This window comes from Podarcis melisellensis (genome assembly GCF_964234715.1).
Source record: "Podarcis melisellensis genome assembly, chromosome: 9".
Taxonomy (NCBI): domain Eukaryota; kingdom Metazoa; phylum Chordata; class Lepidosauria; order Squamata; family Lacertidae; genus Podarcis; species Podarcis melisellensis.
The window spans coordinates 29,580,386-29,652,474 of NC_138541.1; the positions used below are offsets into that span (position 1 = coordinate 29,580,386).

Below are 72,089 nucleotides of genomic sequence, written 5' to 3' on the forward strand. Positions count from 1 at the left end.
TTGATAATTATTCTAGCTGGCACAGGAACCTTCTGTGTCAAGTATGTCTTGTTTATACAGCAAAATAAGATTTGGAAAGATGTTCTGAATCCTTAAACCAAAAGCCTTGCCAAATGCTGAGCCTAGTCTGTTTATCACAGACTTTCAAAACATTTGCAGCAAGAAAAGAAAGTAATTGCTGTCGGGAAGCAGTGCTTATTTAAAAGACACCATTAAAAACTGTTCAGTGAAAGGTGAAAGGAAATTAATTATAGCAGTGGCTTATCTCACAGTGACTGCAAGCCTGGAGAATTTTCTCTAGGAGTGACATTTTAAATCCAGGACATTTGATAAAACAAGAGAATCCTATGCCCTTCCTCTGTTCCCTCTCCTACAGATAGTTCTTCTTTCCCCTAAGGATTATGGGATGACTTGTGTGAACTGTTAAAGGAGTTAATTAAAGACAGTTGGATGAACTGCAGTTTTTTTAAAAAACCTTTTGTAAAAACAACACACACACAACCCCCAGCCCCAACCCATTAAAAGTAATTTAGCACAGGAAACCAATTCCTGCCGCTGGGATTCCATCTTAATCATTAACATGGCACCCTTATAAAAGCTACAGGATAACAAGAGTCTTCAGAGACATATACCATAGTTAAAATCCTGCAGATGGTTGAAGGGCAGAAAATCCAAAGCAATCCCAACCCCTGAGCAAGAATTAACCTTACCCTCACCTGTGTGAGATTTAATTTTTTTTTTGCACATTCCTGATAGCTAGTACATTGCAGAAAAGCCTTAAAGGATAATTATACAATTATACATTCATAAGTAGCATCATCAAACGGGTTTCTACTTCACTCTTTCACTGGCTCCCCTGGCTCTCCCATTTGTAAAAAAAAGTACAATTTCTAAAAGCTGAATGTTTTGCTTATTAACTTCCCATAATCACTTCCTTGGCAGCAAAAAAAAAACAAACCTAATTTCTACAGGACGTTCATTTCCTGAATCCATCTCTACCGCTCTCTAGAAAACCACTTGTCACAAATTGTGCAAATCATGTATATATGCCAATCTCCAATGATTGTAATGACTAATGATGAGATTCAGTACAGTTTTCATTTTGCAAACAAAAAATCAACATTGAATTCAAATTTAGGAAACCCCCCCAATCCAAACCCCAACACTGATCCCACGAGTCTTTCAGATCGTTTTATACATGAAGCAGCACCTCTGAAGTTTATTGCTTGGAGAGTCATTAGAGGCACTTGTTTTATTTGCTCTGTCTCTGTATTAACAGCTGATGTCTGCATCTGAAATCACAGCCAGGATGCTAAAATAGAAAGAGCAGAGTAAGATGCAAAGTATCTGGAGCACCGGGGCTGCTACAAAGGCAAGATGGCATGAGCAGAGGCATCGCTTCCCCTCCCCACCTCCAAAAGCATTCAGTGGCCATGGGGGTTGAAGATATTTTCAAGTTTTTGTGTGCCAAAAATCCACAGACCTTCAGCATAGTAACTGAGCATGGGAATACTGTATCAAATTGATATATAAAAAAACACAGAACCCTCTTTATGTGCGCAACCACAGTGGCAAGGATTTTAATAGCAAAAAAATTGGAAAGGTGATGTAATCCCCACAAAAACTGATTGGCAAGCAAAGATGATAGAATATTCAGAACTTGCAAGGGTGACTGGGAGAATAAGAGGAAATACTAACCAGACATTTAGTAAAGATTGGACAATGTTCAAAAAATATCTTAAAAAGTACTGTAATAACACAAATCTCCTGACAGATTTGGATTGAATATTGAAGTTTAAGGAAATTATAAAGAATCCCCCTCCCCCCCCCCCCGGTAATTAACTGAAAAGAATAATAAAAATGCATACAGACGAGTACAGTACAAAAAGCACAATGAGGTGAATCAGAAGTTAAAGCGTATGTAATATCAAATGAGGTGTTGTTAGTCAGTGTCTATGGTCTGTTTATGTTGTTTTTTGTTTTGTTTACATTCTATGTAAATTGTTTTGTATTAAAGAATATATATTTTTTTAAAAACTAAGCATGGGAAATCTCCTTGAGCATGCAATGGCACATGTAAGAAGGGGAAACAGGGAGACTTGCTCTTAATTCCAGAGCCATTGGTTGAGAAATATATTTGAGAATGCTATAAAGGTTTCCATCTAAGCAGTACTGGGGGGCAGGGGAGACGCTGTTTATCTTGTGCCCTCTTATCTCTGCAGACACTCATATAATTCTATTGCTATCACCAAGACTCTTTATCAAGAAAAAGATGAAGGCAACAGACGACAGAAACTGGTTAGTGTGGTCTGTTTTCAGAAAAGCTTCTGGTTGGTTGCAGGCTACATTAAGCTGTTGAGTTTTTCTCCCCTTATGGCACCCTTCAGCCCATGTGGAGACGGTAGAGAGAAATGTGGGAGCATCTCATTTTTACATTTAGATGCAAAAGTCATCCCCTCCACGGAACATGGCCCAAAGAACACACAGCTGCAGTGTGGGAAACACAGATCTGGGGTAGGAAATGTAGAAAAACCAAACTTTAATCTCTATACTAGATCATAACTGTAATTCAGGGTCACAAGGCTGAAATATAGTTGAAATAATCTGCTAAAACTTCAGGGGCAATGCAGAGCGTTCCACTAAGTGTTTTTCAAACTGCCTGCCTATGTATCCAAACCTGTGCATAGGCAGGGGAGATGAGGAAATAGAAGGAAACCACACATGGGTGCTGTGCTTGAGGTTGAGGTAGAACTGAACTGGTCCCTTAGAATTTAAGGGTCTATTCCACGTGGTTGCAATCCAATGTCTCCTGCTTTGATGACTCAACAGTATTTCACCCAGCTGATTTGATGAATCACAGCAAGGAAATGGGACTGAAACAAATATTCAAATTTCACCAGCAATCTCACCACTCAAATTGCGAACGTGACACTTTGAATTTCAAACTTAAATTTACATTCTGAATGTGAAATGCCTCCAAATAACAGAGTTCTGTGCATGTTAGTTATCAAATACAGTGGTACCTCGGGTTAAGAACTTCATTCATTCTGGAGGTCCGTTCTTAACCTGAAACTGTTCTTAACCTGAAGCACCACTTTAGCTAATGGGGCCTCCCACTGCCACCGCGCCGCCGGAGCACGATTTCTGTTCTCATCCTGAAGCAAAGTTCTTAACCCAAGGTACTATGTCTGGGATAGCAGAGTCCGTAACCTGAAGCGTATGTAACCTAAAGCATCTGTAACCCAAGGTACCACTGTACAGTGAAACACTGGATACTATTGCATTCCAACAACCATGTTAATGCCATTGCATGTCAACTAGCTTGTGATGGGGATGGAAGAGTAGGAACAGTGGCATCCTCCTGGAAGTGAGCAGAATTATCAGGATGAGGTCAGGCAATGAGTAGCTTTGGGATGGCAGTGTTGACCAACCTAGAACTCCTCAGACAGACCTCACCAACCTTGTACTGCTTCACACTGCCCCATCTCTTTCCTGATGAACACACCTAAATAAAACTACAACCAGCAAAGATGATTGAAGGTTTACCTAACAAGTAAACTAAACTACAACTCTCGTTTAGTGCTGAACAAAAGTAGCTGTACAAAGTGCATGAAAAGCTTTCCTTTTCTGAGAACTCCCCCCCCCCCTTCCACACACAGACTGTAACAGCTGCTTACTATTCTAAGCAGCAATCAATAGTATTACCCGGGGTTTGTTTTCCAGAAAAATAATCTCTGCCTTTACTGCAAACATGACTTTGAGCAGATCTCTCAGGATTAAACTGGCATTTTGAAAGGTGTGCATGCATTGGTTTGGCTCCTCCAAAACAACATACAGTAATCACAGGGGGAATGTTGCCAAAAGTTGATAACTAGCTATCCTCCAAAGAACACAGAGAGAACCATAGTACACACCTGTCTTCAGAGATACAGTAAAGAAGAGCTAGTTCAAAGTCACTCTTTCTCAGTGCTTGCTGTGTTATTTGATCATGTGACTAGGTATTTTTGCCCAAGGCCAAGTTCATGATTGAACCCTGCTGGATCAGAGCAAAAGCCCAGCTAGTCTGGCATCCTGTTTTCACCCTGGTCGATGACATGCCAATGAAAATCTCCTAAGCACAAGAACACTCATCTCACACCTGGACCCAGTAATTAGTTCATTTTTCATTTGTCACTAACTTCATCTCTTGCAACCACTGTTTCCTCCAATTCTTCAGACTCTCTTCCTGAGAAACTTAATTCAGGTGCAGGGATCTGTCTTACACAGCAGAAAAATAGATGCAAAGAATGAACACAAATGTATGAAGTTACTTTACCCTGAGTCAGAACATGGGAACATTAACTCTTACTGGCAACAACTCCCCAAACCTACAAGCAGGGCTCTTTCCCATCACCTGCTACTTGTGATTTTTAACTGGAAATGCTAAGGGTTCAATCCAAGACATACTACATGAAAAACACGTGCAGCTGTGCTAATGAGCTGTTGCTTTTCTGGGATTCTTCATGGGGTTGTTGTGAGGATGAAATAGGGAGGGGGGGACAGCATGTATGCCACCTTGAGCTCCTTGAAGGAAAGGTGAGCTATGAATGCAATAAATAAAGGTAAAGGTAGAAGTATGTTGTTTTGTCAGCTTGGTGCTCTTCAGATGTACCCAACCAGGTATTGGGGAACCTGTGGCCCTCTTTTTGTTGTTGGACTTCAACTCTTATCAGCCTAAGCTAGCATGGCCAAGGGCCAGAAACTATGAGAGTTGTAGGACATCAGTATCTGGAAAGGCCACAGGTTCCCTGCCCTTGTTCTAGACCAGGGGACCCAACCTGTTGCCCATGGGCCAGAAGCGGCCCACAGAGGTCACTTAACCAGCCCACAAGCCGCCCCCAAACCAAGCCGCCCATTCAGCGAGTCCCCACACGCTGCACTAAACCGGCACAGCATGGCGCAGGGACTCTGTTCTGTGGCTCTGGAAATTGCTTTTGCACAGGCGCTATTTTCAGCATCTGGCATGCACAGAAGCGATTTCCGGCGCTGCAGACATACACAGATGCAATTTCCAGTATAGGACTGCACCGGTCTGGCCCACGGAGGATCTCCGTGGGAGTGATCCAGCCCGTGCCGAGTAAGCCTTGCTGACCCCTGTTCTAGACTATTCCAATTACAGCACAGGTGCAACATGATAGACTAGGCAGGGTGATGGTAATCAGAGCTTTCTTTTTCTGCTATTTCATGGATCAAATTCCCCCATCCCATTAGATTTTTTTTTTGTTGGGGGGGGCAGGAATATGAAAGAAAAAAGAAAGACCTGTTGCACTGGTTTGTTTCCCTCATGGAGCTAACGGCAACTTTGTCAGGGAAACTCCATGACTTTTATCAGGAAAATGGCGTGGGGGGAAAGTTCAGTGCTTCCGTTGTAACATGTAGTTTGGCCCTATCATCCTGTAGTTCAAAATCATGGCCTCTTCTCCAGTCTTGCCCTTATGATACCTTTCGTAAACCTTCAATGCACCCTACTTTACAGGGTTACCCTATTCAGGAAATAAGGCCCACTGAGTTCCTCATAGGAAAGTGAGTATATGATTGCAGCCTAAATCTTTTCCATTTCTGACTTGGTGGATGATTTCTTATATGAAAGAACTAAATTGTGTCACAAGAACATCAAGGGGCTCACATCATCTGGCAAGTTCTGTGCCCCATAATCATTTCCAAAGCTCAGGCAGCTTGGAATAAAATGGAAACATTAAAAGTGATCAAAGGAGATTATGTGGACTAGAGAGAGCTTTCGTGGCAAAATGGGAGCTCAGAAAATGAAGAATATCATAAATCTTGCAGACAATCCCCCCCCCCATCCTGTGTGTATGGTGGAAAGAACTCCCTTGTTCCATTTGCATCTGCACACCGGTTTCCATTTAGAATTGTACCTAGAAGTCAATTTCCCACACTGTGAAGGCTGGTGTTGCATATCAGGTAATTGAAAATAAACATGAAGCGAATGAAGCAGAACTTACATTTACCCCAATTTGTCCCTCCATGCTATCATTGCTTGGCTCCGTTGAAAGGGAATGATAGCTATGGAACATGCAAGCAGCAAATAACAGCTAAGGAATGATTAGAAACAGTATATGAAACAAAGCAGGAAACACCCTGATGCAGCCACAGCTAGGGGGCCACTTGTGCAGCACCAAAAAGGAAGAGAAGCATCACCCCGAAAGGGACAAAAAGGGCACATATCTGTAGAAGATTCTATATGATGAATATACAGATCCTATATGATGAGTATGGGACGCAGGTGGTGCTGTGGGTTAAACCACAGAGCCTAGGACTTGCCAATCAGAAGGTTGGCGGTTTGAATCCCCGCTACGGGGTAAACTCCCGTTGCTCGGTCCCTGCTCCTGCCAACCTAGCAGTTCAAAAGCATGTCAAAGTGCAAGTAGATAAATAGGTACTGCTCTGGCGGGAAGGTAAACGGCGTTTCCATGCGCTGCTCTGGTTCGCCAGAAGCAGCTTAGTCATGCTGGCCACATGACCCAGAAGTTGTATGCCGGCTCCCTTGGCCAATAAAGCGAGATGAGCACCACAACCCCAGAGTCGGCCACGACTGAACCTAATGGTCAGGGGTCCCTTTATCTTTACCTATATGGGGAGTATAGCTGCAGATTTAAGGGGAAGGAATGGGCACCATTGAAATATAAATTATACAGTATTGTTTTATTGGTTGTTGTTAAGTTTTAATATTGTGGGCACCACTTTGGTATTCGTTTTTGTACATGAAAAGCAGTACATAAATATTTTAATGAAATAGTGGTAATTAATCAATTAATTTGTATTGCCATCATAAGGAAGGCTAATCAGTCTCCTCTCCAGATGTGAGCTTTGGATGAGTAGCATCAAGAGTCCTGCTCTCTCTTTTAAGGATTATTTAAGCCAGACTTGGAGCAGACAGCTCTTCAAATTGAGGATGAAAAATAGGGCAGTGCATGCTGCCTCTGATCCGATTTGGTGGCCTTATATCATGATGCAATTGTGGGGTGGGGGGAGACATGCATCTTTTTTTTCGCCCTCCTGGCTGCATGTTTAAAGCAGGAAAGGGGGAATGAGGGGGCACACACATCTTCTCCCCTCTCTCCCTGACACCAAACTGCCCTTGGGGTAGGTAGCTCTGTTTTGACTCAGGAATGGCGCAACCCAATCTGGCCGAATCCTGGGTCAATGCGAATTCACCAGATTCAGATTTGGCTGGATCTGCTGCACAGCCCTTGTAGAACCCATTGACCATCCTACTCACAGATGGAATATTATGCATACTTCAGGTTATTTATGGGGAAAGGCCCAATATATGCTTCAACCTTCAACAGCCATTAGCTGCCTGAACCCTTCCCATTATCTTCCCATAATTAAGCTTCCTTGTTGCAATGATACAAGCATTGATTGCAAGTGGTACTCAGATTGTATGGTTAGTTTTCATGCCAGCACTGCACTGGCACTGAAGTCACTGTGATGAAATGTAAAACACATCATCTGGGTGGCCCACACCACGGAGGTGATTGGTTAGGGTGAATGGAACACTGCCCCACTAACTTCAGTCAGCTGATCTGCCTGCCTTCTTACATGCTACCAGTTCAGTGGATGGCACTTACTGACAGCTGCTTCCTCTTTAGTCTCAGTGTTGCCTTTGTCAAACTCAGCAGGGAGCAGCAGACCAAGTGGGTTCTGCCTGTCATTGTTTCTGGCTCCACTTCCTGTTGGCCATCCTTACTTCTACCCTGTCATTTTCTGCTGGGCCCTTGCCGTTGGTATTTCTAAGCGCATGATGAATGTCACTGTCTGGTTCATGGGCGATCGAAGTCCCAGCAAGGACCAGGGACAAGATGGCAGAGTGGGAGCAGGAATGGGAGTCCAGAAGCCGGGAGTCGGGAAGCCAAGAGTCCGAGGGTCAGAGAGCTGGGAGTCAGAAGCCAAGGGTCCAAGGGTCAGGAAGCAAGGAGTCACAAAGTCAAGGGTCCAAGGAGCAAGGCAGGGAACGTGTTGCTGTGGCAAAGAGCTGAAGGGAAATGCTGACCTTATATCCCTTCCCAGCTCTTGCCACCAGGTGCTGTGAGTTACCAATTCGCCTCACCTGTGAGGCCCTGCCTTGCCTCTTCAGAACAAACTTAGGAAGGCCCCATTCCTGGTCACAGGGCCTGGCTCCTGCATGCACACATGACAATGAAAATGAGGATCCTAAACACAGTAAAGTGCGGTATCCCCCACTAGCCCCATGCAGCAAAGGTAGTAAATTATGCCAAGAAGGAAATAGTATTTGGGTGTGGGGATGAACCTCAATAATGTGCATTGTAACTCTTTGCAGCAATGCCTTCCATCTCTACTTGATGAGTAGTGTATAGAATTATTTTTCCTTTAGTTGGGGAATATCTTTGCTGTGAGTTAATAAGGTAGAAAGCCAGTGCGGTATAGTTGTTAGAGCTTTAGACTAGGGCCTAGAGATAGCCTCAGCCATCTATAAAACTCACTAGGTGACCTTGGGACAGTCACTGTCTGATCTACCTCATAGGGTTGGTGTGGGAATTAAACAAGAAGGGGGAGAACCATGTATGCCACCTCTCCTTGGAGGAAAAGTTGGGCTATCAATGCAGTTTCATGGAAATATTATTTGGTGCTACCATTACAACTAAAATAATCCTGTTCTCTTAGGAACCTAATAAACTGCACTTCTAAAGAAGTTCAGGTGGACAAGTGAGGAGGAGAAGAAGAAAGCAATGTAAGTGCAGTGCAAAGGTTAAAAAAAATCCAATTACTGCAGGAATAAAGAGGCAGTAGAGAAGAAGCAATGTGATCCAGTCATTAAAGATCTAAAAGGCTGCATAGTAAAAAAGAAAGAAAGAAAGAAAAGTAAATTGGATTTGGATGCACTTTTTATTGATTTTGTTTTGCTGAAGTCATCCTGCAGAGCTTGGCTTCAGTTGGGGAAGAAAAGCAGAAAACAAAACATTTTTACTGGTTTTACTTGGGCAAGTACTTACCTGGAAGAATGTTATGCTCTGAAAGCAGCCTGACCAGCCATTTCTTGAACATGTGAGGGAATTATTTACCTTTAGATGCTGTTGCAGCTGAAGTACACAAAGAAAAACAAAGGTCAAGCATAAGTGGTAATAAAGTGTGAAATACTAGCAAATTGCAGAACATATTGCAAGATATTAAAATCCATTGACAAACTTGGATCTCGCATACATCTGAGACATATGCATCCGTTACCTGCCTTTTACCTATACTTACAAAATAATTTTACATATGGAATTCAAGAGTTTGTCACTCCTTTGTACGGCACTACAATGATATGTTCCACATGTTTATTTATCAATACAATTCGTATCCTCCTCATCTTTCAAATATTGGTGAACACTGACCTGCATTATCCCATTTGAGCTTCATTAAGACAGTTAAGGCTGAGAGTGTGTGACTGACAGAATATCACCCAATAGGCTTCATGGCTGAGTTGAGATTTGAGCTCTGATTTCCCCAGCCAGGTCCATCACATGAGTCATTCCATCACACTGACTCTTGGTGTCCAAGTTTTAGTCTCAATCTGTGGTTTCTACTTTTCATTTGTATATCAGAACTATGATTTAACCACACACAGCCTCATTAGCCCCACTGAAATCAAGTACTATTACTACTGCTATTAAGAATGATGTATTTCAAGCATAGATCACCCTTTATTTAAAATCACAGAACAGTTTACAGGCATATGTCAATATTTGGGTCATTTCCCACTTGGACTTATGGGATATGGTTCTTGAATGGATAAATTTATATCCATTTTAAAACACAAGACTCCAAAAATACCTTTTCTCATGCAGGTCATAACGGCTGTGAACTATCTCCAGTATCAGAAGTTGTATGGCTCTGAATACCAGTTACTGAGAAGCATGAGTGGAATGACTGCTCATATATATTCTCTTAAATTGTCAGCAAAATCGGAAGATGTGAGTGAGGAGACATCTGTTGGTAGAAACATTAAGAGGTCCTATTTCCCTCAATGGTAGCTCCAAAGAGTTCTTGAGATTAGTTATATTGGTATAAATCATAAAGTCCCACTACACATTGTGAAAAAGTTCTGGATCTTCTAAACCTCTGGAAACTTTTGTGGGCAGTCCTTCTTGAAATTTGAAACAAAAAAAAAGAACAAGTTAAAGAATGACTAAATGGGCAAAAAAAACACCCCCACCCCAATTGGTTATAATATGCGGATGGAACAGTGGGAACATTTATAAGAAAAGGGTTAAAATACACATTGTACTACGATTTAAAATAAAAATGATTTATCTTTGATACCTAACTCCTGAGAAGATATTTAGAATGTACAAAAATGTTCCGAATGCTTTGTTGGAAGTGTCACGAGCACGAAGGAACCTTTTATCATGCCTGGTGGATGTGTAAAAAAGCTAAAAGATTGGATACAAATACATCCTCAGATACAGATGATTTTGAAAGTTAATGTTCAACTGAAACCAGAACTGTTCCTGCTGAGACTTATGGATATACAGTTTAAAAGATTATGGTACTTTTTCAATATATGATTACAGCACAAAGATGAAAAGATTCATCATTACCTACCATGGATGGTTGTTAAAATTATTCAACTTAGCTGAGATGGTGAAGTTGATGTGTTTAATCAGAGAAAAATCATTGTCAACTGTTACTAAAGATTGGAGGCTGCTTAGAGACCTTTTGTGTGAAAAAGAAAATGAACATAATATTTGGGTTTGAGGACTGAAGATAATATTGGTTTATAGAAAATGGATTTGTGGGTGTTATCCTGGAGTGGATGTGTTGAATAAATTTTTACATATGGCTGACAGATGAAGAATGGGAAGTTCTCCTCCTTCTTTTGTCTTCATCTGCTCCCCTCTTTCTGCTCTGTGCTATTAGTTTTTTGGCCTTGATAAAAAAGATATCTAATAATAATAATAATTTATTATTTTTTAACCAGCCCATCTGGCTAGCTTCCAACAAGGATTAAAAATACATCAAAATATCACACATTAAAAACTTCCCTGAACAGGGCTGCATTCATTTGTCTTCTAAATGTCAGGTAGTTGTTATTCTCTTTGAGATCTGGTGGGAGGGCGTTCCACAGAGCGGGCGCCACTACTGAGAAGGCCCTCTGCCTGGTTCCCTGTAACTTTGCTTCTCGCAGTGAGGGAACCGCCAGAAGGCCCTCGACGCTGGACCTCAGCATCCCGGCAGAACGATGGGGAGTCTTTGCATCCCCCCCAAACTTTAGTAACATTGACTTTGAACATTTTCCAACTACAGTTCTGCTGTAATATGTCTTCCAGAGGAATTCATAACTATGCAAGGCAGGTTAATGCAACCATTTCTCCACCACTTTTCACCTTTTGCTATCACATTATGTATTTGTCATCTACAGCAATTTCCATTTTTAATGAGTACCACTTCTGGAAAGGGCAGATAGTGAACTGAATTTTAAAATATTGTGACTATGACAAGGAGTGAACCTTCCAGGCTACCTGGATTAGCCTGGATTTCTTGGTGGTGGTAGTTTTCAATAACCCTCACAACAGATCACTGGATTAGCTATTTAATTTTCTTCTCTCCATATATAAGCAAAACATTTTAAGGGCACACACCATTTCCCAGCAAATTGTTCTGTTCTGCCAAGTCTCTGCAAGATTGAGTATGCATTTAGATGAATAATTTACAAGTCACCCCAATCAATATAAAAAAATTAAGTGCAGAGTACTCAAGTCCCCACAAGCAAAACTACCTCATCAAGGAAAATTATTAGCACACCTCTAGAGTCTACCATATATATATTGATTATTTAATTATGTAAATAAGGCACAGCACCCAAGTGAAGTTTAAAAATTAATCAGAGCTGGAAGGAAATCCAAGCCAATCTAATTTGGCTCCTTGTCCCAGAACATCACACATCACACATCAACCAATGTGCATTTCATAGAATGACATAACCCTTCACAGGTAAGTGCAAATATGGTAGCTCACGAGCTGCACATTTAAATGTGTCATGGTACAACAAAAATCATGTAGCTAGGGCTAGCTAGTTACTCAAAAGGATTTGCGTAGCACCTTGGACAACAGGCTAGTTACGTTACCCTCTGCCATTTAGGATATACATTCATACCTTGGTTTTTGAACAGCTTAGTTTTGAAACGTTTTGGCTCCCGAATGCTGCAAACCCATTAGTGACTGTTTTGATTGGTTAACTATTTTTGGAAGCTGAACATCCGATGGGGTTTCCAATTGGCTGCAGGAGCTTCCTGCAGCCAATCAGAAGCTGAGCTTTGGTTTCCAAACATTTGGAAGTCGAATGGACTTCAGGAATGGATTCCGTTCGACCTCCAAGATACGACTGTAGATGTCTGACTGTGCTTTCTTGTGATTCAAAATCAGAAACTACTGATACTCAAAACATCTGTAGGAACAACTGTGGGTTGTTTGGCATATTTGCTTAAACATTCCATTTGAAATCAGCTCCATTTTCAAACCCATCAACACTTTCCTCCTTAGATGCCATTTGCCTTTGCTTAGATTGGGCTCCTACCAATAACTCATTTTCAGGTTTTTGTTTTTTTTGTTTTGTTAACTCTGGGCAGGGGGAACTGAGGATGAAAGCCATATTTGGTATAAAAATCCCCCAGATTTTGTATCATGCATCTGACACATATTAACTCAATACAATTTTACTTCAGTTTTGGAGCACACTTGTAAACATATTGGGACTTGTGTTTGGTAAATGTGCTGAAATCTCTGCCTTAAGGCAAGTTCTCTATGAATCCAGCACAGAGTTAGTTCAGTAATTTTTAATAATCACTTTTGGTCTTATAACTCATTTTGGATAATGACAGGCCCTTGGGTCGTTAGAGGAATCTCCATAACAAAACAATCATGCAAAATAAACTATGGAATTTCTCTTGAAACATGCAAAATAATTCAATGCAAGTCATGAAAATAACTATACAATATTACACTATACAATCTCTATCACATATATACCCCAAAACCTATTATCATCTCAGATGACAATAGATATATAAATAAGCTATCAATGGGCACCAGCTTTGATTTGAACCAGTGCAATGCAGATCATTATAACATGTTTATAATGACAGATAAAATCTTCACAGAATTTCTATAAAACTTCTCAGAAGATAATAAAACATTGGCACACATGTAGGATTTTTCTACTGTGTATCCAGTTTCTGGCGTTGGAACTCTCTCCAGCATTGCAAAGTTGGAATCTGTAATCATTTCAAGCTTTCACTACTGTTGTTCATAAGGACTTTGAAAAGCTTCACATAATTCACTCTCCCAACTAGTCCCAAATGCAATTCACAAGTCAAGCTGTCCTAATATGCATGATAAAAGATGCTTATAAGAGACAAAGAGATATTTACAAGGTTTGAGCATACTACACCAATATGGGCCTGACTGCACTGGCTGCCAATTAGCTTGTGGGCCCAATTCAAAGTGCTGGTTTTGACCTATAAAGCCTTAAATGGCTCAGGACTGCAATACCTCAAGAACTGCCTCTCTTCATATGAGCAAACCCAGACCTTGTGATCACCACCCAAGGTCTTTCTTCATGTGCCTCCTTCACTTGAGGTCCCTGAGGGTGGCAACACAACAACGGGCCTTGTCTGTAGTGGCTTTCCATTTGTGGAATGCTCTCCTCAGCGAGGTTGGCCTGGGGCCTTCAATATATATTTTTAGGCACCAAGCAAAAACAGTCCCCTTCAACCAGATCTTGGGCCGATTAATATTCTAGGTAAAGGTAAAGGGGACCCCTGACCATTAGGTCCAGTCGTGACCAACTCTAGGGTTGCAGCGCTCATCTCGCTTTATTGGTCGAGGGAGCCGGTGTACAGCTTCCGGGTCATGTGGCCAGCATGACTAAGCTGCTTCTGGTGAACCAGAGCAGCACACGGAAACGGCGTTTACTTTCCCGCCGGAGCAGTACCTATTTATCTACTTGCACTTTGAGGTGCTTTCGAACTGCTAGGTTGGCAGGAGCAGGGACCGAGCAACAGGAGCCCACCCCGTCGCGGGGATTCGAACCACCGACCTTCTGATTGGCAAGTCCTAGGCTCTGTGGTTTAACCCACAGCGCCACCCGCATCCCTTCGATTAATATTCTATTAATATTATAGAACAGAATAGAATAAATATAGAATATTAATATTCTACAGCTTTTTAAATGTGTCTGCAGAAAGGGGGAGTTATTGTTTTACTGTTTTATTTACTTTTATCCTGTACTTTGTTCTTTGAACCACCCTGAGATCTTGTGATGAAGGGCTGTATATAAATCTAATAAATCGTAACAAGATACCACATTGTGTGTCCACATCCCTAACAGAATCACATTTCCAAGCATGTTGGTACCTTTGTACCTAATATCGTTTTGCCGAGGATGAAAAAGGAGCAAGCAAATTGAAAACAAATGTCTGCTTGAAAAGCAAATATATTTATTATGCACTTTCATATACATAAGGATTTTTGCTTAATATAATACAAGAAATAAAATAAAAATTTTACAATGTGAAATTCAATGTACATTATAGGCTATTTACAATCCAATCCAGAAAAAAGTCTTAACTGTGCACCATGTTATTTGAAGAGTTTCAATGGAGGATAACGAGCATGAACAGACATTTGCATAGCAGCATAGTTGACAAGAGAAAATGATGCTTTAAGTAAAAACAAAGCCATTTCCCAATACTGATCATGACAAGGGTATCACTATAGTGTAAGATGCTAAGGTTTCGACAGGTAAATTTGCCATTCAATTCCCTTTTCAGGTGACTTACCTGGCACACATATGGTTCAGATATTAATGCTCATCAGTCTTTTCCCTAGTCTCCAATTATGAATTGTGACACTTTCTTTAGTTTCCTCTAGGGATGATTTTGGATAATATAGGGAAAAGAAAGGTGAAAGCAGAACCAGAGATACAGAGATTTGTGAAACGAGAAAAAAAGTAAGAAGTCTTGAATTCTGCTGCATTATAGCTGATCAGCCCTGCCAAGTCATGGCTTAGCAGAACTGAGCCACACACATCAATTCACAATTGCAAAGAAGACAGACCTGCCAATAATTCAGGGTGATTAATTTTACCTTTTTTTGAGAGAGAGGCCACAAAAGCCAATATATTTTTTAAAAATCATACATTAAAGCAATGCGGAACAATCTCACACTCTTGTCAAATGGATATTTTTAAACAGAGAAACACATGCTGCATTCCTAAGCATTTCTGAAAATGTGCAGGAACTTTTATTTTAATTATCTGAAAGGTAGCACTTTTCAACTGACCTTCCTATAGCTGGTGTCTGCATTTGGGCATGTTACCACCACCAGCTCTTTTAGAGACATTAAGATTATAGTCTGCTGAAAATCATGAAGACTTCTGCAATGCGTAGCCTTCTTGTGAAAATGGCCAGAAATATCACCATCTAGTCACAAGGTACATACTGTAATTTAAAAACACACAAATAAACAAATAAATATAATCTCAGCGACAGCCGAGATCCAGAGAGAAAGGCAGCCTTTAGGGATGTCTTTCTACAGATCAATACATCTAACATGAAAGAAGAGCTATATTCTTGTGCAGTGTTGAAAATATCCAGTACTTAAGTTCAGAGCAAGTTGGGAGTAATGATTTGACACTCTTACCCAGCAACATTTTTACCTCCGTACTTAGGTCAAGAATGGGGAACCTTTGGCTCTCCAGATATTAAGACTGCAGCTCCCATCATTCCTGATCAAGATAGGCCTGATGGAGTGGGGAAGATAAAAAATCTGGCCTGCCAGATGCTAACGATTCCCCACTCCTGTTTTACATGTAGAAGGGTCCATATCAAATCCCTTGCACTTTTAGATAACGCAGGGATAGAGAAACTGGGCTTCCCTATGTTCTTGGACTACCACACCATTGGCCATGCTGACTGGGAATGATGGGAACGGGATGTCTGAATGACCAGAGGCTCCTCACCCCTGAGTTAAAGGATCTCTGTTACAGGGCAGGGAACATACAGTGCTGGACCTAAGGGACCTAAGACCTGACTCCACCTGGAGCTACTTCATATGCTCATAAGCAAAACCAGATAAGTCACTTTGGGTTGCCCTGGGCAAGAGAAAGCAGCTAACGAATTTAAATAGTTGCCATCATTTAAGTGGGTAGTATGAAAACTGGCCTCGATGCTGAAGAACTGTTCCTTCATAAACCACCTTCAAAACAAGTAGCAGAGAAAGGACCCAATAAATTGCACTGTCGTACTCCACCCCAGGCTGAAGGTAAGTACTGAAGTTAGCCAATACCGTCACAAGAGTTGCTTTCCTTATGAGAAACATCTGAACAACACAGAAAACCAACTGTACATTACAGCAATGCAAATGTGATTTTACGTGTACAGAAGAGTAGCTTGTGTTTTGAGCCAGTTTACATATTCAAAATCTGCCCCACCTTACATGTTTGCTGTGGCTTCTGTTGCTTTACGCTCCCACGAGCAGATACAGAATGCAATGCATAAACCAGGTTCTCCACAGCCTCAGACACTGATGTCTGAGACTGCAGTTGTGATTTCTGAGCTACCGCAGGTGGTGTCGCCTTCTGCTGTGGCTGTTATCTGGGGATGGGCCAATTCACATTACCTATTCTCCATGCAAAGAGTACTCTCTGAGGACAGATGAGGTCTTTTATGTGGATTTTGATCATGGTGGACCCTGCAGCAAAACAACAAAAAGTCTAATGGCACCTAAAGTCCTACACCAAAAGTATGCCGCAACACTTCTAGAAGTGGGTTCAAATAATTAACAAACAGGAACTCTAGCTTGGGTCAATGGAGGAGGGGTTCCCTTAGTCTTTGAGGTGACATTGAACATTCCTTGTCTGTTTGACTGTGTGCAGAGTTTCTTTTGCACATGAATGTGAAATAAATACAGAAAGCATTGCTGTTTGTCACAAAGTCCACTGTGGCACATTTACACTGATAAAGCCTTCTGGAACAGAGAACTCAAATTTCTAGCTCTTAACAACTTTTCAGCTGTGTGAGTGGAAATACAACGTATCTTGTTCTGCTACTGAGGGAAAAAAGAAAGTGCTTATTCTGTGTAGTAAGTACAAAGTACACAAAATAATTTTTTTCTGAAGCACAGAAGGTTACATTTAAGAAGGCAGCCTTATTATTTTTTTTCTTTAGGCACATTACAGTAATCAAGGTAACTGTACTGCAGTGATCACATTCGTAATTTTCAATGTGGTTCGACAAGCAAGACATGCTTTGATTCCAGCCCGGGTGACAAAACATTCCAGGCAGAAACTCTTCATTTTATTCATGGTGTCATGGAACTGCCTTGAAAACAAAAAGAAAACAAAACATAAAATTGTTACATTCTAAGTAGATCATCTCAAAACTATGAATAAGCTGCTGTATGTAGCAATCTATCTGATGCAGTACCTTAAATTTGCTTATGCATTTTCTTTTGCAGGGACCAAGTTTGAAATGATAACACACACAGGGTCAGATAGCATGTTATTATGCTGCTTCCATAAACAGCACCATGCCAAGCAGTACAGCTTCAATAACAATGGTAGCTTGGCCATTCAATATGAGATAAAATTCATTTTCTTAAAAATATATGTGAAGCATAATGTTATTATTATTAATAATAATAATAATAACAATTTAAATGCACACATAGCATCCAGAAATTGGTCAGAGGTGGTTGACAGATTGGTGTGCCAGACAGTTATCAAACAGTGCTTTTGAGCAGAAACTGAGCTACAGGACCCCACACTCTTATTGGTGGGAGTTGTGCAGAGGCATTGGAGAGAAGACTATTGTTATCAATGTGGATGCAATATGATGAGACTTACATGGGATGCCTCTGGCCTGTTAACACCATGAGCATGTAAGGTACTGATCTGGGTGCCCCCTGCCTCCAATCCTCTTGCACAATGGTCATTGGTAAAGACATGAAGTCTTCTCCCCCTTAGCTTTTGATGCCTATTTGCATTGCCACCCTGCTGAAAGTGCCTCACCTCTTACAATGGTGTTTCCTTCTTATAGTTGAAGCTTGGGTCATTCCCTTCAATTTGAAGTTTTAAGGCTTGCTTAAGGCTCAGCTCCGTCTCTGCAGAAGGATAGCCTTCCAAAACCTCCTGATGCCCTCGGTCCTGTACTGTTCGTGGGACAGAAACTCTGCCAAGAAAAACCTGATTGCTCTGAAGGTGGTAGTTTGGATTAGTCATTATTCCATTTCTCTTTTTCTGCTCCCCACTTTGTTGGTGGATCAGGAACTGCTGTTGAGACCGGCAAACTTCCTGATGGGCTGGAGGGACTAAAATTTTACACTGAGTGTCACTAGGCATTGATTTAAGGGGCACGCCGGCCCCACATTTGGCAACAGGTATCCTTTTATCAAACTGAGTCATTTCATATTCAAGGACTTTTGGTTGAGAGGAGGTGCTCTGTTTCACCTTTTTGCCAGCAGACCCGGATTTGTTGGAATTCTCTGTTTTCCCCGTTTTGCTGGCTTTTGTGGATTTCAAGCTGGGCTTCACCTGGCTCCATTCAAATTCGCTGTTTGGCGAACTATGATTCTGACTTAAGGAGTGAGTTGTGGAGGAAGGAGAAACAATAGACTGCCTACTTCTACTGCGGGGTAATGAATGCTGCTGTATTTGTTCCGTAAAGGACATACTGTGGAAGCTGTCGATCGGTACTGTCTGGGCAGTTGCTGTAGATGAAGTTGTGCGTAGAGAAGAGTTTTTTGAGCTTTTTAATGAATTATTGGATAAGGAGGACTTTTGCCGATCAACTGTCGAATCGGGAGATTCAGAAGGAGAACTAAAGGCATGAGCTGGCCCATTAGACAAGCCACGCAAAGCAGGCTGCGTATCTCCCCCGCCAGTGCTTCCCGAACTATTGGATTTTATGGTTAAGGATTGCATCTTTGAAGATGCCGACTGCAAAGGTTTTTGTTCCATTGTATGGACCGGAGAAGGAGTGCAGCCATTTAGAGTAGAAGCACCATATTTTTCCAGTAATTTAATTATCTGCGTGTGTCCATTTTTTGCAGCTACGCGCATAGCTGTGCGCCCAAATTGATCCGCATGATTTGGATCGGCACCGTGCTCCAGTAATATCTGCACAACATCAATGTGCCCTTCTTGGGCTGCAATGCAGAGTGCAGTAGCACCCTGATTGCATGTATGATCCACTAGGGCCCCACGCTCTATCAAAAGCTGAACTACTTTGACGTGGCCCTGCCACGCGGCAGACTGCAAAGCTGAGCGTTTCTCATTGTCTGCGGCATTCACATCAGCATGGTACGTGATCAGCATCTGTACCATCTCCACGTGGCCCTGCCAGCAGGAAACATGGAGCGCTGTCCGTCCTTCAGCATCACTGGCTTCGACATTTGCACCATTTTCTAAAAAATACTCAGCCATCGTGAGCTGGTTTTCTAGAGCCAAGATATAAAGCGTTGGCCGGCCATCAGCATCTTTGTAATTCACATCAGCTCCGTGACTGAAGAGTAGCTCGACAATGTCTCTATGGCCTTCTAAAGCAGCAACACGGAGAGCATTTCTCCCATCATAGCCCCTGTGATCAATGTTAGATTTGTTTTCCAGCAAGGTCTGCACACAATCATAGTGACCTTCCTGGGCAGCCAATATGAAGGCTATGCGCCCGTCATTATCAATTTCATTTGTTCGAGCACCTTGTTCTATAAGTGCTTCACATATCAACCTGTGTCCTTCAAAAGCTGCCATGTGCAAAGGTGTCCATCCTGCATCATCCCTATGATTCTCATCCAGCCCTCTATCCAGCAGAGTCCGTACTACTTCAACATTGCCTTGTGCAGAGGCTATACTAAGAACCGTCCGTCCTTCACTATCAATGCTATCCACAGCTGCCCCCCAAAACAAAAGAGTATTTACAACTGATGCATGGCCCATGGAAGCTGCAGCAAGAAGAGGAGTGCGGCCATTGTTGTCCGTATGGTCTACATCTGCTCCGCCTTCCAGAAGCAAATCAACAACATCTACATGTCCTTCGTAGGCTGCCACTAGCAGTGGGGTCATGCCATCTTTGTCACAATGGTCCACCTCGGCGCCCCGGTCAATTAAAAGGCTCACAACTGAAGCATGTCCTTTACTGGCAGGTACACAAAGAGCAGCAACAGAGAGGGCAGTCCTTCCATCCACATCCTCATGGTTTACTTCTGCTCCGTGGTCCAACAGATGCTCCACAATCTCTTTATGCCCCATGTATGCTGCTGCAATTAAAGCAGTTCTACCTTCATTATCCGCTTTGTTGACCTCAGCCCCATGTTGCAACAGATTCAGCACAATATCTTCATGGCCTCCCCAAGCTGCTGCTCTCAAGGCTGTCCGACTGTCAGCGTCTGCACAGTCTACTTTTACTCCAGCATAGAGAAGTGCAGAAACCACCTCAGTATGCCCGCCCCAAGCTGCCGATCGCAGGGCTGTCCACCCATCATGGTCCGTGTGATTTATGTTAGCACCACACCCAATCAAACAGTTGACAACCTTGGTGTGGCCCTGCCGAGCAGCTAGAGTAAGTGCGGTCTGCCCATGCGTGTCTTCAATCTCTAAATCTGCTCCTCTGGAAACTAGCAGATTGACTACATCAAGATTGCCACTATATGCAGCGTTAGCCAAGAGTGTTCTACCATTCGAGTCACACTGGTTTACCGAAGCACCATTATCCAATAGGGTTCGAATAGAATCTTCTCTTTCCAAAGCCTGCCGTACAATGCAAGATGTCCGATCGTCCTCACTGTTGACATGAGCACCAGCTTTTACCAGCAACTGTAAAACTTCTTGTTCTTTGGGGATCAACGTTGACAAAGAGTCTTTGACAGGCGTACCATTCCAGATCATCCACAAAGCCAGTTCAGAGGTTTCCAGTTGCAAGTTGGAATCAATTAGGTGCAAAGCAAATTCTTGAGCCTCCAGAGGCGATAAATCCTTGGCTCGACAGGTGTAACTCATTGCAAGCATTCTGTGCCCTTCTGCTGCGTTGCACAAATATTTTTGTGTACAGTGCTTTACATCCAACAGCCATTCTGCAAAGCTGTAGTGAAAAAGGATCTTTGTGTTTCCGAGACCATCAACAAGAACTTTCGACAGAACATCTAGCTTACGCTGGAAGTCCTCCATAGATAACGCCATGTTTTTGGTCCATACTGCATGGAACAATTCAACTGTAGTTAGTGGCCTGCAAGCAGCAAGGATTACATTCAGAATAGGTTGGACCTTTGCAAACTGTTTTCTCACAAAAAGTCTTTGACAAAGCCAAAGATAGAGGCCGTTGAGTGTCCCAGGGATATCGCGGATTTCTCGTAACATGATAAAGTTTTCCACTACTCCATCTAGGACACGCTCAAGATACAGAAAGCATCCACTGCTTTTAATGTGAAGCTGATTCAACATTTCTGCAGTTTCTTTTGTGAGATGTTGTCTCAGTGCTTCTTCTTGATCTAAGCGATGAAGAATATACTGTTGGACATCTTTCACGATGTAAGCCTTTCGGAGATCATCAAGGCTTATCTTTCGAAAGCCTATAAGAAAAAAGGAAAGAGGGGAGGAAAGTAAGTTTTTCTGAAATTTAGTTGCAAACAAGCTTATAATCGCTCATTGTATTTTTGCTGTTCTTAAGACGGTAGAAATGCTATTCTCCTTAAAAAGTGAAAGGGAGATGCCACTGAAAAGGTCTACCTAGTCACAAGAATGTAGTACATATGTGCCATCTACATGTTGCTGAACCACCGCTCCCATCAGCCTCTATAAGCATGGACAATGACCAGGAAAGATGCGAATTGTAGTTCACCAATATCTGGAGGGCCAAAGATTTCACATATCTGATGTAGCAGAAGGACAGAATATGGTGTTTGATTTGAAGATATGAGCTCAGTGTTGCTGTTTGCCCTTGGAAATAGTGTCTGGTTTTGGCATTCCTCCCAGAACTTTTTTTTTCAGACTTAGAAAACATTACACAGTCTGCACGTACTTTTCTGGAACCAGTTCCAGAATGAAAGTAACAGCAAAATTTCAAGTGGATGAATTTAAGACTGCTTTTATATAGCTAATTGCAATCTCAGCTCTCTTTTTGCAATCAACTAACTTCAGCTGTTCTGGTTAGTAATTTGCATACTGTTCCTGAGAGTCACCTAATCGCTAACGATCTGTGGGTTTCAACTTACGATGGTCAATAAGGCCAAATTATATTGTGGGTGAAAGCTGTTAAATGATCAACAGTCCACCCCAGTTTAAACCATGTATCCAGGGGGCTATAATAGTTAGGTTGCTATTGTTTTGAGTCATGTTTATTGTGTTTACAGCACTTTGGGATCAAAGTGCTCCACTTTCCAATAAACCTTCTTTTGGGGTATAATGGGATGAAGGAATCCAGCTGGAATGCTCAAGTCCTATGGGCAAGAGTGCTGCAGTAATACTAAGGGACACGAGAGATTTTTACAGCTGTTGTGCTGACTGCTGGAATTTACAGTGTCCAAACACAGCAGAGGTCCAAGGCTGGGTGGATTCACAAACATGCAGCAAACAAGTTATGAAGGGACAATTTGATTCTGGATAGAAACAGGCAATCACTCCAAAATTTTGAGAGAGATTATCAGCCACACGTGTCCACTGTCAGCTGCCCTTTGATAAGCACTTGCTACCTGATAACCGCAGCTACATGATCTTCAGAGCAGCCCTGTAAGTAGAAATACCTGAGGCAGGTTTTCAGTGTGTGCATTTGGTCAAAGGCTGGGGAACGTCTGGAGCACAGGCCAATATGGGCCTGGCAGCCTCCCCAGTTTGGGTAAGCCATGACCATCTACCCTACATGTGACTTCACACAAGTAAGAGAGGGGCTTGCCCAAAGCCTAAATCTGTAGCCTAATCTTCCCCTGACTGTGCAGCACAAATAGACTCCAGCTTTTATTCTGTTAACTGTGATCATGCCAGAAGTGAAATGCAATTAAGCATTTGATTTTGAAAATGAAGATGCACAACACAGGCTACTTATGCAATTTTAATGGAACTAAAGTAGCACTTCGGCATAGCAGAACCATGCTATCACGACAACATTCCAGGAGAAGTCACCGAATCCAGGAGTTGAAAGGGGGTCCTCTGAAGATTTATCATTTCTCCCAAGCCCTTTAGTGTTCAATACTCCAAGGACAAGATCATAAATATAATACCTTACATTAATCATCTAAAGACAAGATAATTTGCTAACCTACTTTATGTTGTTGGCTACTGGAAATCCTTAACAATGTGTGGACAAGCAGAGTGACAGAATGGGCACCTACGATTCATAAGACATTTTTCACGGCATGGAATAGCAAACAGCCGCTCCATCACTAAATACTTCTGGGGAAGCATGAGAACTCTCTAACTGATAAATATTCACCAACTACAGATAGGTAGCCATGTTGGTCTGCCATAGTCAAAACAAAAAAAAAATTCCTTCCAGTAGCACCTTAAAGACCAACTAAGTTAGTTCTTGGTATGAGCTTTCGTGTGCATGCACACTTCTTCAGATATTCACCAACTGTTTGCCAAGGCCTAATCTGTATACAGCAGGGATGGAGATGCAGGTCTCGGACTCCTGGGATACTCTTGAGGCCACATTCCCTCCCTCTTCCAGGCTGCACACCCCTAACCAACCCTCTCCACACTCTCCTCCAGAGTTTCTGCCTGTCTGGAAAATGTCATTGAACTGTGAAAACACTTCTTGCTTGGCAGGAATGTAGTTTATTGTACAAAGTTAAGAGTCACAACTTTTGTTTCTTTTTCTCTTCAGTAATACAGTCGTACCTTGGAAGTTGAGCAGAATCCGTTCCAGAAGTCTGTTCGACTTCCAAAACATTCGAAAACCAAAGTGCAGCTTCCTGCAGCTGATCAGAAGCTGCGGAAGCCCTGTCAAATATTCAGCTTCCAAAAATAGTTTGCAGACCAGATCAGTCACTTCTGGGTTTGCAACGTTCGGGAGCCAAAACGTTCGGGAACTAAGCTGTTTGACGGTCAAGGTACAACTGTACATACATGTCACTTTGTTTATGACAGCTAACGGACAGCAAAACCAGAAGACAATAAGGTAACAAGCAGGAGTTGCTGGAGATGTGTGTGTGTATATATATTCCAATCCCTGATTTTAACTTCACCACCCACGCTAAACCAGCTAGCCACCAGGTTGCCACTGTGATTCAGCAACAGTCAGCATTGGCATTATCCCTATATGGTTTGGCACTCAGATCTAGTATACCTGGAAGACGGAAAATGTGTGCACCTGGAAGCATCCTGGAAATGTACCTGAACATACTGAAATAAAATTGCTTGTTATACACATGCAAAGGCTCACAGTCTCTCTACTACACCCAGCCACACCTAGCTGTTCTCATGTCACTCAACCCAGTTGATATCCAGGCAGATTTGAACTCTGAATCAATCTTACATTTTGTTGAATGTATCTAGACGCTAAACAAGTCTAAACAAAATTATGTAAGATTCCTTGCCAACTGCTTCTGACTAACTCATAAAACACACACACACACACACACACACACACACACACACACACACTTATATTAGGCTTGCATGGACAATAAAGATAAAATATTATGGGAAAATTCATTATGTTGCAAAGCCTGTCTCACAAATTCTTGAACTCAGCAAGTCAGGAACAGCAGAGACAACTTACAATCTCACGACCCAACTTCTGCATTGTTTAGATTTTTCCTACAGCACATCATCTTTTCCCCAACAGGAGCTCAAAAATCCATTTCCTTGATTTATTAAATTTGCTTCCAGCTCTGTAAACAAATCCATACCAAATTTAGCTTCTGGCATCTCACAGGGGTCTTGGGTCATTTTAAGAAGTATATGGGCAGTATGTATTCTATGAAGAACAAAATACCTCCTTTGGTCTTTAATCTAACAAAAACAAAACAGGAGCCTTGTGGCACCTTGAAGGCACACAAATTTATAGCAGCATAAGCTTTTGAGGACATGATAAATCTGTGTGTCTTCAATGCGCCACAAAGCTGTTTTCCTTTTTACAACAGACTAACAAGGCTACTTTTGGGAACTACAATGCTGAATTTTATTATCTTGGATCTGTTTGCCTCTTAATCCTATGCATTATGGAAAATTCCAAAACAACCCTTGTTCATATTTCTCCTTCACTCAATGCATCTTAAATATGTAATCTAAATGATGAGGCAATATTCCAGTGCCTTAAGTATGAATAATTTATATTGCCAAGCTAAGCTGATCTAAGTAGAATTAGACATTTATAATAACATTTTATGCATACCTACTCATAAGGAACTAATCTCTCGGCAGTGAAATATTAATCAGAAAACCAAAGCCCCTCCTTACACAAGGCCATTTGAGTGAGGACTGAAGTTAAAACAGCCTGTGCACAGAGGACATTCACAGAAGCAGAACACGAGAGAATTTGCCAGAACAGGGTTAACTGAGTTTTTGAATTGTGTACAGAGGCTGACATTTATACCCGGCACAAAACAATTAGAATGCAATTCCTTTGAAATATAGTGAACTTCCCAGCCTGCTATAACTTCTAAAAACCCATTCAAATGCACTTTTTTGAATATAGTGGTACCTCTGGATATGAACGGGATCCATTCTGGAGCCCCCTTCGCACCCAGAAGCAAACGTAACTAGCAACGGCACGTCTGTGCGCACATGCGCGCGTCACTTTTCGCCGCATCTGCGCATGCCCAAGCGGCGAAACCCGGAAGTAACGCGCTCCGTTACTTCCGGGTTGCCGCGGAGCGCAACAAATACACTCAACCCGAAGCGCATTCAACCCAAGGTATGACTGTATAGAAAATGGCTGCTTGGAATGCATTTATTTATAAAGTTTCATTGGAGGCAACATTTCATTGGATGAGGCATCCATGCAGCTTGTACACCAAAGGAGAAGGCTGACGTTCTATCTGTTTTGAGGGTGCTAAAGGGACTTATCATAGCCCAGTGTTTTATTTTATATATACTGGTTGGAGAATTTGTCATTTAAGGTATTATGAGTGAGCTTCACAACTCAAAGCAGCCAGGCTGCCACTTTCAAAAGCAAGCATCCCGTTTTAAAGCCCTTGTTACTAAAATCTTCATGTGTTCTTCATGGGAAACAGTTTATCCAACTGGAGCTTGCATTTCAGCAAAACATTGTAAATCCAAGTATCTCTATCTATATATTTACTCTGAAATAGTAGTTCCAGGGGCAGAGCAATGCAAAGGGCATAAATCTCTTCCTCTGCACATCAATATTTCCATTCTAGAGGTAGAATGCACAAGCCTATGGAAGTAAGTTTCGGGAACTCTTTTCCTTCCACCAACCTGAGTACACAAAGAACCTGGTGGACTAGACTAAAAGCCCATCAAACCAGTAACCTGTTCTCACAGTGGTCAGCCAGATTCCTGCAAGCAGGACATGAGTGCAACAGCACTCCCCCCAATTGTGATTCCCATAAGCTGGCATTTAAAAGCATATCAACTGACACAGCAGGTAATACATAGCTGTTATGGCTAGTAGCCATTAATAGCCTGATCCACTGAGGGTTCTCTATATGTACATTTAATGGCATTCTAATCAAAACAGCTGCAAACATAATGAAGGCTACTCCAGTACACAAATGCTCAGTGCAACTTAAGGCCACACAGTTTAAGATATCAGTGACCCACAACTAATACACCTCTAAAATAGATACTATGGAAGGAGAACAGAGTGCGGTGCCATCGTTCAATGGCGGAGCACGAGTGCTTTGTGTAAAATGTCCCAGGATCCATATCTGGAATTTCCAGGTAATGTGAAAAGTTTCAGCCTACAAGCTTGGAGAGCCACTGTCAATCAGAGCAGACCAACACTTTGAACAGTCTGGGCTGATGTAAGGCCCTTTTGCTTTGTGCTTTTGAAACAAAGGGAGCCAATATGATATAATGCAGGACGTTGTTTCTATGATCCTTATTAATGGTAGTACTTGATTCACCTATCAATAGTTAATCTTTCCAGTGAAAAGAAAAGGCATGTGTGGAAGGATTTGCACCGTCTTAAAACATTCCACTGGTGAGAAACTAGATTTGCCCTTCAGCCCTGGAGATGTGCCAGTTAGATTAGATACACATTAGTGAGGAAATTGCTGCCGTTTTAATGTTACAGCCAGAATAATATTAAACACTTCAGGCAATGGTGCTGTTTTCAAAGTTTGTCATTGTCATAATTGAATTGCAAAATTTTAGCCTTCTCCTACAGTAAGCTTTAACTTGGAAAATCTCCTCTTGGCTTCCGTAACCATTCTGTTTAATGCATCACAAAACCTCTAAGAACTATCTGTCTACATTTGCAATTTTCATTTGTGTTCTTTTCTGGGTAGATTAGATATATTGCTCTTCAAGCAATGTTGCTACCATGCTTTCTTATGTCTTTGTTTTCATCTTCCAGTTTATCTACTTATCTCCTGCCATTGTCTGAACCAGACAATGAAGCTGGCTGGAACAAATTTCTATGTTATGACTTTTGTGTAGACAAATCACATTTAACTGGTGATCAGCTACCCACGTCTACTAGTGCTCTCTGTAATTAGGCTGTAAAGAGAAGCATATATGTAGTGCTTGAACATATGTGCATTATTATGTATAATCCAATGACAAACCTTTCCCCTTCCTACAGAAAAAGCATTGGGGTTGTATCCAATTGTGTGTGGCCTTCCCTTTGAAGACAGCAAAGGCTGGACATTTTACAAGAACTCTGGGGAGGGAGGGGAATCACATGGGGGAGCATGGTTCTATTATCTGCATCCACCAGGGCAACCAAAGCTGACTCAGTCCCATGGCCAGGTCTGAACCCAGATAATAACAGATCTAAATAATTATTTTCAAATAATTAAAAAACTTTGACATTAAACACATATTTAATGTATCATCTAGTCTGGCTCTACAGGAGAAAAATATGCAGCACCACACCGTTTCCCCACAAAGATGCCAGAAAGTCAACCACAGCAGCAATCCTATGCATCTGAGATTTATCTCATATAATTCGACTGCAGTGAGCCAAGGCATAGTCCTAGTTCCTGCAATAATTCCACATTTGTGCTTTGCACTTATCCTTTTTGAAATCCATCTGTTCCGAATGCAACTGATCAAAACCTGAGCACAGTCGTCTTAAAAATGACCATGCAAATGCATGGTGCTGGCATCAATATTTCCTATGGCTAAGGGACTCTTTCGACATAATTTCATGAGATCATCCTGTTTGTTGCATGTAGCTGGCCTGATCCTTCTGCACTGATACGGCAATGCAACTTTGATGGATAACGTATTCCTCCCTGCCTCCCTCCCGAAATAGTAATGAAAATTTTGAGCGAAAGAGTTTCGAAGAGCCTGTGGGACCCTATTAATAACTTCTTTCAAATGTGAATGTTTGCCTTTTAGCAACATTCTTTGTCCTTCCTGCTTTGTTTACATGAGATCTTATCTTGGGATAACAGCCTCTGACCTTGCTTCAAGTCAGCCTAACTTGATTAGGAGATGCAGACACCATCTTGAAGCCCAAGAATTCAAAGCAAAAAGATCAACTTGGAAATAATCAAAGACTTTTGATTGGCCTTGCTGTTCATCTCAAGATAAGTGAGTATGTAAACAACAGCAGAGTTTATCTCTGGTGGAGGGAGCCCGCATTTCCACAGGGATCTGTGAATGACCCAAGAGAGTCTGCAAACAGCACACAGTAATGTTTTGTTTGCATAACAGCCTTAAATTCTGTACTGTGTGCCATGCTTGCCCTGGAGACTTGCTCACAAATCTTACCTCCATCCTAAGTGCAATTGTGTAGCAAAGGGCAGCTGTATGGGAAAGATGGATCGCCTTCCTGGCTCAATACAGTTTTTACACCAATGTTGGCAGATTATCATTTGTCACTTACAAAGAAAAAAGTAACTTACTAAGGATTAAGAGCCACGGGCATAATATAAAATCAAGAAAACCCATGATAATGGCCCATAAACATACATAATGAGCAAAAACAATGGACAGAAAATAATATTTCTCATATAATATGTCAAATGCCTAGGAAACTTTTAGTGTTTTAGCCTGGCACCAAATTGTGAACATTTGACAAATAGGGAGCCACAACAGAAAAAGACTCTCACCCCGCTCTCTTGCCCTCAGGTGGGACACCCAGAGGACAGCTTCATATGAAGACCAAAGAGTTCATATCTGAAGTTCTCCAATATACTAGAAACTTCTACTACACCACCATTCTAAAAACAGTCAACCCTGAAGTAAGTGCCCCATTAAAACAACCAGGATTTCTGGTATATAGGCAAAGGAATGAAAAATATATTATAAGTCATGTAAAGTGGAACCCTTTGATACATGTACACATAAGAAAATGCTCACTTCAAATGAGAAAATTCCTCTCTTCTACACAGCTTTGACAAACAATCTACCCACTCAAACTCAGGATGCAAGGGAGAAATGTGCTAAGAGGAAGGCATATCAACACCGTGATCAACTCCTGCCTGGAAACCAATGTCTCACCACTGTGGAAGGACGTGTGGATCCAAAATTGGCCTCCACAGTCACCTATGGACTCATTGTTAAAACGGTGTTTATGGAAAACAATCTTACTCGGCTACGAGTGATCGCAGAAGAAGAAGAAGAAGAAGAAGAAGAAGAAGAAGAAGAAGAAGAAGAAGAAGACCCATATGATTTTTTTTAGGTTGGCTAATTTGGTCCCATGAAGCTCCTGTAGATCAGCTGAATGAATTACACAGGGGACCATATGACTGCATCATACTGAACAAGCCGCTGAAAAATACCTGTATTGCTGTCTCTTCTCCCCATTCTGGAATTTAATTAGCAATTACCAACATGGTGGAACTGTACCAATGCTTTAATAAAAAGTTTTGTCTTGCTTCCCAATACAGTGCTAGCTAGTTTCAACTGTTAAATCTTTTTACTTATCAGGAAAGTTCTTAAACATAATTTGTTGCCACTGCTAAGAAAGATTTATTTTAAGTTGATAACATGCAGCATATTGTATCATGTCCCTATTAGTAGGGATAAAATGTGAAAATAACAATAGTTTTATTTTTCCAAAATAAAAGGCAAGCTAATAACAGAAATATTGTAAAAATGAATATGCCTGCTAAAAATGTGTTGGATGAACATCTAAAAATAACTTCCTTTGAGAAACTTGACACTTGGCAAGCAAGCAAGTATACCATGATAAATTAATAGCTTCAGGTATTTTAGAATCAGACGCTTATTGAAGCTACTTGGCTTTGAGGCACAGGTGGTATTTTAATGCCTTCTTTTTAAAAATGTAACTGTTTATAAACACTTACAGTCAGGTACAAAATGCTCTTTCTAGCATTCATTTCAATGGACATATTTTGAACTTAATCTTTTTTTATTCATAATGATCACAAATTGGAACAAAATTGTTACCAAGGGTTACAGATGTGAATTGCATAATCTCAAACTTAATTTACTGCATTCATAGTACAGTACGTAATTTTTCAATAAGAAGGCAAAATCAAGGAAAGATTAAACACTTAAGCCCCACTGATATCAACTGGACAGTGCAAATCCATCAATATGACTTCTAAAATGTTTTGACATTGGCTATAGCTAATGTTATTAATGACTTCCATAATAATTTTAATGTAGGAAGTGTCTTCACTCAGAATCCCATGCATTGCCATAAAACTCAGTGGGAAATTGTGCTTCTCAGTCCATCCATAGTGGTAGTTCATGTGCTTTCTGTACTTCAGACACTGAATAACACTTGTCAGTCAGAGCAGATGATACTATGCTCAGTGGGCGGATGTTCCAATTTGATATGACAGCTTTTTATATGTTCACATCATAGGTACTTGGGTTTACATCCCAAATATTGAGAATTTGTAGCCTAAAACTGTCACTTCTTGTACATAGCTATCTTCCTATTTGTAGGTGACTTTTCAGCCCACAGGTTGTTTTGATTTTTCTTTGTCTGTATATTTCCAATATTTAGGCAGTGTTTTATGGTGGTGACAAGAATCTGGGAAATCTAGAGGTAAAGTAAGTGGGGCTGTACAGGCCACTCTGTTCCATTTGGTCTCACTGGCACTCAATTGTAGCTTCATTGCGTTCCGTTTTGTGTGCATTTCTTTTTCAGAATCCACAAAACATTTAAATGACATGCATTTTGTAAGCACTTTTTTTTTCTTACAGAAAATATGCTGCTTTCAATGCTTTGAAAATAAATAAAATGCATCTACAGTGGTACCTCAGGATGAGAACGGGATCAGTTCCGGAGCCCCGTTCGCATCCTGAATGTAACGTAAGATGTGACAGCGCGTCTGTGAGTGCCGCGTTTTGCCGCTTCCGCGCACGACGTCATTTTGAGCTTCTGCGCATGCAGCAAAACCTGGAAGTAATGCGCTCTGTTACTTCCAGGTTGTCGTGGAGCGCAACCCGAAAGCGCTCAATCTGAAGCATATTCAACCTGAGATATGCATTGCAAAAATGACAGAAAGAAGAGAGCAACGTGAATAGGAGTTGCATTCCGACCCACAAGCAAATTCGGCATCATCATATCCGACTGGTCTTCTGAGAAAAACAGACCAAATGAATTCCTCCCTCCTCCTCCTCCTCTGTTGCTGAGCTATGATCCTTTCCTCTTGCAAGGGACAAAAATGCATGCATGCTGTGAAATACATGCTATGAAAACTATGCAAAAGTTATATTTCAAATTGCCTGAGCTCTGCAATTTGCTCACTACTCAAAATTATGAGTGTGTTTGCCTATAAAGAAGGGGAACCTTCCCTTTTCATCTTCTGAAAATAAACTGCTCCACCCAGTAACCAACTACATACTAACATACTTCTGGAAAGTTCTCGACCTTCAGTTGTCTTAAACAAAGACACATGTGTACACATTGGATGGAAGAAGCAACATATCTGAAATGCTGCCTACTTTTTTGTATCTAGGAAGGGGATGGATCCAGGGAAGGCAGGAGAATTATGCAATACGGGAGGAGCAGCAGGAGGAACAAAAAAGAAAACGCCGGAAAGAGGAGAGGACAATGCTGCTCACAGTGCAAATGCATGTATTTATTCTCAGGCTACAGAGGAAAGCAATCATGGCTGCTGCAGAAAAAGCCTATTGTGCATGTATAAAATTACCATATTTTTCGCTCTATAAGACGCACCAGACCATAAGATGCACCTAGTTTTTGGAGGAGGAAAACAAGAAAAAAAAATTCTGAATCCCAGAAGCCAGAACAGCAAGAGGGATCGCTGCACAGCAAAAGCAGCGATCCCTCTTGTTGTTCTGGCTTCTGGGATAGCTGCGCAGCCTGCACTCACTCCATAAGACGCACACACATTTCCCCCTACTTTTTAGGAGGGAAAAAGTGAGTCTTATAAAGCAAAAAATACGGTGTATACAAGACACTACACACACTCCATTAACTTGTGAATTAAATTAAGTGAACCAACCAAATTTGCATGCCTCATTTTTTTAAGAAATATATGAAATAGTGAAGGGGAAAAGGATTTAAATCAATTATGAAACAAGACCTTTTTATCAGAGACTGAAAGATCAGCTCCAACCCTGAATGATGCGCCTATAGCAAGTATCAGAAGCAACCAGATTCAATGGGTGAGGCTGTTATACGAAGGTTGAAGAAATGAAAGATGCGCCCCTGAAGTATAATCCATTCATTTTTTCCTGTAAACTTTCATACCTTTGGGGGCAGGGGGAGTTGGAGGGAAAAGAATAATTCAAAGATGAAAAAGTGAAATGAGATGCAAAGCAAAAATGCAGTAGCTGTACGCTTTCAAGTTCACACCTTCTTTTCAAACATCCACATGGGCTAATAAAATATTCCATTCAAGGAAGTTGTTATCAGATGGATTGCAGGCCCTGCAGAAGCTACTATGCTTATCAATAAGGTACAATTGTATGCCTAAACAGCAAAGGGAACCTGTCACTCTTCACTGAAAGGAGCTGAAACTGCTCAAGAAATTCACTCAAACACGGTGCCGTTCAAAAGCTCTTGCCATACAGGAAATGATAGCTCAGGTTAAGTTTGACAAAAGTCGTTCATAGATCCAGAACTCCTGTTATAGTAGGTCAAGTTCAACTCACCACTCAGACGCCTTGCCCAAGACTCCTGCGTTGCTGCCAACCAAGTTGGCATTGACCCGGGACCCGGCCTTCCGTGTGGTGGTTCCTCGTTTGTGGAATTGCTCTCCCTGGTGAGGTGTGCCTGTCTCTCTCATAACTGATTTTTTGGAAATACGTGAAAATATTCCCATTTACGCAGGTATGAGATGGCCAAGATATACTGGTTATGGCAACCGTGAAGTAAATAACTGCCAGGGTATGTGATTGCATTTAAATGTTTTTATTTGATTTGAAATTGCACTGTTTAAATATTTTGCTGGGCTCCCATGGGAGGAAGGGTGGCATATAAGAAATGATGATAATAATGACTGCCCAGGACTCTTTATGATAGCAAATCAACTTAAGTCATTGATAGTCAAAGCACCATTGCACCCTCTTTCCTGCAACATCCCGTGGTGACAGAACAAATCAGCCAGTGACATCCATGGAGGACAGGCTGGCAAGGCACACAGAGGCCAAAGAGGAGATTTTAGGGTCGAACTAGACAATATGGCTGAAACCAATGACGCCACTGCAAGAACAGAACCAATTTCTCCTAACACAACGAACTTCCTCTCACCATAGGCACTGCAGGTTGGGAGGGGAGAAAGGAGGAGTTCACTCACACAACATGAGACTTCACCCTATCTAACGCCAAGGCTTTTTTCAGCCAGCACTCACTGCAACTCAGGTGGGCGCCACTGCCATTATAAGAGAACAAGGTTGGCATTTGTGGTGAGTTCCAGCACCTCTTTTTCTACAAAAATAGCACTGTCTAACACCATATGTTAACTGTGCGATTGCACAATTAAATGCACCTCAGTTTTTAAATCTCCTCTAAAGAGACATAGGGAGGCATTCTTGATTTTGACTACGGTGCATTCAGACTGTTTCAACCCTTCTCCTCTCTCCCACTTTAAACACAGCACCCCTGAAGTTCCTGCTTGCCCCAGGAGTAAAGTTGCCAGTGGCATTACTAATGCCTTTAAGAAATTAATAATACAGTGGTACCTCGGGTACAGACGCTTCAGGTTACAGACTCCGCTAACCCAGAAATAGTACCTCGGGTTAAGAACTTTGCTTCAGGATGAGAACAGAAATCGTGCTCTGGCGGCGTGGCGGCAGCAGGAGGCCCCATTAGCTAAAGTGGTGCTTCAGATTAAGAACAGTTTCAGGTTAAGAATGGACCTCCAGAATGAATTAAGTTCTTAACCCGCGGTACCACTGTAATAATCTTTATCAATTTTTAAAATCAAATAATCATAACCAAATGCATCATCTAGTTTTGCTGTAAGGGTGAAGAGACAAGGGATTTTTAATCTATTTATTCTTACTGTTAACGCTTTATTATAACTGCAGTTCTATTCCACTCATTGCCTGGTTTCACATGAAGGCTGGGAATCCAGTGTTTATGCTTCTCTACGTTTAAGAAAAATCCCACGAACAATAGCAGCGGAGTGATGAAATGAGCTCACAATTCAGCAAAGACTGGAACAACAAGTTGTAGAAGATTCCCAATAGTCTGCCAACAGCATACTCCCAGGATCAAACACAGCTACACCCATACAGTGAGCTTGCAAAAGGTAATCCTCAACTCCCAGAAAAGAAGATGACAAATCTAGATTTTTAGACAAGGGGAAAAAATTGCTGCACACACACAAGAATAGTGGATTCCAGTCTTCAATGCTGTCATGTTTCATGCACTCTTTTACTGGGGAAGAACAAAACAAATACAGCAGATCAGCATCCATGTAGATACACCCATGCAGCACTATGTACAATGACCACTGTCAACTGGGTAAAGGCTCCAAGAAAATGGAGATTCCAGAAAGTTAACTGCTGAAATTTAGTGATGAGTAAAACATTTCAGAAAAGGATTTGACACATGAGGCTCCAAAAGCTAAGTTTTCATTTGTATTTGTACTCACCGGTAAACATTTTTGTAACAGCTTTGCTCTGCTTCCGGGCAGAGCACAGGAGCAGCAGCCATGGAGGGAAAAACTCATAGTGACTAGCTAGAAGCTCAGCTATAGTTCCAGATAAGCCCGTAGATGTCTGGTCGCCTTCTGCAATGTTACATCCCTCATCCACGGAATCTACAAGGAGGAAGAGACTTTGTTGAGGGGGCTTGGCTCCGAGAAGAGGCAGCAAAATGCACCTGCAAGGAGAAAAAGAAAGGAGAATGATAATACACACACATAAAATCCAGAAATATATTCTATATGGTTAGTTTTGTTTTTCAGCAAAGGAACTTGTGTGTGTTTGTTTGCGTGTACACAAAGAGGTGCTCACAGTATGTACTAAAACGAGGTCGCTAGGGAATTCTTTTTCCAGTGTTGTCAGGGAGTGCAGACTCACTTGCAGCCACTTTAATATTTGATTAAGCCTTTTAACATGTAAACAAATGCAGCAGTTCAAGTGCTGAGGCCAACAAAAAGCACGTCTGGATTATGCTTGTGCAGCTACCCAACACGGCCATAAACAGGGAATTTCAAGTTTAACAGGAGTTGGATATGCCCAGCAGAATGTATGTGAAATCTGGATAGAGACTTTATTAGTACCAAGTGCAATCCCAGCTAAAGTTCTAGTAACAACTATTTGCAGCAATGCTCCTGGTCTGTACAAGCTCTGTTAGAAGGTACTGCAGATACACAGGCCACCATTGCTGTCTTGTGCGAATGCCATTCATTTCCATGGCTGAGTGCGAAACAAGTGGATGCTCTCATGATGAGACGGTACACAATCACAAAACCACCCAGTAAGAGCCTCTTTGCATGATCTCTGAAATAACATTCCTGAATTCAAGTCAGTATCCAGTTTGTTTACTCTAGCAAGCAGTTAAATCCAAAGCTAAAGTGAACTGAAAGTGAACCAGCAACTCTTGGCAAGATCAGAGGTGCTTGCTCACCCCTCGTTCCTTGGAGGCTACATGATTATTCACTGTATGAATACAAGATATTGCAGGACCATCTACCCAAACCAAACCAGACTGTCTACCTCGTTTGCCCCCACGCAAAATGTCATGGTGGTAGATGTCTAAGTCCTTGCATCAGTGCTAGGAAGCAGGCCATCACCTCCCCACCCAAACCGGTTGGGGGGGGGGGTGAGAGCATATACTAACAGCAAGTACAGCATCAGAGCTATGAAAGCTTCAGAAATAAAGATATAGCCCTTCAAGGAAAGGCAGCTCTCCCCTCCCCCAACAGCATGGTTCTCTCTGATCACAATATTTGTAATTCTTAGGGTGGGGGTGGGAAGGAACAGGCAAAACCCAGAATCACTTAAATAACTCAAGGATGTGTTCGTGCTCCGGAATTCTTTATGACAGCATTTTATCAAAAGATGTGTCATGGTAACAACCTGGATAATCCCCTTGGAATATAATTATAATTATAAATCCCCAATACATGGGATTTAAGTAAAGTGTGAAGTAAAAAAAGTACATGCCATATAAGAAAAAAAAAATTACAAATAGCTCAAAGTCTGTACAGTGGTACCTCGGGTTACAAACACCTTGGATTACAGACTCCGCTAACCCAGAAATAGGACTTCGGGTTAAGAACTTTACCTCAGGATGAGAACAGCAATTGTGTGGCAGTGGTAGGAGGCCCCATTAGCTAAAGTGGTACCTCAGGTTAAGAACAGTTTCAGGTTAAGAACAGACCTCCGGAACGAATTAAGTTCGTAACCAGAGGTACCACTGTACAGCCAATGAATAATTAGATATTAGAGTTGCAATCCTGATACATTTGCATTCTAGTTAGTCTCACTGAACTCTATGGGACTTGCTTCTGCTTGAATAAGCCTAGGACTTCACAGCAAACCTCTGAAACACACGTTTCCTTCATTATCCAAAGACCTTACTCATCTAATTGCACTTTCTGCCACCATGAAATGCGAGAAAGTCTTGGTAAACCAGTGAAAAAAGCATGTTCAATTATCCAAACTTCTGATTGCTCAACACAGCTATTGGGATGAATAAGGCTGTAGTACTATTTTATCAACTGGCAGGGGTGGGGGTGGGTAGAGCCTTCAACGCAACTTGCATTTTTGCCATACCAAGGAAGTGATTCACCAACCGCTTCCAGTAATGTAGCCCCACTGACTTGACCAGATGAGTGAAAGGCCTGACACACTTCCGAAGTGTCATTTTGTATTACTAACCATTTGCTTTTTTGTGTGTGTTTTTGGATTGGAATTCCCCCATCACCTCCGAGAATCCATAATTTCCATCATACTTGTTCTGTGTGCCGTTCTTTATGTCCCTATTTAAGACCAATTTTATCATAGAGGTGATTCCTAATTTATTTGAAATGGTTAAAAAAAATAATCACCGGTGCATATTTAAATGGAATAGATGAGCATTACTTTCTAATAATTGTAAAGAGCTAGGCATTCCATATGTAAGGTAAAACACATTCCATGCAAACTCACCACAGTTCACATTTAGAACAGTTTGGCTATTCCCCATTTCCACCAGTGCATTCTGACTAAGATTTTAAAACACAAATTTAATTCTAGCAGGGGGAAAAAGAATGCATTACAACGCATTACAGCTACCAGTAACTCCCCAAGGCTAGAGCATCATTACAACAGGAGATATCACACAAAAAAGCAGACTCCTTTAAGTGTCTGCTTCAGCGCATCCAGAATTTTCTAACTTCCAACTGCATCCTGACCTCAGGCCTATTCAGCAGATTCTTCAATAAGGCAACTGTTCCTGCCATGAAATAGTCTTGACTAGAAAATAATCCCTTTATTTTCAAAAATGCCATCTTGGTTTCAAAGCAGAATGAACTGCGGCAATTCGCCCCCTTCTCACGCCAGCCAAATGTTTCATTATCTCTAGAGAAGGTTAGCAGTCATCTTGAAGACCGTTTGAAAATAATCATGAGCTCTGTAAAATAAGATGTAAGCAATATGCCATCAAACCTAATTATATGTTTTGAGTGAGAAATCGATCTTCAGAGTGACAATGAGTGGAACAAAGCGCTGGGAGCATCTGAATCTTCTGCATCTCCACTAACACTGGCTTTACTTCCAAATTCAGATGTGTAGCTGTGCTGTTAACCCCTCTTTATTCACTTGTTTCTACTCTTTCCCTAGATATTTACCTTAGGTAATCACTCCTACCCTTCACTCCTCCCTTCAATAGCAAACACACCTTTATGAGAAAGGCTCTTCATGTTAATCAGATGTTCTTTAAAAATATGTCACAAAGAGCCTTCCTTTCAAATCCACAGCACTAAACTTTTCCAACTTTTGCATCTGTGGGAATCCGCTATCCATGCCATGTAGGAAAAAGATCTCCACAGAACACCATCAAACACCAACCAGTCATGTGGCCTTGGTTGGAAGATGCAACCAAGCCATGCCTTTTATTTTATTCTCCCCTCCCTTCCACTACATTCACACTTGTGTAGCAATGTGTGATAAAATGTTCATGGCAGCAGCAAATGCCTTTCATCTTAGAAGCTCACACTAAACACGTTTCCCTAGAATGGCTCATTTTGGGATGATCAGCGCCAACTCCTCCAAGAGAGTGCTTTTCAAAAATGTCTCCTGCAACCTTTGCCAACACTCCTGCAAGTGGTAAAAACCTGCACTGCTACACCAAGAAATGGGAATCTGTGGCCTTCTGAATTTTGGCTGCCCTAGTCGGTATGGCAAACAGTGAGAGGTGATGGCAGTGGGGTCCAGCAACATGCAAAGGTCTCTGTACTACATATTTTACACGATTTTCTTTATCCTATGTAAACCGGGTTAGCCATACAGGCATCAAAATTGGACGACACATTCAGTTCCTAAGAAATAGCACAAATTGGTTTATGTGTTCATTGATTATTTGGATATAATTTCAGCCTCATCTCACCAGAATAGGTCTATAAATCCGGAAGACTATATTCCCTCATATGAACCTGTCTGGGCTCTGAGATATTCAGGGGAGCCTCTTTATCTTGGTTCCACCACCCTCAAAGGCATGTTTGGTAGAGACGCAGGACAGGGCCTACTCAATGGCTGCTCCCAGAGTTTGGCTGCTCCCTTCCTAGAGAATTAGATTGGCTCCCTCCTTGTTGACTTGAAAGGGCTAGTTCTGTCTTGTTTTTATTGTAGTGATCTATATGTTTGTGTGTGTGTACACATTTAAATGCTGTTTTTTAAATGAAAGCTTTCCCCTCTATGTTTCTATTTTAGCTGTAGGTTGCTTTGGGTTCCTGTCAGGGCGAAAGGCAGGATATCAATAATGATATAAATAAAGAAATAAATGAAGATCACCCACAGGAAATCTCAATACACTTTTCCAGCAGCACTTCTCCTTTTGTGACTTTTGGTGCCATTTTCGAACTGCTCAACTGCACCTATTCTATAAAGCTTCTGAATTCACCTGAATTGCCAATTCATTTCAGCGCTAAGAGAAGTATCTTGCCAGAGTTATCCGCTGAATGTTCGGACTTACAAGATTTACAGTTGCCTCTGGATTTCTCATTTCCTTTCCTGAATCAGTATCATACAAACAAGGAAGAGGCTTGACAAATCTGAAAAGAATTTAATGCGATAAAAAGAGGATGCACTTCTGCAGCAATCAAAGGTTTTCCCTGGATAGATATGAAAAGGAAGTTACAGACAATGGAAGAGTAGAGACTTCTACTCACAAAGGCTTCCTCAAAGGACACAATAATTCTTTATAAGAAGTTTAAAGTAACAATACTGCATTTTATTTTATTTTTCCTCCAGTAAAGCCACTGGTACCTCTCCCCACTTCCTCCATATATTTCAACTTTCACCTTAATAAATTTAACATAACTTTCATTGATCTAAGTACTTGAGGGGAAGTGTAAAACCACAGAGGAACTGCACAATGTCTGGATAGTTCAGTGCGAGACTTTGTAGTCATTCTTCGGAATTAGCAGACTGTGAATGCATCCTTTTTAACACAGATGACAAGAACTGGTTGTAGCTTTCAAAAGGAACCAGTGCCATCTACGATGATATCATAACTTCCTTTTCCCTGCAAAAAAAATCCCTACCTAATATTCAAGAATTTCCCTCGTCTCCTTTACAGCCACACAAAACTGCTGGTTCAGTAACCCTGAAATGCACCAGGATCCCTAGATCCTCTCTCATTTTTCCACTGATACCAAATATGCTTTAGCCCCCAAAGCATATGACACAACACTGGATGCTACTAGATTGCATTCCATTCTTTTATTCATCTTCATGCATCCTACATAATTCCTCAATGTCCATTTAAGTGGCAACACCCCACTTTCCTTCCTAAAGTTACCAGAGAAAAGAATGAATAAAACAGGTTTAAGGACTATGGCTGCAACACTAACTTTGTCTGCTGAAGTTCTGTTGAATCCAGTGGGACTTATTCTCTAATACTTGAAGGAAGGACACTAATTCCTACTTGATCGTTTATTTATCTCCTTACCTATTTCATACACTTCTTGATTGCAACAAACAAACCGACAAACCTCAAAGTGGTTTACAAAGGGATTTTACCATGTAGTATTTCCCCATCTTCACTTTGTTTAGTTCTTCATTCGCCTTGCACTATACTGCATTACTAAACTCCAAATGGATTACTCTACCTATCTGTTCAAGAAAATGCAACTTTCCTCAAAGTAAGTGATCATAAACCTGTGTGGTAGGTGTTAATATTCTTGGTGGAAACAAACCAAATAATAATAATAATATATTATTTATACCCCGCCCATCTGGCTGGATTTCCCCAGGTGAATCAAATAAGATCAGGGTCTGATATCCTGCGGTCCCATGTGCTTGGCCTTTTGGGGGTGAAATTGCAAACATTATTATCTGGGAGCAAGTCCCAATGAATTCAGCAGGACTTAATCCTAAGTAGATGTGCACAGGATTGCACTGTTAGCCTTTTCTAGTTGCATTATAATTTATGAGCAGGCAAGCAGAGTGCACTGTAGATCATCTTTCCATAACCACTGACCTTCTTCATAGTCTTTTTGACAGCAGAAGTGCTCTGAATGGTAACGACGAATTCAGCACTTTAAAGGTTGCAAAGGGAAGGTCTCACACATACCACCATGTAACACCCCGCATTTATCTGTACTGACTTTCATCTTCCTTTTTCAATTCCCTTAGTTAATCCAGCCAAGCAATGAGTTCAAATGGATCACTGTATCCTCTTAAGGCTTACACTTGGACACCAACACAGCAACCATAATTATGAAATTTCAGTGTCTCCTCTTTCACTGTCACTGAATCCTTATATAAATCTGCTTTAGCCACAGTCTGCTTTAGACATGGATATCTTTGTTTCATCATTTTACAGATCATTAATATGTTAAGGTCATGTCCTACAGGTTTATTAAATGGCTGCAAACTATACTGTAACAGTCAGTATTAATACAGAAACAGACTATTTTGACATGCACTTAAAATGGTAAAATTACAGCAAAGGTAGTGCCTCTCTATTTTTGGTAACATGCTCTGTAAAATCAAGCTTTCCCCCTTATTTGTTCTCTTCTACTCACAAGCTAGTTCTCTAGGTCATAACATACGCTAAATCAAGCAGAATTCCTTCTCTACACCATCTTGATTTATAACGAAAGCAGTTTGTAGCACGACCATGTATGGTGGTTTCTCTCCTAACGAGACCGTTAGAAAGGAGAGAGAGAGAGAGAGAGAGAGCACTATGTAAAAAAGATTCACTTTTTGAACTGACTCATACATAATAGAACCAGTAACAAAAACTTAGAGTAAAACTCTGCAACCAGCAGAGCTGAGGGGAATTAAGAGTCCAGCAACATTTGAAGAATCACAGGTTCCCCACCCTTGGTGTCAGTTTTTAAGGACACTCAGTGATTTCAAAGAAAACAACTATATTCCCACAATCCCTTCTATACCCTGATAATCAATTTTCTACCTCTTTCCCTTAACTTCTGGTATTATGCATTGCCTATTTGTCAACAACAACAACTGGAACACAGCAAATTTAAGCTAAGTTCATTGTATGCTTGCCATGACTGTATCTTGCTGTAGTCATTTTTGCTTTTCTAAAGTTAATTTCTTAACGTTCTGCAGGTTTCAAAAATTATGTGCAAGTACAATTCAGCCTTCCAACTTTGCCCCTGGACAAGTTGCTTCTTTCTGCCATTCATCCTTCCTCCTCCGATTCCTTTCCCATCTCCTTTGAAGTAGTGGGTTGTCACAAAGTGACTCACCTCAGCACCAAAAGCTGAGGCATAAATCACACTAACGCTGTTAACAAAATCTATTCCACAATTTATGTCTTCAGCCTCTTAGATATACCATGATTGCAAGAGGAAAAGGAAGGCTTTTAAATAGCACTGTTCCACCTGTGCTACCACCACCGCATATTTTATATGGCAATTTCCCCCAAAAGTCCTACTAGTGATTTAATGCAAAAAGTTCTTGGAAGTCCCAGAAGTCTGGGTTTGGAGATTTAGTAAAAATGACAGACAAAGCAAGTTAAGAACACCAAAATGAATTGAAAGAAAGATTGTTCAATTTTCTCTGCACTGCGTTTTAAGCTGTTTATATCTATCCAAGCAATGGATGTTGGGGAAGGGCGAATTCTCATGACATTAAGTCATACTGAAAGCAGTTGTGTCCAGCTGGATACAGTGCTGGCCATGGATGGCAAGGGCTCAAATCCCAACTCAGCAATGGGTCACTTGAGGTCTGGGGTAAGTGACTACTGGCAAGCAACACACAATTTGCTCATGAATAAACACAATAGGGACAAAAAAGCCCATTACTGACATAGGAGTCATAAAGAGTCAACAAAAAACTGCAATCTAAAACATATGTAAATTGTGAATGCTTAATGCTTAGTTATTTACTTTGTTGCTTCAAAACAACAGAATTCTTGTTAAAGTGTGGATTATGAAGTAATCTAGTTCACTCCTACTTGTTCAAGTTATTCCTTGTGCCAAATGTACAGACCACGTAGTTTAGTGGGGAAATGTTGCAACCTAGAAAAATGAAAGAAAATTGTCACTTGGTACAACTAGGATCTCCAAAGGGTGAGGCTGGCTCATTTTCAAAAGCCAATAAATGCACTGATGAATTAGGAACAAAAACGTGTAGCTGAATTGAAAGGCAAGGATGAAAAGCACAATAGCAGGATTGGCAAACAGGTCAGAACAAGGTTGATAATCATGATTTTATTTATACACCCATGCCTTTTGATCAAATGATCTTCAAGGTGGCTTACAACCTAGGTAGTGGGGTAGGAAAACTGAAAAAAAATCACATCTGGCAATCAATGTGCCCTATTGGTTTCAGATAGCACAAGGGTAGCCGAGTCTACAAAGACCGGGACACAAATTTTCATGGCCCCCTAGCAGCTATGGTGGCTCATTTACAAGAAGTTATGTGTTTTGTGTTAATTCTGGAAGTGTGTACTATATTCTGACCAAACTAAGTCTCCTAGAGCACAATATACATCAGGAGGCTTAGTTTGGTCAGAATACACTACGTTGCCAGACACAAAATACATTGGCATTATTTTCAGCTGTCCGAAGAAGACCTGGTTTGTCTGGCTGGTGGCAGGGGACAAAAGATCCCCAACCCCTTGCTTCTGAAATCCCAGGGCAACTGGGGCACTGGTTTGGGGGGGGGGCTGGCGTGGAGTCTGCAGCTCTTCATACACTGTTCAATGGCTGGTGAAAGGTTAGTTCTTCCAGGATTTAGAACAGCTGGTGCAGTTTGATGACATGCTCATCCTATTCTGTGTTCACATCTGCATTGGCATGAACAAAGGGGAAAAGCATTAGGTATAGACTCTGTACAGTTTGCATACCTTGTTTGGTGCAGATATATATTTCCTGATGTTAGGTAACAATACCTCAAGGCTACCATCTGCTTAATTTTGGTCTCTAATGGGCACCTATAATGGAGATCCCTGAGAAAGGGACATGTCTAGTCAGGCAAGGTTGGGATTAACTTTAACCTGGATACAAATCGCCCAGACAAACCTGCAGAGATTGCGTTGCTTCATGTTCATCTGTCTACAGTCTACTTCCATTAAGAAAGACGGCTTTTCTCAGTCAGGGAAAATAGAGTAAGCCCAATTCCTAGCACTCAGAAAACTGTCGCTTAATCCTGGCTGGCTCATGTAAGTTTATCAGAACCAAAGCTGGTTCTGAACAGTGCCTAGTTAAACTGTGGAATTTGTTTCCATAAGATGTAGTAATAGCCACGAACCAGGATGGCTTTAAAAGAATTAGGCAAATTCAAGGAGGTTAAGACTCTCAAAGGCTACTAGCCACAATGACTATATTTTCCCTCCACTGGTTGGGGTAGTATGCTCTGAAATACCAGATTCTGTGGGCCAAGAGGGAGTCTGTGCAGCACATTTCTGTGGTAAAATACGTAGATTTTGCATTAATCTAAGTCTCACTCAGCTCTCCCAATCAAACAGAGTGGACTATTCTCTCCTTATTCCCATGAATATCCAGCAAATATGAAGCACAAAGAGTTGAAACAAGGGAAAAATTTGCTTAAAAACAGCCTTTTTGTGTGAGCATGCTGGTAATGCTTCAGAAACCCAGTGACAGAGTAATAGCATCTCATTTCTCCAGAACGATTGTTCAACAAGACAGAAAGCGTATCCTGGTAGGAAAGCCAACATCCTCCCACTCCTCTAACGCCTCAGGCTTCTCTACTGGGATTTCTTCCAGTGAGTTATCCCCCCCCCCAACAGCTTTCAATTATTTTGAAATAGCAAAAGTCATCCTAAAGGAATTAGGTTATTGCGTCAGATCTAGTGCAGCATATTTAAAGGAGGGAAATCTAGCCGTGAGTAAGAATGCTATCGCTTATGCAAAGGAGATACTATAAATTTCCAACAAAAACAAACCACATGTGCCCCAACCATTAAAGCATGGGCAAGAATAAAACAAGCAACTGGACAACATCACTGTTACATTCTCGACAAATAATTTCCAAACTTTATTTAATCATATTCATTCCCTCTAATAGTAAACTTTGTGTTGATCAGAAGCGGAGCCGAAGTCAAACTGGGACAGAGACAAGGCAGAGAGGGCTCTGTATACCTTGGAGCTTTGCCAGGTATGCATTTCCTTTCTGGTTCTGGGTGTTTTGTTTTTTGTTTTTCTTAGAAAAGCAAAAACAACCACCAAGTCCTCCTACAGGAAAAGAATGACGTAAGGAACAGTTAAGAAGTCTGAGAGTGACAAAAACAATCACCTCCATCAACAAAGACAGGAGGCGGGTGGGTAGACATAAGATGAAATAGGAAATATACAAGCCCTCGGTGGGTTAAATGACCATTACTGTAGTTCCAAGGGATGACACTCGCTTGGGAGAGAATTAGGGTTGAGGCCTGCACACCGGCTGGAGCCTATTTGCTGACCCACTCTTCTCCGTTCTTCAAGATCAATCCCAATATGGGTGTGCCCTCTTTGCAACATAAATGGTCCTTTGGGAGCGATTAATAAGAAGGCGAGGATAGAGGAGAAAGCACTTTCTCCAACCCAAATGCATTGGTTCAATAGAACAATTTACACTCTAGGGGGAAGATTCTCAAATGAGGAACAGAAGAAAAATTGGGAATTCACTCTCAGCACTCTCCTATACAGCACCAGCAGGGAGACATAAAACTACTCTGCCCAACACTGTATCACTCAGGAATGCTGCATGAGGAACCTCACTACTAACTCTATTACCACATGATTTAGCCAGCAGGCAAGCATAACATTTTCTTCTTTCCCACCCTCACAAAATCTCCTACCTCCAATCCTGTCATCCCACACCTAGCTCTGGAATGGACTATGGCAAAATACTTGTGTGTGTACTCACTTATAATTCTCTCTCTCTCTCTCTCACACACACACACACACACACACAGAGCAGGATGGAAACTTAAGTGGCTGTTACTGTCATAAACTGTCCATGCCATAAACTGCCCATACCTGAAAGCACAAAGTCATTCACTGATTGAATGTCAATCTAATACAAGATTAGCATTGCAATGCTTGATCTCTTAAAAAAGAACACTTGAATTCTTTGCGAAAGCCAAGTAACTGCTTTGTGACAGACAAGGCCTGCTTTGTCAGTACAAGCTTCCTTCTGCTTCCCACATCACTGATTTTCTATATGGTCCAGGTATATACCAGGATGGCGGTACTTGTGTTTTCTGGAGCCAATATATTTGCAAGCCATTTCCAATTAAGACAGTAAACCTCTCTCCGAGGTTATATTGCTTTCTGTCATACAGGTCTCTCTAACCAGATATTATACAGAGAGCATTAATATTTAGCACCTCTATAGAACATTCAGGAGTTCAGTGCAAATGCACGGTATGTATATTTTCTCAGTTATCCTTACAAAAGCCTTACAAACCTGTTTTATCAAGACTGGAGAACCTCCAGACCAAACTACACCCAACAGGAATCCTAATTTGGCCCATGAGGCAAATCCTCACAAGCCAAACCCAATCACCCTACACCTGATGTCATCTATGACAGCCATTGTGTGGCAGGTTGCAATGAAATGAGCACTGTAGAAATAATCACATAATTAATTGTCTTAAATTTGAAAATTACATAAAATAGCAGACAATTAAACTTTGTCTTTGGCAGAAATCAAATTGCGGGAGAACGGAAGCAGCACTGATTGTGACAGAGACGGATTGGAACAGAAATCCCTAGTTACCACTGACTTCTAGGACTATATACCGCAGCTAAATTCTTTAGCACTGTTTGATGGAGAGGAGAAGTGCAACTATGCCAAAGGAGAAGGGGATCTAGACTGAACTGGCCACTTCTGATTCTTCCTCTCTGCGCCCACAACTCCATTGTTTCTCTCTTCTTTCCCCATCATCATAGCTACTGCCACTTCACCAATTTAAACTTGCTCCAGTGTATCATCATCATCATAATACTTCTTCCTGCTAGAAACTTGAGATACATCAGCACTGCCATAGGGGACTTAGCTGCAGTCCCACCCTCAACCAGGTAGCATAATGGTACGAGTCACATAAGCATTGGTAAAGTGAGTCATGAAATTAGTCGTCTAGGGCTTGCCGATCAGAAGGTCAGCGAATCCCCGTGATGGGGTGAGCTCCCGTTGCTCGGTCCCTGCTCCTGCCAACCTAGCAGTTCAAAAGCATGTCAAAGTGCAAGTAGATAAATAGGTACCGCTCCAGCGGGAAGGTAAACGGCGTTTCCATGCACTGCTCTGGTTCGCCAGAAGTGGCTTAGTCATGCTGGCCACATGACCCGGAAGCTGTCTGCATACAAACACCAGCTCTCTCAGCCAGTAAAGCGAGATGAGCACTGCAACCCCAGAGTCATCTGCAACTGGACTTAACTGTCAGGGGTCCTTTACCTTTTTAAAAGCAGCTTAGAACTAAGAGTTATAACAAACTAACACTCAATCCCTTCCATCACCTACACAAGGCAAAACCTTTGCAATAACCATTTAGCTAAAACTTTGGCCACAATGCTTAAATCACAAGACAATCAAAAACTGTCAGCAACATATATATTGGGATCACCAGGTCAAGGGATAATAAAAAATCGCACAGGTACATAGAGGACTGTAAAGACATTAACAGCACCTGCTGTTATGGCAAATCAACTTTTATGTTTTAATCTGGACCACAGTGTGCGGATGTATTTTGATCAATTTGTTCATATCAAAAGTTTCCTATTCAACTCTATTCCTACCAAGCAAATGCTGGTCTGATATCTGAGCAGGTCACCCACAAACATACCACAGGCAGCAGGAGCTCCAGGTTTTTCCAGTGATGCACAAATTGTATAAAGCCCAAAGAGACCAATGGCCACACAAATTCTCTACCATATATATTTAAATCCATACTATAAGGCATATAGTCCAACTATTTAACCCCTTTTTTTCAACAGATATTGTGCTGGCTTCACGGTTGTCTTTTATCTCAAGGCTTAGTCCAAGAGTAGTACTCCACATCAAGCTGCTCTTGAAAAGAAAGGGGGATTGCAGGCCTTAAGTACCAACAAATGATAAGGATAGAAGTTGGAAGGTGTGAGAGACAGGAAGACACCAGGACAGAAATGGAAGATATGTACTGCACACCTAAGGGCCATAAAGCAAGTTGCTTAGGATCTCTCTCTGGGAGCAGAGAGGAAAGTTCTTGGACTAAATTAAGGACTAAAAAGAAAAGGGAACAACATTCCTTGATTGTTTAAGAGAAGTGTGTTACTTTGTATCTTGTAACAGTTGTTTGGAACTATTTTAGGAATGTTTCCAGTAAAGCTGAAATTCATTCTTGTGGTGGAGTGCTTATTCATTTCTATTCTGCACAAGGTCCAGATCATGGATTCTGTTGCAACAACATACTAGCCATGATGATTATGATTTGCTTCCACAGTCAGAGGAGGTAATGTTGCTGAATACTGGTTGCTGGAAACCACTGGGGAGGAGAGGGGTGTTCTTGTGCTCAGGTCCTGTTGGCAGGTTTCCTACGGGCATCTAGTTGGCCACTGTGAGAACAAGATGCTGCACAAGATGTTCCTTTGATCTGAACCAGCGGACTCTTCTGATTGCCCTGAAGAACTTATGTTTGCAATCCTAAAAAGCATTTACTTGCAAGTTCCATTCAATCAATAGGATTCACCTTATGGCTAAACTGCTAGTTATAAACTCTTGCTCCAACCATCTTGAATTACAATCTTGAGAGCAACCGCCCCTAAAATGGTCCCAAGGAAACATGCATAGGAGTAGGGTGCATGGCATGCCTAATTTTCTCAGATGTGTACCTGCTTGAAGAGGCTTGCATTTTCTGGAAACTCATATGAACAGCTGTTAGGGATGGTACAATCTGATGCACTTTTGCAGCTGTGTTCAAGTCTATTAAAATTTAATTTTCATGGCCTTTGAAGCTTGGAGGCTTGAAAGGGAGGCACAGGGAAACACACAAAACAAAGACTGGGAAAGGACAACATGAGATGTTTCATGCAAATAAAACCTCTGTGCACTGCAAACAGGCAATTATTTGCCTGGACTTTCATCAGATACCTTTGCTAGAGAGGTAGCTCCCTTCTCTGCTACAGATGGAGCGGGAGCAGATAATACACAAGAAGTTCCAGACAGCATTTCCTCCCCTTTCTGTTACCTCTCTCCTTGCATATACCTCAGGCAGAATGTAGCGGACATTTCTCTCTTGTACCATGAACAAAGGCAGTACAATTACCAAAGGATTTGCCTGCTTTACACCAAAGGTGAATCCGTATAAGGTTTTTGATTATAACATTTGTAGAGTTATAACGCATAGGCACAATTACAAGCTAGATACCTAACTTGTAGACATGTGGCAGAATTCTGCGATTCACCCTCCACGTTTCTGGGCTCCCAACTCTCCTCAGCCCCAGTGAACATCAATTATGGGAACTGTAGTTCAAAACATGTGCATAGCACCACATTTGCTACCTTTGAGCTATAGCATTCCATGGCTTGTGCCACCAAGCTTGATGTGTTTCAGAGCACAGAGATGCACCAAGCCACATTTTTCTTTGGCATGAGTCCAGGGACAGCTTTAACTCAAACTTCAGGAGTACAGACCTTAAATATTTTAAGACACACAAAAATGCTTTTCTTGAGTCAAGATTCTCCAAGGGACCTTGTGTTTCCTCCTTTGCATTCAGCAGGTGGATTAGCTCACCTGTACAAATCTGGAGATCTACCCTATCAGCACATTTCTTCAACACTGTTTAGAAAAAATCTATAAACCCCTTAATAATAATAATAATAATACCTGTGGTATACATAAAATATACACACTCCCATCCTCAGGATATATATTGCAATCTGGACTGCAGAAGTAGATCTGCAGGAAAGGTGAATTGTTGAAAAGTAATGTACCACAACTCCTGCCAACCTAGCAGTTCAAAAGCACGTCAAAGTGCAAGTAGATAAATAGGTACTGCTCCAGCGGGAAGGTAAACAGCATTTCCGTGCGCTGCTCTGGTTCACCAGAAGCAGCTTAGTCATGCTGGCCACATGACCCGGAAGCTGTACGCCGGCTCCCTCGGCCAATAAAGCGAGATGAGCGCCGCAACCCCAGAGTCGGCCATGACTGGACCTAATGGTCAGGGGTCCCTTTACCTTTACTAATGTACCACAACAGAAGTTGGGACACTCATTTTCCAATCCCACAACCACCACCAGCAGCTTGAGGCAAATACTGCAGGTAAAATGAAAAAATAAAATAAAAATACTTTGCTTTCTTTATGTGCACATGAAATAGAAGATGCTGTTTGTGTGCAGCGTCGAGGCAAAAGATGCTCTTCTTGTCCCCAGGTTCGTTGCTTTTCAGGCTCAAGTGCACCTCTGCAGCTGATGACCAGAAAAGCAAAGCCTAGACTATTTGCTCATCTTAAGACCCATATCATATAATTGGCACATGCTGTCTATATGTTAAAGGCCACTGAGAACACAAAACACATTTCAGAAGTATATTTATGGAGATATTAAGTCTGCAAATGAAGCATCTTGTCACAGCTGTGGGTAGATTCATTTTCAATGCACATTCATCTCTTGAGGACAGCACAAGTCTTTCAGATTCCTTCCAGGTGTGTTTGTTTTTTTCCAGCCAAATTGCATCTCAGTTGTTCCACAGTGGTCATGATACTTAACTACCCACCTTTTCCGGCTGGCCCTAAACAGGTTCAGAATCTAAGGTGTTACAGTATTATTATGCATACAGTCTCTCCAAGTGTCCTAAGCACATACCGTACTTAAAGTAGTGCGTATCCTTTCAGAGTCAAATAACTTCAATTAGCAATACACAGGCTCAATCCTGCATCTGCATGTAGCCTTATTCATTCTGCCTGTGGGCCTAACACTGGTGTCCATGTCAAAAGAAACCTCTTTACATCCTAGTTTAATAGAAGTTTCTTTTTTTAAAAAAAGAGAGAGAGAGAGAGAGCTACAAGTTAGAGTTGAGGCTACAATATTTTCTCAAAAGGCAGAATGGCATTCAATGACTTCTACCATTTTTTTAAAAAAGTGAGAAGAGACACTGAAGTCATGTAAACACAGTTTATTCTCCACAGTACAAGGCCTGCTTTTGAAACATGAACATCATGTGGTGGTCCTCCACACACAAAACAGTTGGAAGTCTTACGCTAGGTGAATTAGACCTATCAAACAGGATCTCCAAACATTCAGGTATGAAGTCTCTCCATATGATTAAGAGATGCTTACAAACATTAGCACTGTCATGCACAAGTACTGTTAAGAGCCACAACAAAACCCCTAGAACTTTCTCTCAAAAGGGCTGAGTCCAAAGTTATGTCTCTTATCAAGAAAGCTGCAGTAAATCCTGTCTTTCCACATGGCTGAAAACCAGCCCGGAGAGTTGGGCTATCAAAGTCAACTATTGTAAAACATTTGACAGTCAGTCCCCATTATGGTGCAAACATCCATTGCCTCCTTCATATACTTCCATACTTTGAGATCTCCTAACAAATGCTGTTTGTGACATTATTCATATTTAGACTTTAAAGCACATGAGTTTCAGGTTTCTAACAAGTCTGTGCAAAACACATACTATTCTTGTTTTCAATGTAACCAGATTCAAATCTTCATTTTTAGTATGTGCTCCCCCGCCCCCCCCCCGCCACCCTGAAAGAACTTTTACAGGCATTCCAACAACAGAGCTTCAAGCTGCAGCTTTGTTTACAGGTATTTAAAAATGCAGTTATAGCACTTATACTTGAGTAATAGTTGTAGCCAACAGATACTTCTCTTAGCTTTTAGAGAGACTGTAGCCCTTGAAATTCCAGGGTTTTAAACAATGATAACCTCCATCTCATGTTTTATTAGGCATAGTTGCTCTCAAATTAGCTTCCTCATCATTACTTACCAATGCTATTAAGCTGCTGCAATGACTGCTACTTTCATCCCACTGTGGCTTGCAGTTGTTTTATCCAAATATTAAAGAGCAGAGTTGAAAACTTGCATAATTCCTTTGCAGAATGGACAAGGTTCCACTTCTAATTCAATTTAACCAAAGCAACAGACCAGAAGAATGTACTGCTGTTGTTTGACATTCATTTAGCACCAGCATGCTAGGTGCTGCATAAACATAAGTAGCAAGTCACTTTCCAAGAGAACTGTTGAAGAACAGTAATGTGATTCTACAATGGTTCAGAAAAGGGTTACAGACGGAAAATGCCTAGCAGATGAAGAGTGGAAGATACTTCTAGACATAGGAATGCGAGATAGCAGGCACTTGAACAGGAGGAACTAGGAGGAGGACTAAGAAGGTAAACAGGAGAGTTGGAGCCAGCTGCTCCCTGCGACTCTGCACAGTGGTTCTCTCTATTTCTGTGGTATAGCTCCCAATAACTTGGCAGATGTTTCCACCCAAAAGTGATACTGCCCCTCACCCCATCCAAAACTGAACCAGTTTTCTGGAGACTACAGGTGGATAATTACAGGTGGGAAACCATTAATAGCCCAATCTGAGCAACTCACATGAAACCACTGGAATCAACCACATAAGAGATTTCTAAGTGTAAGGCTGAGGCTGGATATGACATAGAACCAATATAAACAATTACTGAGAATAGTATAAAATGGGAGAGATGGGGGAAGAGTTTGATTTACCTTTATATTCCACCCCCTCAGTCTACTGAACTACCTCCTATCAGTGTCTTAAAATACTAACTATGGTAATATACCCTTTTGCCTCCATTTTAACAGTGGATGCTAGAATTCCCCTTGGCCTTTCCTATTCAAGTGAAGTGTTTGTTTTATAGCACTAAATTAGGATCCCTCAAGAAGCCTGAAAATGCAGACAAAGGTAACAGGCTTTTAACACCATTAGTAACTTCCAATGCAGCATGTGAACACTGGAAAATTACCACATTTGTTTATACCAGCCTTTGCCAAACAGATGTTTTGGATGACAACTCCCATCAACTCCAGGTAGCATGACCAATAGTCAGGAGTGGTGGGAATTGTAGTCCAAAGTGACCCAGTTGGTATGAAAAGTTGGACCACCCTGAGTTAATGATTACCCACAAGCCACAGAAGGGAACCTCTAACCACAGTAACTCAGTGACAGCAATACCAGCCAACATGGTGCTCTCCAATGCTGCTGGCACACATCTCCCATCATCTCTCAACACTGGCCATGCTGGCTGGAGCTGATGGCAGCTATAATAGAAAACATCTGGAGAGTACCATGTTTGCGACCATTGGCTTATACCACCTTTGTAAACCAACCATCAGTAACACTACCTGCAGTAAGGAGGATACTACTTTTCCTGGATTTCTGATCAGGTGTTGATACAAAGTAAAGTTCTCTTTCATCAGAGTGACATTTTAGACATTCGATACATACCATGCTAAGGTGCCACTTGGTGAATAATGACTTGCATTCACCCACTATTAAAACAGCTTTTATGAAATTATGAGTGCTGGGCCTCAAATCAAGAATGCATTTCTTTGTGGCGTTATTTACACAGCCACCTATTTCACAGAAACAGTTTAACTGAATAAGTGCAACTGGACAGCCGCTGGAACTTTTTAAGAAAATCAATGAAACCTTTAGCTTTCATAAAATACTCTTGAGAAACTAACCCCTAAAAAAAACCCTATTAGGTCAGTCTTGCTTATTTAACAGACAGCATACTAAATTAACTCAAATTAGATGAGCTTGGCAAGTTCATGAGCAGCATTTATTCTTTTCACACATTCCCAAGGCATTGCTTCTCGTGTCTTATCTCCCCCTGCAGGTTTCTCGTTCCTATATTCCCAAAGGAATGATTTCAGGTTTTAGGCACAAGGAAAGGCTTCACACATGGGGAAATGAAACCCTTGTTAAACTCTCAGGTCAGCCCTTCAACCTCCTTCAAAATGCTAGTTCAAGTATTGTTTCCCAGGTACCTGGAAAGACCTGGAAGGTATCACAATAAAGGACCAAAATAAAAAAAAAAGGGAGCTCAATCTTTTTTTATGCTAACCAATATAGGATTTCCCATGTTGCATAAATCCTAATCTTTTTAGAGGCATCAAGTTATAGTATAGTTGGAAGTAATTTATGGCATCACCAAGATGAAACTAAATTGATTAAATCCCTCAATAACCACAGCCTCACACATTTTGTTTTGTTTTTGATACGCTTGTTTCTAGGCTTCCCCAAAAGTTCCAAGTCAGAAGTAGTTCACAACACCAGCAAGAAAACCTGTGTCTTTAAAATCAGGGCCTCTGGTGTCAATACAACCATGGAATCCGTTTCCTTTTTGTTATATGAAAAAGAAAAAAACCTCTTCCACTTTATTCCCCTCCTCCTGCCCCTTCTAAAGCCTCTGTTTCCAATTACTATGCAATCTTTGGAAGATGCCAACCTGGAATGTGTTTCCAAGTGTATCTTGTCTGGCAGCATCTGCTATAAATGGGTATTTTCCATACGGGCCATTGGAACAATTCATGCAGGGAGACAATACCATGTGAGAGATAGGTTTTACCTGTTTTTATGGCGGGCTGTGTTTTTATCTGATCAGGAGATATGAAGGAAGCAGATACAGAGTGGGTGTTTTTTTGTTTGATTTACCTTTTAAATGCTTCAGCTGGGTTTCTCTCGCACTCCCCGGGCTGCAAGAGACTTTGAACAGCAGGATCTCTCAGTTTGTCCTCGAATCCCTGAATCAGTCCACTGCGACAGATTTGGGCCACTAACCCTCTGATAAAGCCTCCCACACAGAGAGTGTCCGAGTCCTGAGCCCTGCAGAAGTGGAAAGCCAGGGCTTGGTGATGTAAACCCCTTTGCAGACTGGCAGGTGAGCTGGGCCACAGTAATTCAGTACAGAGGGCTGTTTTGCCACTACCCGGCCCTCCTACCAGCAACACACCCCAAGCAGCTCCCTTGCCAGGGACGACGCAAGTATTAGTCCCAGAGTTCAGCACAACGGATGGTTTGTTGGCAGTGCTGTTGCTGCAGCTCGTCTTTTCCTGCAGGCAGTGCTGAAGCTTGTGAAAAACCCACTCTCTACAATAAAACTGTTTCCCCTGCAGCAAGCTGGTCTGAGCCATTTTACAGACTTTCTTCTCTGGGACAGGTCAGAAACGACAGCACATCTTTAAAAGTTGCACTCAAGGCAGGTCCTTAAATCCAAGTCGACAAGTGCGCAGCATGGAGCTTGGTCACTGGGCAATGCAATCCGCGAAGCTTTCATCCCCTCACATAATGGTCAGTAGCATCTTTGCAAAGCCGAAGAGGTATCTTTCCATCCAAATGCTCTCCTGATTAGCACATGGTGTATCGCCGATCATCCGATTTAGAAATAAAGCTACGTTTGATACCAAGGCTCAGCAATACTTCTCATATGGCTTAAAAGGTCATGCAATGCCATGGCTACAGCTGCAGCTTATAGTGCTGCATTTCCCTCTAGTACAGATGATACATCTAAAAAAGCTGAGTTGCTGACATGCACGGTTCCTGCATGTTCTCTGTGCCTCTCTAGGTTTCCAGTCATTCCAAAATATGCAGCTTTTATAACCCCCTTCAAAACGCTGCCCACATCAAGATGCGACTCTTGTCAAAAAAAAAGGCTTCTTTTCTGTTCCGTGAATGTTTACTGAAAATGTATGGATCTGCCTTGTATATCGAGAAGTGGTTCACTGGAGTCTGTGCAAGCTTCTGTGGTCCAAGGAAGCCCTTCAAATTATGACGCACCGTGTCTCCAATGAGATGGAAACACTCAAACTTCTTGCGCAGAAGGAGACATTCAGCAAGTGCTTTCTTTGCAGTCTCATGGTCTACTCTCACACTCCAGGTGTCTCAACTGCAGATGTCAAAACACTCCCATTTCTGCCCCAGACCTGAAATTAAGCACCACAAACACTTGTTAGCTGACATGCACCAGGGTATTCCACTCTTAAGTAAATCAACTGAAGCCAGTGGCTTATTAGGGCACAAAAATAAAAACGAACCTAAGAAATAATTCATTTTATGCACACTACATCCTGCTTTTTTTAGCACCGGAGGAGCACAAAAACCCCAACAAAGCCCTACTAGCACTGCCTAGATTCACATTTGTGCCCTTTTTGTGCAAGATATGTGACCTTGAAGCCACAAAAGAGCCCCCTATCCCATTCTGAAAACTGATATTCATCCAAGGACCTTCCTATCTCCTTCTCCCCCCCCCCCAAAAAAAACTTGGTCATCTGAACCTCCCTTGTACCTGCTTCCTATTATGCCTACTGGTCCTGCCGCCCTCCAGCTTTTTCACAGCCGCCTTTGTTCAGGGCTCTGGAGCATCAGGAGCAAGACAGGAGCCACGTTTCCACTTACCCTCTTCTCTCTCTCTCTCTCCCCCCGCCCCCCTCCACCCCAAAAGTCCCCCGGCATTGTTGCTGGGCAGCGTGCTGCCGCTGTCATCGGCTCGGCTCCCCGCGGTTGGATCCAGCAGCCAGCGACGCGCTCGTTGCATTTGTCCTCGGCTTTGTCTCTCCCCCGACCCCCCCCCCCCCGGGCGTCCCGCACGGCTGGGCTTCCCGTTTCAGCCGATAGCCGAAAGAGAGGAGAAGATTCAGCAGGATGCAACGATCCCTTTTCCTAGGGAAGCCTCCCCGGTTGCAGAGCCTTGAAGTCTTTAAGCTTAGGGGGAAAGAATGGGAAACAAGGAAAAGCGGACTCACTCGAGTCAGCGAGCGCTTGGCCCGCCTGTTCGCTTCCCAGATCCTCCGCTCCGGAGAGACACACGCCCTCCCTCCTCCGCCCACCCCACCGCAACGGAGGGGACACGCACGCAGCAGCGCCCCACGGCACAAAGATCCCCGCCCGCCACTCCGATCGCTTCAGCCCCCACCCTCCATCGCTGCACGGGAGTTGCATGCTCCGGGAGGAGGGCGTCCCGCCGCGGCCTCGCTTCTCTCCGCCCGCCGGTCAGGCTCCCAACTCGGATCGCACGCCTCCCTCTCCCCACCCCCACTCCCACGTTCGCGGGGTTCAGATTTCAAACACTCGCAGACCCAAAGAGAGAGAGTTCGGGCAATCCCCGCCCGGGTTTCCGACGACGCTGCGCGCTGGCCCCTTCTTCACCTTTGCCACTCATACAGCCTCTTCCACGAATCGGGAGGGGAAAGTTGGGGAGGGGGCAGGCAGGCAGACGTGCGCGCGCCCCGACCAAAACAAACAGAAACCCCGAGAGAGAGAGAGAGAGAGCGCTCCCACATTCCCAAAGCCGCACCAGCGCCTCGCACAAGTTCGGGGCGCTTGGCGATCGCAAGAAGGCAAGCAAGGATTTGTGGCGGATTGAGACGGGGACACCCCCCCTCCCATTCACACACACACACTCAAAACAAAGACCTTTGCACGGGGCGCGGCAAGCGTGCAGAGCAGACCCGCGCGCGAGCCCACCCGCTGCACACGGAGCTTTTTGCACAAGGCAGGCGCTCATCCACACGGGACGAGGAGGCGATTCGCCGGGCAAGAGAGTCGTGTAGACCCGGGCGCAGCCCCAGCAAAGCTGAGACAGCTGCCCGGCCGCGGAGACTGCCTAGCCCCTGGCAGAAAAGAGGGTCTTCTTCGCCGGGGTTGACACCACCCCAAGGGAGGGAGGTGGACGGGCGAGTGACTGCAGCCCCTTCCCCAGCCCTCCACCCACCCTCTCACTCGGCGAGAGAGAAAACCTCCCTTCCCCGGCTGCTGCTGCTGCTGCTGCTGCTGCTCAGTTACCTCCCCTGCTTCCTCTCCTGTGTACAAGGAGGCGGCAGCTGCTGCTGCTGCTTGGCTCGTTCCCTTCCCGCCGCTGCCGCCGAAGCCGCTTTCCCCAAGGCGGGCGAAAGCCCAGACAGGCGTGTCCGCGGAGCTTCCCTTCGCCTCGTCCCTCTTCACTCCCCGCAGGGCCGGCCTTCCGGCCTCGCTCTCCCTGTCCGGCGCAGCCGAAGCGCGGCCGCCGCCACCACCACAGCTGCCCCCGCCCCTTTCCCCCTCTCCCCGGCCTGATTGGGCGGCCTCGCTCCGGCTCCTCCTCGGCGCTCGCCTCCTTAGGCCCCGCCCGCCGCCGCCTGCTGGTTTGGTGCTTCGGCCGTGGGCGTGGAAGGGGCGTGGCCAGACGCCGCTCGGCATTCCCCGGAGCGGAGGGAAGGCTCGGTACGCTGCGCTCGATCCTCGCAGCTGGCTGGGGACTCTTGAGTCGCTCCTTTGTTTTCAGGAGCAACAGGCTTTGCCCTACACCTGCCTCTCGAGTAGGTTTACTGTGCTGGTTTCTATGAGGCTCATAGGAGAGCCAACTCATAGCTGTCAACGTTTCCCTATTTTTAAGGGAAATTCGCTTATTCCGAATAGGATTCCTCGCAAGAAAAGGGAAAAGTTGACCGTTGCGAGCCAACTCCTTGTTGCCGTGGTCCCTTCATAAAATATTTGAGGGGGTCTGCCAAAGTTAATGGGCATTGTCATTCAAATACAGTAGCTTAACCCCCAACTCCCCACTATTTTATTCAAATTGGCACCTGGGATGAGGCAAGATATAGGATCTCTGCCCTGGTCACTTGCTATATTTAGTAGCATTGTAAGGTTGGAAGGGATCACGAAGGTCCAACTCGCTGAGATGTAGGAATCTTTTACCCAACATAGGACTTGAATCCACGACGCTGGATTAAGAGATTTATGACCTACCAGCAGCAATTTAGAACCCCAAGCTCAACCTAGATGCTTTAAAAGAATCACACACCCCTAACAAAATACTGCCACTTATTCCCAGGGGGAAGCCCATCCAGTTTCACCTCCTGAGGCCAATGGTGCCAACTTGAATAAAATAGGGAGGGGGAGTAAGACCCACCCTGCATAATCGATCACAAGACACAGCACACACACTATTTGAATGGCAATGTCCATCAAGCTGGGGGGACGACGGTCCCCTCAAATATTTTTTGGGGGGTGGAGGGCAAAAAGCTTTTATTCCCAAGGAGTTGGCTTCTGTGCTCCTCATCAACCAAAACTGGGAAACTGCTGCCACCGCCTCTCCTTGCTTCTTCAATGGCAGTGGCAGCAGTGGGTGGGCCCTACAGCACTCAGGCACAGCAGTGGGATCTGTTGCCTCTGGATCCCTGCAGATCCCTGCAGGATCCCGCCACCTGAGGCAGTTACCTCAGTGTGCTGCCTTATGGTAATGTTTCTGCCCCCTTCCTACAACAGCATTCTCAGGGGGGAGCTTTTCTTCCTCTGAGAATAGAGGTCTGATTGTTAGCATGAATAAGGGCAAGGCTTTTGCATGTTTTCTCATGTTTTGCATGTTATCCATGGCCTTTAACTCCCAGGAAAGTGGGTATGGAATTGCACAGGGCTGGCACAGTAATCACTCAGTGTGAGCAGGAGCAGCATTCCCTGTTTGGAGGCAAAATAGGAAGTGCCCAGCCCCTGCTGCTGCTCCTGCTGCTACCACCTGCACCCTGCCACATCTGCCACTGGCAGAGAAGCACTGCCATCACTGATTTTGGATGAGATCTGGTGTGCTTCAGGTGAGGTACTGCTTCACCACTGATGGAGGTGACAGAGCAGGCTGCTGCCTCAGCAAAAAGGCAGTACCCCCATGCCCCCCTGCCATTTCTTCCAATGGCAAAGCAATGCTAGCAGCAACACCAATTTAAGGCAAGATCGCATCCATTTGGGGTGACATCTCACCTGAAATCAGCACCGATGGTGGCACCACTTCTCTACCAGTGGTGGATGTGTGGCAGGGCATGCTGGGGTGCCAGCTATAGGAGGCAGAAGGGGCTTCATCCCCCTCAATATTTCTAGGCAAGGAGCTGAGCCCCCTCCCCCAATATTGAGGGGGCTGCCATCCCCCGCTGCCTCCAGCAAGCGCCGGCCTGCCAGGCAGGAGGTGTGGAATGCAATTTTCACCCTCCATGCTCCCTGCCGGGGACGCGGGTGGCGCTGTGGGTAAAAGCCTCAGCGCCTAGGGCTTGCCGATCGAAAGGTCGGCGGTTCGAATCCCCGCGGCGGGGTGCGCTCCCGTTGCTCGGTCCCAGCGCCTGCCAACCTAGCAGTTCGAAAGCAACCTCGGGTGCAAGTAGATAAATAGGGACCGCTTTCTAGCGGGAAGGTAAACGGCGTTTCCGTGTGCAGCTCTGGCTCGCCAGAGCAGCAATGTCACGCTGGCCACGTGACCCGGAAGTGTCTTCGGACAGCGCTGGCCCCTGGCCTCTTGAGTGAGATGGGCGCACAACCCCAGAGTCTGGCAAGACTGGCCCGTACGGGCAGGGGTACCTTTACCTTTACCTTTATGCTCCCTGCCATAATTATTGGAGCCCCTTCCAGGAAGGCACTCTGGTGATCTTCAAAGGGATGCCCAGGTGTCCCCGCAGGCCTGGCCGGATTGGGAGGGGTTCAGGTGTGTGACATCATGCATTGGGCCCAATTCTGCACACCTGGGGTATGTAGTGGCAGGCAGCGGCAGCAGGTATGGCAGTGGTAGTGGCGGGAGTTGCAGCAGGGGCTGAGCAAGGCAGCACTTCCCATTTCTCCCCCAGCTGTTTCCCCCCAGTTCCTTACTCTTGCCCCAGGACTTATGTCCATCAGCATTGATGTAGCCTAAAGTAGACCTGTGGTGTCCACTGAAACAATTGGGACTGGTGTGGGAATTAACTTGTGTGGTTTGAGCTCCACGCTTTGGCTAATGCTGCCAATGAAACTTTAGATATAGAGTTAATATGTAGGGTGCCATCCTGACCTTTTTTAGGTGCATCAGTTACACTCAGGAAGAAGGAGGGGAGGTTCTGTGGCCATCTGTGTTAGTCTTGCAGGTGCTTTGAGCTGCAGATTGCATAGCATTCTTTGACCGCATGTGAAGTTTAAATGTAAGTTATGAGCTTTGGGCTGGTATCATTTTGACTTTTTCCTTCACGCAGCCAAATCCCCTTGAGAAAAAGTGGGTCCCTTGCTGGCCTATGCTATCAAACCACTTTTAAAATAGAATCATGTACCGAAGTCTTTTAAGTGTGAGTAACTTTGCTTTTGCAGTGATTCCTTCATCAGTTCATATCCTGTTTCTAAACTTACACTTTTGGGGAAGTGAGTAATCAGTTACTCTGCCTTTATAGGCATCCCTGGGTAGCTTAACTTGTGTAATTTAAGGCTGTTCAGAGGGATTTTGATACAGAGAAACTGTATTTTGTTTTATAATGATAACTTACCTTTTCTTAGCACTCATATCTTTGCAATTTTCTACTCTAAATTGTCAAGAACTTTAAAAAAAAATCATTGCTGTTCTGAGTGCACTTTTCCCAAAGCAAATCAAGAGCTTTCAATAGCATTCACAAGTGACTGAGTTTAGGAATGCAGTATAACTTCGAAACACATGTATTTAAGGTGACTGTACTCTGTATTCTTGTTTACGATGATGACGCAACTGTAAATGATATTTACAGTGACTATTTGAAGAGCTTACAATAGTCAGCCACAGAAATGTGAATCAGGCTGCATCAGGTGAGGGTCGAGTCCTCAGCAATGCTGCTACAGAGTTTCACAGTGGCAACAAAACTTGAAAAGCAAGAAAGGAACCTGCTTTAGTAATTAAGTGCTTTGCAATGGACTTAAAGCATGCTAACGTACATGCTGACATGAATGCCACAATATAAAGAATAATGCCCACATATGATCTGCAACAAAATGTTGCAGCATGGGATTGAAGATAAGGGGTATTAGCAACAAAGCTACTAAGAATATGCAAAAATGAATTGATAATGGATGGGAATATAGAGTTATAATACGTTAAGATATAGATATAGAGTTAAGATAAATGAAAGAGGGTAAGAATTTGCTGATTTGATTATGTAAATGGGAATACAAGAAGGGGAGGTGTGAGGAGGTCAAAGAAACAAGCAAATGAGTTTAAAATTATGAAAAATGGATTTCTTTTTTAAATTTTTTTATTTTCTTTTTGTCTTTTGTATGGTGTATTTTTATTTTTCCTTTCTTTTTTCATGTATTTTTGTATTCTTGTTTTTGTAAAACCTTAATAAATATCTTTAAAAAAAATGTTGCAGCATGGAGTGCTGGTGTTCAGTATTCCGGCTGGTTAGCCACACTTTTCTACTGGACACAATTTTCACAGTTGATGGTTTATGCCTTTTTGCATCTCTTTCCCCTGAGATTTGAAGGTAAAGCCTGTGTAAAACATGCATTCGATTTGAAAATGCCTCTCTTTCATTTCCTGTCCCACTTTAACACTCATAGGGGGATGAATCCCAAAGTAAGATAACAATCTGAACCCCTGATCTGGACTGCTTGTGGGCAGTAGGATTCAGCAGAGGTGTCCCTTCTCCTAGGCTCTGTCAGCAAGGTGCTCCAATGCTATAGAGATTGCTTCTGCACCTGCGAAATGCTGAGCACACTTTTGAGCGAGTTCATACCTCTTCCCCATTTTCCGTGGTGAGGGAGCAAGTGTGCATTGTTTTGCATGTTTAAATAATAAGGAAAATCTGGGAAAATCCCATTTTACATGCAGAATTGGATTTTATCAGAGGCAGGCTGCGAATGTCTCTCTAGCTGACAGCTTGCAGGATCAAGTAAGTATGGGGAGGTGCTTAAAGTGAGCGCTCACTTGGTCTGTCATGAGTTGTACATCTGTATTCACATGATTACATTTTCAGCAGAGAAATCTTAATTACCTGACTCAAGTTTAATTCATTAATTGGCATGCCTAATTTATTATAATTTTCCCGTAAACCACTGTGAGGTGTAGATTTCTCGTACAGATGAAAAAGTGAATTGTTTAATGTCAGGTTTCTCAGATACAATCAACAGAATCTTATTTGGCTTGCCCAGGGGGCAAGTGGAGGTTTGCATGTTTGAATTCTCTCCTACCTCGAAATATGCAAAGGTCCACATACAATTAGAGAAAATGCACATTTGGATTCCCCCCCCCTTCAAATTTCATTTCATGGAAATTGGGCCAAACCTTTAACCTCTCTATTTTTCACCTGTTAAACTTCAGGAAGCTTGATCACTTATTTATCATTTGCTTTAACCAAAAACAAACAAACAAAAAACTTTTGTTCTAATGAATTGCCTCTGTTAGCTTTACCCAGCTGTTGCCCTCCAGATTGTGAACTACAAATCCGATCATTCCCAGCCAGCATAGCAAACGATCAGGAATGTTGCAAGGGTTCTAGCTTAGGGAAGACTGATCTACAGCACACACTGATATTAATAAAGCAAAGAAACATTGCTGGGAATGTTAACAGGAGCATTGAATGTATATTAAATTTCATTTTAAAGGGCAAGGAGCCTGCTGACTTGAGTCAATTACAGAAAAGCTATGTTTCAGTTAGATTGTGGCTAATTGAATTTTATAATATGGAAACTGGTGCTTCCTTGGGAGGGCTTTGCCATCCACATCAGAAACCACAGAGAATTCCATTTTGACAGGGAAATCTCCTTATATTTTGGTATGCTGTACTTGAGATTCATCTGAACCTTGACATTGAACAGTAGTTAAGCTGATAAGGAGGCAACTGAATGAGGGAAAGAGAGTGGGAGGACTCGTAGCTCATTGGTGGAGTGCATGCATTTTATGCAGAAAGTTCCTGTGAATTAGATGCCATAGAGCTACTGCTGATAGGAGTTGTACTTGCCAGATTAGGGAAGGATGGACCAGTTGCCTTACCTGGTATAAGGCAGATTTTTATGGCTCCCATTGCCACAAGATCCCTGCCTGTAATTGCTCCCCACTCTTCTCCCCTTGAGGGACGCGGGTGGCGCTGTGGGTTAAACCACAGAGCCTAGGGCTTGCCGATAAGGTCGGTGGTTCGAATCCTTGTGACGAGGTGAGCTCCCATTGCTCAGTCCCAGTTCCTGCCAACCTAGCAGTTCGAAAGCACGTCAAAGTTTAAGTAGATAAATAGGTACCACTCCGGCGGGAAGGTAAACGATCTTTCTGTGCGCTGCTCTCATTTGCCAGAAGCGGCTTTGTCATGCTGGCCACATGACCTGGAAGCTGTACTCCGGATTCCTCGGCCAGTAAAGTGGGATGAGCGCCGCAACCCCAGAGTCGGTCACAACTGGACCTAATGGTCAGGGGTCCCTTTACCTTTACCTTCTCCCCTTGACTGGACTTCTGACAAACGTATCTGACTAATTTACCTCAAATACAGCCACTATAACTACAACCACTATAAGTAGTGTGGTCCTGTGCTTTAGCCTTATTTGCATGTCCAGGTATCAAAGGGATGGCTCTTGAAGCATTCCAGGACTGGTTAATATCAACGATGCCCCCTGCTGAAACTCAAAATTGATCAATTGGTGAGCCAACTTGTTAGTTGTTGAATATATAGTCAGCCCTGATTTCAATTCAATGAATTTTAATATTTTCATAATTCTAACTGACATTGGTTACGAGTTAATTTTTATTTTCTGCATCTGTACAAGTCTGTCTGTCTCTCTCTCTCTCTGTGTGGAGGGAGTTATTAGTGAACATTCAATGATATAAAGTGGTCCAAATGTTTTATTATTATTATATTTGCAAGTATAATATATTGCAAATATAATATTGTGCAAGTAATAAAAGTGATAATTGGGTTTCCGCACAATTAATGGAAAGGCATTATCTTTAGCTGGCTCCTCTTCCCTTCGATAGCTTGGATAGGCAACTCGTTCAACACTGAGGACTGCAATCATAGTGATGGAGGATGGCACAATAAATTTCTTATTGAAATAGTCTGCTTTTAACACCATCTGTATATTATTTTTATGAACCTGGTGGAAGGCAAACGGTAGCTTGTAATCTTTCTTTTCTGTAGGTGATACAAATGCAAAACCTTGAGAAAAATCTAGTGGGGTGACTAAGAACATAGGGGATATTAAAGCCCATGCCTTCTTCATTCCTGCTCTCATTTTAAAATCAATCTCCACAAGCATAAGCAATTAAAAGAAAGCTCCTTCAAATAATTAAAATGGTTATGCTCTGAATTCCAATAAGCTGCAAAGAGAAGCCAAAGAGTGGGTGGAGGAGTTTCATTTCGCCCTGGCTTTCCCGCACAGTTTCTTATTATCCATTCTCTGAGCCACTTAGTGAGAGGAGTCATCTTTTCTTATTCTGTAGCTTTGTCTCCTCTTCTTCTGAGTATTTCTCTGCAGATACACAGCTGTGCTTCTTGAGTTGTACAGATGTAGATGCTCACTCAGTTGTTTTTTTCCTAAATGAGACTATAATTATTCTGTCCAAAATAGTTTGTCTCCTCCATTCTTAAATGTATTGTTATGAGTTTGTGGGTGCCGGACTCCAATAATCCCTGGATCCAGTAAGTGATAGAATTTAATCAAGACTTGGGGTGTTAAGAAGGTTGCCAGACCTCTCTAATCCCTAGATCCAGTAAGTGCTAACAGCTAATTAAGCCAGGCTCAACTGTGTTGAGGTTAGTGTCTGGGTAATAGGCCATCAAGAGAACAAAGGATCAAGGGGGCTCAGTGTGAGAAAACAAATGGGTGGAGTCCCCCTCCCTCAACATATAAACTCAGAGTTTAGTGTAGAGAGCAATAATGTGACTTAGCTGTAAGGCAGCAAGCCAGAGAGGCAGAGCATGGTACTGTATCTGACTTCTGTTTGAATCCAAGGCTGTGGTTATGGGAGAAACAGGACCCTTTGGGAGTGTTAATGCTACAAACCCCTCCATTGTAGGCTCAGGTTGCATAGATGTGTAAGTAAACCATATATCCTAAAGACACCACAGTCTCCTCTGTGTCTCATTCCCAAAAGGAAACATGAACCCTGGCCTCAAACCCCTGAATTTCACACCGCTTAGAGATTGGGGTGGCGTGCCAAGTATGTATGACCAGCTGAACATCTGCATAGAATATAAACACAGAAGAGGCTGGTGGAACCTAGACCTAGGAGGTCATATGGCCGGCACCTAAAAGGTCTCACTCCTCCCCTCTCGAAAACGAAATAGTGGAGACATAAGCAGTACCGTTGTACAAGTACTTAGCACTTAAACTGTCTTACTTTCTTTCTTTCAGAAGGGGGTCTCTGCAGTCACAATAGCTTCTCTTCTGGAACAAAGGTTGTGTGTTCTGGCATAGAGGAAGTCCTGTATGCATAGGAACCAACTTCTAGGGGCCATGGGGCTTCAGCCCCCACAATAAAATATTTGAGGAGGCCAGGCCCTTGCAAATTGATGGGCATTCACATTCAAATGGTGTGTGTGCACTGCGTCATGTGATCGATTACGTGGGGCAGGGCTTTCCTGGGTCCCCACAACATTTTATTCAAGTTGGCACCCCAGCCTGTACGCAAGTAGATTGTATGCATCCATTTAACAGCGGGCATAGCTATCTCAGGAGATCCAGTTCTCCACTCAGTGTGCATTCATTCTCTGCAGATATTTCAGGAGCACAGACTCTGGGTTTATAACTTCTTACAGCAGAAGCCTATTCGTGCCTGAAGAAAGCCCCACTGAGGGTTCATCCACGTTCCCCCTTGTGCCGTGTCTAGAAAGCATGGGTCCAAGCAGTTTTCTCCTTGCCCCACTCCTTTCCAAGGGAAGACTCGCTCTTGAGTTATAGATCCGAACAAATGGCAATGTGAGGAAAATGAGGAAAACTGAGGAAAACAATTGAGTGCAAAAGAGCAGTTTTCCGCAGGGGGAAACAGCAGCACAAGAGGAAGTGTGTATAAATTCTAGGTTAAATAGGGCTTACTCTCAAGTAAGTGCACAAAGGAACGCAGTCCTACACTGCTGTCTACTCAGATGTGAATCCTATTAAATTCAATGGGATTTCCTTTCAAGTAAGTCAGGTTAGGATTGCAGCCTTTAATTTCTCTGCCAGATAATGCCTTTTCACAATAAAGGTCACACACAGACCTCTATTCCTTTGTTCCTATTGCACTGGCTGCCTTATTTCAGATCAGAGTCCTACCATTAAGCAGGTTTAAAGGCAGTATTTATTCAGCTTGAGTGACAAGAGCACAATTAGAGCTGCGTGTAATCGCAGTTGGTTATACGGAGGTAAGCCAAAGTTGATAATAAAGGCTAATACTCTGGAAAACAGGTGTCAGAGCTGATAACTAGCTGAGTAAGATTTTTTTTTTTTAGGGAACACATGACTTCACATGCCATTAAATAATATTATGAAACATAATATAGGCTGGAAAATAAAGTCAGTCACCAACAACCCATTATAGAAATTAAATTCCAAAACTGACCTTTCACATGATTTTGGCAATAAATATATCCATTATAACTCGTTGACCGCAAAAATATGTTAAGTGCTTAAGTCTGAGGGTAAATGCATTTATGATTGATAAAATGGACTATATAAGTTATTAAATTATGACTTTCAGAGGTGGCAGTATTCCCATAGGTCAATCCTATGCACATTATCAGTTTTGAACCAAGATTCAGGAAATTCAGAGAAGCTTCTGGAATCTTGAAAGTTCATAGGTTCAATCTCACAATAATACGTTCAGAGATAGTCTGCCTCTGACTGCTATATATAAATTAAGGCACCAGACACATTTACTGCTATTAGCATAGAAATTGCTCCATCTTTCCACACCAGGCTGTTAAACATTGGAATGCAGGAATCACCTGGTAAGCATTTAAACACAGGACCAATTGAATGGCCCCTTCACAACCAACTGTTGCCTGACCAGCATTGAGCAAATGAGGCTGAGGAAAGAGATGGACCTGACAAAGATGTGTCACTGCCCTAAGCAGCTGGACCACATGATCTAAAGTATGCTTTTCAATATCCCTTGATGCATCACAAAAAGATGTTCAGCATCAGTTTCGAAGCACAAGCCGCAACACTCAATCTGAGGAGTATCAGAGATTATGTCTTTGGGGCATTGCAAGCAATCTTGTGGCCACACCATTTGGATCCCACATTGCTGCATTGGTGCCTCAGCCTGGGCTGCTGGTGCAACTGGGAAGGTCACTACTATAGAAGAGGGCCTACCAGAGGACACTTTGCCAAGTATCTCCTCAAACCACCAGCTGGCTTTGTTGACAGGCTCATTTGTGTGAAGTAAACAAATATGGTGGCAAGAGGCTGCCCCCACAGATTGCATGGTTCCTCTTGCAATTGTCATATTGATAGCTACTGAAGTGGGGTCCCAGATATATGTATGGAGGCTCCCAGCCCCACATAAAGCAGGACATGGGGTGAATCCAAGTTGTGCTCCAACACAGAGACAGTGTGGGAACAGGAGGAGGAGCCACATGACTTTGTGGGTGAGGGTAAACATGCAATCCTACAGCCATACTTGCTCCCTTTGTGCAAATAATGTCTGAAGAGGGCTAAATGGCAGAGTTCTTTTAAACATCGTTGTGCCATTTGAACTAAAACCTACAAACGTATACATGATTACACCGGCAAAGCAAGGACCATCGTGGTTGAAATGCATTTAGGGTAGTTTTGAGGCTCATAGGCTTGGGCCTTTTAAAAACCTCACTACCACCCAGTTATTCAGTGCAATTCAAAATTGTCACAGAGCTATTTGCTTTCAAGGAACCAAATTGCAATTTACTGCATTATTCTAATCAGTCAATAGCCACATTATGAAGCTTTGATGTTACAAGATATAATTATTCATGTCAAAGTATAGTAACAACAAAAGCAGGCATTTGACATTATATATGTGTGTGTTTATCTTCCATAACTTTCAAAACAGAATGCAAGGCGAATGAACGATAAATCATAGGGGAGGTTCGGCTGGTTTTAACAAATGTGTTTTAAAAAGAACATCCAATCTTTGAGATGTCAAGTGAGCAGCAGGGATAGATTCATAGAATGGATGGTGAACTCCACAAATAGGATTTTAGCCATTAAGAATAAATTAGGAGAGCGCTAAATTACCGCTGCATTTATTGGAAAGTGGGTAAATTATAAAGCGACACTTCTAGACAAATGACATGTTCTACTTGCTGCTTTTTACTTGTTAACTAAATGCTACCAGTTATAGAATTCCACTTCATGGGATAATCTGCATACTTTTGATAAGCATGTGCCATACTTTATAAAAATATGCCTACACTGCCAACTCATATAAAGCCCCAGTGCATTGTACAACAATATGTGCAGGCACAATAAGAGACAAATTATGATAAAACACGCACATACAGAATAACCATTAAGAAAAGAATGGCCTGCAAGCATAAAAAAAAACAGTCTCCAAGAAAAATCTCCTGAGAACCAGTAGTGAGGCTCCCTACTGAATCTCTGCTGGGAAGAGAATTCCACAACATGGATCCAGAATTTCTAAATTCACAACTTGAAGCTAGTCAAGCTTCTGTGGCCTGAGGAAAGACTAACAGTGCTTCTTCAGATGATCTGGATTAAAAAAATGATGTGTTTTGCATCTTCTAGTTCTCTGGTTTGAGTAATGAACTACAAACTTTTTGTCACATCTAGCAAAAAATAACAATAATGTCAAAGTCTTCATGGTGACCATTTTCCTGGGTGAAATGAAGAGGAGGAGGAGGAGGATGACAACAAGCAAAGATACTTAGCGTTTCCCCACCACAAGTATCTGCAGGAACTGTTGCTTTACAGAGCAATTTATCTGCAAAGATGCTATGCCAGTCTATAAAATTAATATTGATAATGCATGCGCTGCAGTAGAATTCCATATGCTACAGTTCAGTAATTTTCAATTAGGATAGGATATGGCAGATAGTTTGAGCAGCAGTTCAGGTTCTACATTAGGCTTTCCTCTATGTTTGCAATGTTTCCAAGGAATGTAAAGCTATTGTTTGCAAGTTTGAACTAGGGGTTTTAATGGGAAGATAGCAAATTCACAGCTCTGTAAGGAGGAAACTGGGTTACAAGTGCATATAGCTCTATTATTGTTGCTATTAATTTATTTAGTACCCATCCTTCACTGTAAAGTCCCAGGGTGGGTTATAGCATTAAAAACAATATTAAAAACAATTTAAAACAGCAACCATAAAAATGAGGTGGGTCCTAAAACAGATGCTTTTCTACAGCACAAACTTATAACAAGTCTGTTGGATCAAAAGTCCATTCAGTCCAGCAACCTGTTCTCACAGCAGCGAACCAGGTGCTAAAAGCAAGACCTGAGTGCAGCAGCACACTCCCCACATGTGATTCTCAGGTCCTGGTATTCAGGGGTCAAGCAGCTTCCATCAGTGGAGGCCATACCCAGCCACTGTGGCTAATAATTACAGAAGCTTGCAGTAAAAACCTATGAATCATGTCAATCCTATGGAGCCGTACTAGGTGTTATGGCACAAGTAGTGAGCTGTACAGGACATTCTGGGAAACTCTGTAGTCAGGTACTAGAACATCTCCCCCCACCTTACTTGTTCAAGCATTTTCAGAAGCAGAATATGTTTTGTTCGTCTGTTGTTGGCATCCATTTGTACCACGAAAATAAATAAAAACAGTATGACAGACAGAATGGATTGTGCCATTGACTGGGGTTGAAGTCAAACTGCTGCATTAGTGATTGCCCCAGGGCGCAAGCCTGGGCAGTGTGTATGGAGTTCAAAGGAAAATAGAACAATATATCTGGCACCAGCTTGGCTGAGAGTGTTGCTGGAAGGAAGCATACAAGGCACCATCCAAGGATCTTAGTGATTCCACTCCAGATCCTTAGCCTTTTCTTCGCCCGAAGATATCCCACAAGGCAGCAGAGGTTTAGGATCAGAGTTTTCCTTCACCTTAATGAACTACCTTCCCAGGTTGACAAGCCCCATCTGCCTCTCACTTTCCTCCACAGCGGGAACAGAAATCACCTTCTTGACCATTGGACCCACTATTGGTCTTGTCCACTCAATCCGTTGGAGCCTGTCTTCATATACAGGGGAAGTCCCTAACTCATCAAGGGTTTGAGACGATTTCCTGGGGTGTGGCTGCTGTCGCATGCTGACAGCTTCTAGGAGCCAAAGGTGAGAGCTGAGTGCAGGGATGGGAACAAAGGTGGACAAACTACCCAGAAGGAGCACCACATGTCCCCACTCCCACCCCACTTCTAACAACCCATACACTGGAATAGGCTATACATTATTGCACAGACCTACTATATTAAAAATCTCTGCATTTTAAAGCAGCTTTAAGTTTGGACCAGGTTGCTGCTAGGTTCTTTGAGCTGGTAGAAATTAACTAACCTTCCATTCTATCTGATGAGGAGTTCAGCATAACTCCGAAATATAAACAGAGGGGAAAAACTGTATTTTTTCATTCTCGTTAGCTTTCTATTCAATGGATTATGTGGTTAGGACCTACAATTAGCACTTAAAATATTTCACAGTGCCTTCTCCCACCTACACTTAGCCAGAAGACGCGCTACACTGACACAAATAGGCTGAGCCAAGATATATTTGTAAACCTCAATGTTGCTTGTCAGCAATAAAGACATATTTGTTGTCAGGCATCTCCAGATGGAGGGGAATGTGATGACGTGTCCCGTGCACAACATGTGAGTTGATTAGTCCCAACGCTGCATTGATAAGTGACTGATAAAAGTGAAAAAATCCTCCCCACGATCTTCAAAGCTGTAAAGGAGGTGGGCTTAATGATATCTCAAGGACAGCCTTCTCTCTGATCATGAAATACCATGGCAATTTCTATCTTTAGGAACAATGGGAATGTCAACAGGGTTGAGACTCAAGAGTGGAGATGAAGACTTTTTGGCAGCTGGTTCACAGCTGTGGATGATCCTGCCACAAGTGATTAGATCAGGGGTGGGAGTCAGCCAAAATCCATTGAAATGTTTTGGTAGGCCCTAAATGTCACCCCTGCTCCTTTCTTCACAAGTACTCCAAAGTTTAAGAGCACACTCCCCAAGTGTAAGTTCTTTTAAGTCCCACTCATTCTAGTGGTAAAGATTAAAATATGTACATTTTCTGTACA

At 42.5% G+C, this 72,089-nt stretch overlaps 1 protein-coding gene across 6 annotated transcripts; it reads right to left on the reverse strand.

Moving 5' to 3' along the window:
• Positions 1 to 14,466: 14,466 nt before the first annotated feature.
• ANKRD50 (ankyrin repeat domain containing 50) lies at positions 14,467 to 58,163 on the reverse strand. 6 transcript variants are annotated; one of them, XM_081926421.1, is made up of 6 exons: positions 57,948 to 58,163; positions 54,822 to 56,089; positions 53,312 to 53,422; positions 35,176 to 35,405; positions 18,074 to 21,624; positions 14,467 to 17,384 (listed from the first exon to the last, which is right to left on the reverse strand). In XM_081926421.1, exons 2-5 carry the CDS (start codon positions 55,298 to 55,300, stop codon positions 18,077 to 18,079), a joined length of 4,368 nt encoding a protein of 1,455 aa, XP_081782547.1. In that variant the 5' UTR covers positions 55,301 to 56,089; positions 57,948 to 58,163; the 3' UTR covers positions 14,467 to 17,384; positions 18,074 to 18,076. The 6 variants fall into 6 exon arrangements, with proteins under 6 accessions (XP_081782547.1, XP_081782542.1, XP_081782544.1 ...); XM_081926416.1 differs by lacking the exon at positions 53,312 to 53,422 and having other exon boundaries at positions 57,948 to 58,162; XM_081926418.1 differs by lacking the exons at positions 53,312 to 53,422; positions 57,948 to 58,163 and adding an exon at positions 57,877 to 57,901.
• Between the last annotated feature and the right edge of the window lie 13,926 nt (positions 58,164 to 72,089).

What these genes read in the sequence shown, in the direction of transcription:
- ANKRD50 (XM_081926421.1), bottom strand. Translation starts at nt 55,300, where the DNA reads ATGGCTCAGACCAGCTTGCTGCAGGGGAAACAGTTTTATTGTAGAGAG. An exon ending in GCTGTCACTGAGTTACTGTG is followed by an intron (nt 35,406 to 53,311) that starts GTTAGAGGTTCC and finishes TTCTCCTTGCAG; the next exon opens with GTGCATTTTGCTGCCTCTTC. An exon ending in TGTTACAAAAATGTTTACCG is followed by an intron (nt 21,625 to 35,175) that starts GTGAGTACAAAT and finishes TTTTTCTTATAG; the next exon opens with GCTTTCGAAAGATAAGCCTT.